The following is a 70657-nucleotide window of genomic DNA, read 5'->3' as shown; positions in this document are numbered from 1 at the left end:
ACCGCCAACCAAAAAGAACACAAAGGCTCATCTCACATTTACCAAAAAACATCTTGATTATCCCCAAGACTTTTAGGAAAATATTCTGTGGACTGAAGAGACAAAAATGTAACTTTGTGGAAGGTGTGCGTCCCGTAATGCTGCGTACACACGACTGGACTTCCCAACGGACTTTCGGCAGAGGTCCGACAGACTTTCTGAACGAACAGACTTGGCCACACACGACTGGACTAAGTCCGTTCGATTGTCCATTCGGTTTGAACGTGATGACGTAAAAGACGGGACTAAACAAATTCAATAGCCAGTAGCCAATAGCTGCCCTTGCGTCGTATTTGGTCCGTCGGATCAGCATACAGACGAACGATTTCCCCCCCGATTTTTAGTCCGTTGGACTTGAGTCCATCAGATAGATTTGAAACATGTTCTATTTCTAGGTTCGTCGGACGAATACAGCATTTCATAACAAGAACATCATCCCAGCAGTCAGACATGGTGGTGGTAACGTGATGGTCTGGGGCTGCTTTGCAGCTTCAGGACCTGGAGGACTTACCATCATTGATGGAACCATGAATTCTGAGCTCTACCAGAAAATCCTAAAGGAGAATGTCTGGCCATTAGCTTGTGACTAGGGATGAGCCGAACACCCCCCCGATTCGGTTCGCACCAGAACTTTCAAACGGACCGAAAATTCGTACGAACTTTAGAACCCCATTGAAGTCTATGGGACTTGAACGTTCGAAATAAAAAGTGCTAATTTTAATGGCTAATATGCAAGATACTGTCCTAAAAAGGGTTTGGGGACCTGGCTCCTGCCCCAGGGGACATGGGTCAATGCCTAAAATGTTTTTAAAAATGGCCGTTTTGGCGGGAGCACTGATTTTAATGATGATTAAAGTGAAAAAAAAAAGTGAAATATTCCTTAAATATCGTGCCTGGGGGGGTGTCTGTAGTATGCCTGTGAAGTGCCACGTGTTTCCCGTGTTTAGAACAGTGACATTTAATGGAAAAAAAGTCATTTCAAACTGCTTGCGGTTTTAATGTAATATCTGGTTCCGGCAATATGGATGAAAATCATTGAGAAAAATGGCATGTGTAGCCCCGCCCATTACCAGCCCCTTTGGGTCTTGTACGGATATTAAGGGGAACCCTGTACCCATATTAAAAAAAGGAAAGACGTGGGACCCCCAGGCCCTATATACCGTATTTGCCGGCGTATAAGACGACCTTTTACACTTAAAAAAACTGGCCGAAAATCGAGGGTCGTCTTATACGCCGGATCAGCCCCTCCGATGCCTGCTGAGGGTTCGGTAATACTGTATGTAGCTTCGGCTACATACAGTATATACCGCTGAGCCAATCCCAGCGAGCGATGTATTCAAATGAATACAGAGCCTGCTCAGATTGGAGCAACAACCTCTGCCAATCCGAGCAGGCTACTCTGTAGCCTGCTCGGATTGGCTTTGAGAGTCAGAGAGGCGCGGGCTGATGATGATACAGCCTCTGCCAATCCAAGCAGGCTTTGTATTCATTAATAGAATACATCGCTCGCTGTGATTGGTTCCAGCAAAAGCAGGAAGAAGGATATGGCGCCAGCTCCTGCTCCAGCAAGAAGGACGGAATATCAAGCGTCGGAAGCCTTGGAAGGGGGTCGTCTTATACGGTAAGTACAAGAAAAAAATGTAAGATTAACAGTAAGATTAGGGGGTCGTCTTATATGCCCGGTCGTCTTATACACCGGCATATACGGTACTCAGAACAGCAGTATACAGGCGGTGCAAACAAGACAGGGACTGTGTAGATTTGTTGTGTTAAGTAGAATCTGTTTGTAATTTTGAACTGGTACATTTTTAAAGTGAAGCTCCAGTCAAAAAATCTATTTTTAAGCTTTTTGGAAAACATAGGGAAGGGTTATCACCCCTGTATAATTTGTTTTGTCGTCCATCTTTTTTCATCTCACTTGCTGTTGTCTCCTTCCGTTTGCAAGTAGGAGACGTTTGTAAGTTGGATGTTTGAAAGTAGGGGCCTTCCCTATATGCTCTGCAGAAATGGCGGAACAAGGTGTTGCTGTTGCCACAACATTGTAAGCCCTCAAAGTGACTCTTGGTGGGCGCTGGAGCGCCCTGCTATGAACTGAAAAATTGGGCCTTAGGCACTGGTGCTGGTGCCACGACACTGCAACCTCTCCCATATACTCTAGTTGTGGTGCAGGAATGAGCCCTGCTGCAAAGCATTGCATCAAAAATTGTAATTAAACGCTCCTGTTAAACAGGGGCTGAAAAATTGGGCTGGTGGCATCACCCAGAACCAAAAATATTCTTCCAACATATCAGCGGAAGAGGAAGAGGATAGACAATCAACATAACAGGACAGTCACCCAGCATCAGCATAGGCAGTCTTGAAGGGATGTGATATTTAAAAAAAAATTATTCGGTTACATCAGCTTCAGGTGCTTGGTAGCTGTGGGTGATCCAAGACTGATTCATCTTGATGAAGGTCAGTCGATCAACTGAGTCGGTGGACAGGCGCACCCTGTGATCGGTAACAAAGCCACCAGCAGCACTGAAGGTGCGTTTGGAAAGAACGCTGGATGCAGGACAGGCCAGTAGCTCAATTGCATACTGTGCAAGCTCTGGCCAGTGATCCATCCTCAAGACCCAGTTCGCCAGAGGATTTTCGGTGGGAAAGGTGTCCAAGTCTGACTATGCCCCTAGGTATTCCTGCACCATGTAAATCAGACACTGGCGATGGTTGCTGGAACCGATCATACCTTGGGGCTGCGAACTAAAAAATTGTCTGAAAGCATCGGTCAGACGGCCACCTTCTCCACCGCTCCTTCTGACCGATGCCTCAGCAACACATTGTCCAGAACCAGGAGTTTGTAACCTCCCAGTCTCTGGGAACACGTTGCACAGACCTTTCTGCAAGGCCTCCCGGAGATGTCTCATCCTCTGCTCCCTCTGCGATGGTAAGATAAGGTCAGCAACCTTACCCTTGTACCGTGGATCAAGGAGAGTGGCCAGCCAGTAATGGTCCCTCTCCTTGATCTGAAGAATACGAGGATCCTTCCGCAGGCTTTGCAGGATCAGGGAGGCCATGCAGCGTAGGTTAGCTGAGGCATTCGGTCCGGAGTCCTCTGGGTCACTAAGGACAACATGATCCGCAGCTACCTCCTCCCAGCCACGTACAAGTCCACGGGTTTCTTGGGACTGTAAATCATCCCTACAAGACTGCTGCTGATGCTGAGTGCCAGCCTCCACCTCCATGCTGACACAATCATCCTCCTCCTCCTCATCCTCTTCCTGTGTGATGGGTGGCACAGCAGGAACACTGTCTGGGTAAAGGGAGCCTTGAGAGGCAAGGAAGTCCTCCTATTCCTGCCTCTGTTCTGCCTCAAGTGCCCTGTCCATTATTCCATGCAGCGTATGCTCCAAGAGGTGGACAAGAGGTACAGTGTCACTGATGCATGCACTGTCACTGCTCACCATCCTTGTGGCCTCCTCAAACAGTGACAGGACAGTGCATGCATCCCTGATCATGCCCCACTGGCGTGGTGAGAAAAAACCGAGCTCCCCTGACCCTGTCCTGGTGCCGTAGTCGCACAGGTACTCATTGATGGCCCTCTGCTGCGTGTTCAGCCTCTGCAGCATGGCCAACGTTGAGTTCCACCTGGTCGGCATGTCACATATAAGGCGGTTCTTGGGCAGGTTCAACTCCTTTTGGAGCTCAGCCAGCCGAGCACAGGCATTAAATGATCAGCGGAAATGCACACAAACTTTCCTGGCCTGCTTCAGGACATCCTGTAAGCCCGGGTACCTGCCCAAGAACCCGCTGCACCACCAGGTTAAGGACGTGAGCCACACAGGGCACATGGGTCAGTTGTCCCTGTCGGAGGGCGGAGAGGAGGTTGGTGCCATTGTCGCAAACCACCATTCCTGGCTTAAGCTGGCGTGGCGTCAACCACCTCTCGGCCTGCCCCTGCAGAGCTGACAAAACATCTGCCCCAGTGTGGCTCCTGTCCCCCAAACAAACCAGTGCAAGCACGGCATGGCATCGTTTTGCCTGCATACTTACATAGCCCCTGGAACGCCTTACGGAGCACCGCTGGTTCTAAGGACAGAGCACTGGAAGAGGCCATGGAGGAAGAAGAAGAGCAGGGGGTGGAGGAGAGAGGTGTGTCACAACCAATAGTAGCATTTTGGAGGCGTGGTGGCGGAACAACCTCCAACACTACTGCACCTTGTCCTGCATCCTTCCCAGCTGCCAGAAGAGTGACCCAATGGGCCGCGAAAGACAGGTAACGTCCCTGTCCATGCCTGCTGGACCATGAGTCAGCGGTAATATGCACCTTACCGCTGACCGCCCTGTCCAGCGAGGCAAGGACATTGCCTTCCACATGCCGGTAGAGAGCCGGAATCGCCTTCCGTGAGAAAAAGTGGCGTTTGGGGACCTGCCACTGAGGAACCGCACATTGTACAAACTCATGGAAGGGGGCCGAGTCTACCAACTGAAAAGGCAGCAGTTGAAGTGCTAGCAATTTAGCCAAGCTAGCATTCAACCGCTGGGCATGTGGATGGCTGGGAGTGAACTTCTTTCGACGGTCCAGCAGCTGGGGCAGGGACATTTGCCTGCTATAATCGGACGTGGGTGTACTGCTAGAAGAGTGCCCGGAAGCACTTGGCTGTAACACACCTAATTTTACACCTTCATTCCTCTCAGAGCAGGTTTCAGAGAGGACTGAAGGTCTAGTGGGGTTGGAGATGCAAGCTGATGAGGAGCAAGGAGAGGTCCGCTTTGTTCTTTGGTGTGGGTCTTTGAGGTACGCTTGCCAATGAGCTGCATGGCAGGTCAACATATGTCTGGTCAAGCATGTGGTGCCCAAGCGGCTGATGTTTTGGCCACGCGAGATACGCTTGAGACATATGTTGCAAATAGCAGCGGTGCGATCTGATGCACTCGTCTCAAAAAAGGCCCACACCAAAGAACTTTTAGAATAACGCGCAGAGGCAGCGCCCTGCACAGGCGGAGCTCTGCGGTGTGATTCAGTCGGTGTGCTGCCCCTAAGCTGGCCCCCGGAAGGCATCCTGCCTCGTTGGACATGTGCCTCCTCCTCTCTCCTACCAGGCACCCACGTGGAGTCAGTACCTTCATCATCCCCTCCATCTTCATCGCTGGAGCAAACCTGGCAGTATGCTGCAGCTTGTGGAACATGACTGCCAGATTGCTGTCCTTCTTGAGCATCCTCTCTCTGCGCTCACGCTACTTCCTTCCTCTAGCCGAGTATCATCATCAGAGCCTACAAAACACTGGGCATCCTCCTGGAGCATGTACCCAACACTGTGCTCAAAGAGTTCAGGAGACTCCTCAGGAGGACGTGGTGGGTCTAGGGAAGGAGTCACTGATGATGACATTGAGACGAGGGAAGATGATGCGTTGGCAGCTGCTTTGCTAGTACCCTGAGACTGGGTGAGAGAGGATGAGGAGGATGAAGAGGGCTTGGTCATCCACTCTACCAAGTCTTCGGCATGATGTGGCTCAACACGTCCAGCTGCCGTAAAGAAGGGCAAGCGTGTCCCATGGCCACGTGCTGATGATGACGATGCACCGCGTCCACGACCAGCACTGTTGTCTCTAGACACAGAGCCTGCTTGCCCTCTTTTATCAGCTCGCGCCTGTCTGCCTCTCCTTGTTGGCCTTCCAGACATGGTAATGGCCTGAAGGGAGATGGGAAAACCAGCAATTGGGTAGTGTATATTGTGCTGGAGGCACACAACACCCACTAACTCCTGCAGATGGCTCAATTAGAGAAGAGCTATATAGGTGGATATAATGGTATATACTGCGGTCAGGGCACGCAAAATCTCCTACAACTGACTGCAAGCTCTATTACAAAAGAGCAATATAGCTATCTATATAGGTGGATATAACAGTGTATACCGCTGTCAACAGGAACAAACTCCTGCAGATTGCTAACAGCTCAATTACAGAAGAGCAAGAACGCAAAATCGCCCGATAATGAACGGTGTATACTGTGTTGAAGGTATACAGAGGACACCCACTAACTCCTACAGAGGCCAACACACTACACAAAGCCGCCACGCTGGCGGTCTTATATAGTGTGGGGCGTGTACTACACAGCCTGAGCTATGATTGGCCACAGGTATCCTGCCTGTGGCCAATCATGGCTCTCCTTGCTGCCGGCGCTGTGATTGGCCATGCATGCGGGGGTCACAGTGCATGCTTGGCCAATCATGAGCCAGCAATGCACTGCGATGGGCAGCACAGTGGTGTAGTGTTTAGCACTCTCATCTAGCAGAAAGAAGGGTCGCTGGTTCAAATCCCAACCATGACACTACCTGCCTGGAGTTTGCATGTGTTTTCTCTAGGTACTCTGGTTTCCTCCCACAAACCAAAGACATGCAGGTAAGAAAATTGGACCTAGTATATGAATGGGGATCTTGGATTGTGGGCTCCTTGAGGGTAGGGACCAATGTGAGTGTACAATGTACAGGGATAGGGACAATTGTAGACACTCACTCAGGTTGCACTGGATGGACTGGTGTCTTTATTCAACCTTACTAAATATGAAACTATGAAAGGGAACACATATATAACAAGGTAGGGATGAGCGACAAGGGGAACAGGAGGCCAGGTGGAGGAAGCAGAAGCAAGGGGAGCCAAGGCAGGAATCAGGGGACAAGTCTCAGGAACCAGGTCCAGGGCAGATCAGGAACAGGTTTCTGGCAACAGATCAGATCAGGCAGGGACAAGGCTTGCAGGAAGCAATTCTGAAGCACTGAGCCTCAGTGAAGGGCGGGCTTATATACTCCCAGCGATTCCACATCAGGTGCAGCTAGATCACTAGAATGTCCATTTGCTGGGAGACACCCGCTGGTGACCACTAGAACTGCAACTTTTGATGGCAAAAGAAACAGTGACACCAACAGGCGATCCAAGCAATAACACTGTGGCTGATTAAGGTGGTAATTAAACTCACTTGTTGCCTTATCTGCATTTAATTAGCCTCAGAACCTGTGTAATTCAGATGTGTTTGGGTTTAAAGGGATGAGGTGGCAACCCTAGTTTGCCTCGTGCAAGTGCTGCCTGATCCCCCCGAAACCCAGCCTTCCCCTATAGGATATTCCCCTATGGGTATTCCCAGGCGGTCTCCCATCCAAGTACTAACCAGTCCCGACCCTGCTTAGCTTCCGAGATCAGACGAGAGCGGGCGCATTCAGGGTGGTGTGGCCGTAGGCAAAGCTCATGCTCTCTTTCAAGCCTCTTGTACTTGTCAGCGGCAGCCTGGCTCCACCTTTCCTTGACTTTACTACAATCAGCTGTGCCTTTTCACAAGCATGGCAGCACACCACACTTTGTCATCTCTCTCTCTCTCTCTCTCTCTCTCTCTCGCTTGCTCTCCTCAACCCCATCCTTGCCTCCTGCTGCTTTGCTCCCTCTTTAACCTCTTCCTGCCTGCACCTTCTCACGCACACACACATCCTCAGCCTTGCTTCCAATGCTCCTTTCTGGATTCCCCTGGCCTGACTTTAACCCTTTTCGCTGACAAGGCTTTGCACCACAGGAGGAAGAGGTGCAGCAGGGTGCATGTAGCGCGGGGCCTTATGCCCGCACTTGTTTACGCCTTCGCTCTCGTAGCAGGTGGCCAGCCCATGGATCTCCAGAACCTGGCTTCTGTTCCGCTAGCTACTGGAAGCTGACTGCTGGGGAGGGAGCCAGTACATCTACCCCCCTGGCTACCGGAGGACCCCTCACCTATACCAGGCACCATGCCTCACCAGTGGCTGCAGTCAAGCAACTGCTTGACTTGCCCACTAGGTAGACCTTTTCCTGTAGAGTTGCTCCATACCCCACATGTGCCGCCTTACTCACCCAACTTCTTTTCAATAGGCCTGGAGACCAACATGCATGATGCACCCCTTTCAATGACTTCAGAGCAGGCTTAGAACACTTGATGCAACTTTACCGATAAGTCTGGGCCATTACAGTTCAACGTGAACAATGGTCATATCCTCACCCAAACTACCACTGATTGGCTTCCCAGGATTACCTCTACAAGGTAGCACTTCATGTTGGCCTTTGAGTTGCCATCTCATCCCTTTAAATCCAAACACATCTGAATTACACAGATTCTGTGGCTGATTAAGGTGGTAATTAAACTCACTTGTTGCCTTATCTGCATTTAATTAGCCTCAGAGCCTGTGTAATTCAGATGTGTTTGGGTTTAAAGGGATGAGGTGGCAACTCTAGTTGGCCTTGTGCAACTGCTGCCTGATCCCCCAAAACCCAGCCTTCCCCTATATTTATAGGACCGGTGGGTAGGCTGGATCCAAAAAAACCAGCAGCGCACGCATTACCTCTTTCCCTCCAAGCCTGGGGCAGCCGCAAACTAAAACCGCGCTCCTGTAGGCAACCTGCTGCCTACACCTTAGCGGCTTCAGGGTGCCGGTTTTGACGACGGGTCAGCTCTGTGGCTTCTCGCTGGCTTTGGCAGTCCGCGTGCGTGTTTCTCGTGCTGTCCCCCAGCCTGGAGAGCGCTGTGGAATGTGTTGGCGCAAGGGCAACTAAAGAGCAGGAGTGATGGCACCAAAACGGCTGAGGAGAGTGCTGGAAAATGGATGGGCCGTAGATATGGGCGCCGTCAATAAATTTGTTTTGTTCTGTTCCGTTACGGTTCGTATTAAAATTAATTCGTACTTCGTATTTCGTGTCCGAAATTCTGTTTAGTTTCGTACGAAATACGAATTGTCGTTAGGATCGTTAACTTGTATGAACGTTCGTTACGATGAATTTAAAGGCAAAAATATACCTCAATATAATGACAGTCGAAATTTCATTGAAGAATTTCCTATCCGAAATACGACTTTTCATTCGATGAGAAAGAGAGAAGCGTATTGCTGCCATGCACCGCTGGTCCAGTTTTTGCCTGCTCCTCCTGGGGCTGCTTATTATGAGGGGCTCCCACCATCCCTGTGCTATGCTGACTTCCTCCTGGGGCTGCTTATTATGAGGGGCTCCCACCATCCCTGTGCTATTCTGACTTCCTCCTGGGGCTGCTTATAATGAGGGGCTCCCACCATCCCTGTGCTGTGCTGACTTCCTCCTGGGGCTGCTTATTATGAGGGGCCCCCACCATCCCTGTGCTATGCTGACTTCCTCCTGGGGTTGTACCTCTGCTGTGCTCATTATGAGGGGCTCCCACCATCCCTGTGCTATGCTGACTTCCTCCTGGGGCTGCTTATTATGAGGGGCTCCCACCATCCCTTTGCTATGCTGACTTCCTCCTGGGGCTGCTTATTATGAGGGGCTCCCACCATCCCTGTGCTGTGCTGACTTCTTCCTGGGGCTGTACCTCTGCTGTGCTCATTATGAGGGGCTCCCACCATCCCTGTGCTATGCCGACTTCCTCCTGGGGCTGCTTATTATGAGGGGCTCCCCCCATCCCTGTGCTGTGCTGACTTCCTCCTGGAGCTGTACCTCTGCTGTGCTCAGTATGTCAGCACAGCACAGGAATGGTGGAAACCCCTCATAATGAGCACAGCAGAGGGTACAGACCCAGGAGGAAGTCAGCACAGCACAGGGATGGTGGGAGCACCTCCTAATAAGCAGCCCCAGGAGGAAGTCAGCATAGCACAGGGATGGTGGGAGGCCCTCATAATGAGCAAAGCAGAGGTACAGCCCCAGGAGGAAGTCAGTACAGGGATGGTGGGAGCCCCTCATAATAAGCAGCCCCAGGAGGAAGTCAGCATAGCACAGGGATGGTGGGAGGCCCTCATAATAAGCACAGCAGAGGTACAGCCCCAGGAGGAAGTCAGCACAGCACAGGGATGGTGGGAGCCCCTCATAATAAGCAGCCCCAGGAGGAAGTCAGCATAGCACAGGGATGGTGGGAGCCCCTCATAATAAGCAGCCCCAGGAGGAAGTCAGCATAGCACAGGGATGGTGGGAGCCCCTCATAATAAGCATAATGACTGAGTCGTCGATGCGACGACAACTAATCCGAAATCCGAAATTCCTAAACAAAAGTTCGTATTGCGTACAGAGTTCGGACGCATGGCAATTCGTATTTCGGATCCTCCCGAACGTACGAATTTTGGGAAATTCGTACGAAACGAACCGCACATGTCTACCGGGCCGTGGAGCCTAAGCAGAATGTAGGATGGGGGCTAGCTTGGTGGGGGTTGCGTCTGGCCGTTGTTTTGCTGCCATAGGGGACTGGATACGTGGCAATCTCCTCAGGGAGGGAGGTAGAGAGAAGAAAGTGTATTTTTGAAAGAAGGGATGAGATTGTGGAAGTGGGCTTGTAAAAAGTGGAGGCTTGGTTGGGCACGGGTGATTTTGTAGGAGCTAGGTGTGCAGGAGGGCTTGCAGAGAGAGAGAGAGAGAGAGAGAGAGAGCGCTTTGGGTAAAAATGAATGTAAAAAGAAGCATAGAGGAGAGTGACCCCTGCTGGGGTAAAAGCAAAAGCCTACAGCACCTGGTATTCCCAGGCGGTCTCCCATCCAAGTACTAACCAGGCCCGACCCTGCTTAGCTTCCGAGATCAGACGAGAGCGGGCGCATTCAGGGTGGTGTGGCCGTAGGCAAAGCTCATGCTCTCTTTCAAGCCTCTTGTACTTGTCAGCGGCAGCCTGGCTCCGCCTTTCCTTGACTTTACTACAATCAGCTGTGCCTTTTCACAAGCATGGCAGCACACCGCACTTTGTCGTCTCTCCTCTCTCTCTCTCTCTCGCTTGCTCTCCTCAACCCCGTCCCTGCCTCCTGCTGCTTTGCTCCCTCTTTAACCTCTTCCTGCCTGCACCTTCTCACGGACACACACATCCTCAGCCTTGCTTCCAATGCTCCTTTCTGGCTTCCCCTGGCCTGACTTTAACCCTTTTCGCTGACAAGGCTTTGCACCACAGGAAGAAGAGGTGCAGCAGGGTGCATGTAGCGCGGGGCCTTATGCCCGCACTTGTTTACGCCTTCGCTCTCGTAGCAGGTGGCCAGCCCATGGATCTCCAGAACCTGGCTTCTGTTCCGCTAGCTACTGGAAGCTGACTGCTGGGGAGGGAGCCAGTACATCTACCCCCCTGGCTACCGGAGGACCCCTCACCTATACCAGGCACCATGCCTCACCAGTGGCTGCAGTCAAGCAACTGTTTGACTTGCCCACTAGGTAGACCTTTTCCTGTAGAGTTGCTCCATACCCCACATGTGCCGCCTTACTCACCCAACTTCTTTTCAATAGGCCTGGAGACCAACATGCATGATGCACCCCTTTCAATGACTTCAGAGCAGGCTTAGAACACTTGATGCAACTTTACTGAGAAGTCTGGGGCATTACAGTTCAACATGAACAATGGTCATATCCTGACCCAAACTACCACTGATTGGCTTCCCAGGATTACCTCTACAAGGTAGCACTTCATGTTGGCCTTTGAGTTGCCATCTCATCCCTTTAAATCCAAACACATCTGAATTACACAGATTCTGTGGCTGATTAAGGTGGTAATTAAACTCACTTGTTGCCTTATCTGCATTTAATTAGCCTCAGAACCTGTGTAATTCAGATGTGTTTGGGTTTAAAGGGATGAGGTGGCAACCCTAGTTGGCCTCGTGCAAGTGCTGCCTGGTCACCCGAACCCAGCCTTCCCCTATATTTATATGACCGCTGGGTAGGCTGGATCCAAAAAAAACAGCAGCGCACGCATTACCTCTTTTCCTCCAAGCCTGGGGCAGCTGCAAACTAAAACCGCGCTCCTGTAGGCAACCTGCTGCCTACTCCTTAGCCGCTTTAGGGTGCCGGTTTGACGAGGGGTCGGCTCTGTGGCTTCTCGCTGGCTTTGGCAGTCCGTGTGCGTGTTTCCCGTGCTGTCCCCCAGCCTGGAGAGCGCTGTGGAATGTGTTGGCGCAAGGGCAACTAAAGAGCAGGAGTGATGGCACCAAAACGGCTGAGGAGAGTGCTGGAAAATGGATGGGCCGTAGATATGGGCGCCGTCAATAAATTTGTTTTGTTCTGTTCCGTTACGGTTCGTATTAAAATTAATTCGTACTTCGTATTTCGTGTCCGAAATTCTGTTTCGTTTCGTACGAAATACGAATTGTCGTTAGGATCGTTAACTTGTATGAACGTTCGTTACGATGAATTTAAAGGCAAAAATATACCTCAATATAATGACAGTCGATGCTGATGGAAGTTTGGTTTTTATCCAAAATACGAAATTTCATTGAAGAATTTCCTATCCGAAATACGACTTTTCATTAGACGAGAAAGAGAGAAGCGGACTGCTGCCATGCACCGCTGGTCCAGTTTTCGCCTGCTCCTCCTGGGGCTGCTTATTATGAGGGGCTCCCACCATCCCTGTGCTATGCTGACTTCCTCCTGGGGCTGCTTATAATGAGGGGCTCCCACCATCCCTGTGCTGTGCTGACTTCCTCCTGGGGCTGCTTATAATGAGGGGCTCCCACCATCCCTGTGCTGTGCTGACTTCCTCCTGGGGCTGCTTATTATGAGGGGCTCCCACCATCCCTGTGCTATGCTGACTTCCTCCTGGGGTTGTACCTCTGCTGTGCTCATTATGAGGGGCTCCCACCATCCCTGTGTTATGCTGACTTCCTCCTGGGGCTGCTTATTATGAGGGGCTCCCACCATCCCTTTGCTATGCTGACTTCCTCCTGGGGCTGCTTATTATGAGGGGCTCCCACCATCCCTGTGCTGTGCTGAATGAATGAATGAATGAATGAAATACTTATATAGCGCACAATGCGAACTGAATCGCCTCTAGGCGCTGTGGCGAGCTTTGATCATCTGCTAAAAGAGGAAGGTCTTGAGTTTTTTCCTAAAAGCCAGGTGATTTTCTTCCAGGCGGATGTTTATTGGTAGAGTATTCCATAGCCGAGGCCCTTGGACAGCGAATCTCCGATCCCCCTTGGATTTATACCGGGCTTTGGGCACGAGGAGGAGGTTTTTGTTGGCTGATCGAAGACTGCGGTTTGGTGTGTAATGATTTATTTTCTCCATTAGGTATTGCGGAGCTTCTCTATGCACGCATTTGTGGGTGAGGCAAAGGGTCTTGAACGTGATCCGATTTTTTACGGTTAGCCAATGTAAGCTCCTCAGTGAAGGAGAAATGGATTCCCAGGGTTTTTTTCCTGTTATCAGCCTTGCCGCCGTGTTTTGGATCAGTTGTAATCACGCAAGTTGATTTTGTGGTAATCCTATGTAAAGCGAGTTTGCGTAGTCCAGTCGTGAATTAATGATTGTTCCAACTACCACTGCTTTGTCATTCTTTGGGATAAAAGGGATGAGTCTGCGAAGCATGCGCAGCAGATGGTGAGATCCACTGACTACTGCTCCTATTTGCGCATCCATTGACATTTGTGCGTCTAAAATAACCCCGAGACTCTTCGCTTTGGTCTTTGGGGAGATAGTCTGCCCAAAGACGGTTGGTGGAGACCAGGAGGTTTTGGTTGCGGGCTTATGATTTGGGTGTAAGATAAGAAGCTCTGTCTTTGATTGGTTCAGCTGGAGGGAGTTGGTGGTCATCCAGTCCTCTATTGATTTGAGGCAGTTTTCAAGTTGTTGTTGGTGATCTTTTTTTCCATTGATCCGGAAATAAAGTTGCGTGTCGTCAGCGTAAGAGTGGAAGCAGAGATCTGAGCATCTGATGATTTGAAGGAGTGGGCGAATGTAAATGTTGAAGAGAACGGGTGACAATGGAGAGCCTTGAGGGACTCCACAGGTGACTGCCCGAGTTTCGGAGAGGAATTTTCCTAGTTTCACTGTCTGTGACCGATTTCCTAGGAAGGACGCGAACCAATGGAGATCTATGTCTTGGACTCCGGCTACTTCTGTGAGGCGGACGAGTAGAGTATTGTGATCTACTGTATCAAACGCTGCACTTAGGTCTAGCAGTACGAGGAGACACGGCTCTCCGTCATCTGCCGCTTCGAGGGCGTCATCCCAAATCTTGAGGAGAGCTGTTTCTGTTCCATGACCCGGGCGGAAGCCTGATTGCAGCGGGTCCAGGAGTTTGTGAGTATCCAGGTGAAGTTGTAGCTGATGTACTACAGCTTTCTCCATGATCTTAGAAATGGTGTTAAGGCTTGTAATTGGCCTACGGTTGTTTGGATCCTGAGGGTCCAGGTTTGGTTTCTTGAGTAGAGGTTTGACGATGCCTTGTTTGAGGATGCTGGGAACAATCCCTTTGTGGAATGATCGGTTTATGAGGTGGGTTATGGTTGGAGCCACGATGTCGGAGCATTCTTTCAGTAGTTTTGTGGGGATGATGTCAATAGGTGAGGTACTGTCACGCAGTTTATTAATGATGTTTTTTGCGGTGTCTATGGTAATTGGGGATAGTGAAAATTTCGGCGGTTGCGGTATGTTGGTGCAGACATCCTCTTTATGTATTTGCTGGCTGGGGTCGGATGTTTTCTTCTGACAAATTGTTTCCCTGATGGTTTTGACTTTATCGATGAAAAAATCTGACAGTTTGTCACAGTAATCCTGGGATTCGCTTTCTGGGGGTTCTAGGCACACCGGATTCATTGATTGATTAACCAGTTTAAACAGTTCCCGTGGTTGGTTTGCGGCCGTTGAGATTGTATATGAGAAGTGGTCCTTTTTGGCTTTGAAGATTGCTTTCCGATAATTCTCTGTCAGACCTTTGTAGTTAAATAGGTTTTCCTCGGTGGGATTTCTTCTCCATGTTCTTTCCGCTCTTCTGCGTTCTTGCTTTAGTACGGAGAGGGAGCTATTAAACCATCCAGCATTTTTCTTCCTGATGAGAGCCCTGCGTTTTGGTGCTACCGAGTCTGCTGATTGCAGTAATGCCTTGTTCAGGGAGTTGAGTGTTTCCTCCGTAGAATGGTTTAAGGTTATTGTAGATATTTTTTTGGACAGAGTGGTTTTGAAGGCTTCGGAGTACAGTTTTTTATGCGATCTGGTCCAGTGCGTTGTTACAGGTTTCCGTTTTGCGTTGGTGATGTTGGTAGTGATTTTGAATTTGATGGCGTGGTGATCCGTCCATGGCAGAGTTATGTTGTCGCATATGTTGACGTCGATGTTCTGTTTGAAAATGAGGTCCAGGGTGTGTCCTGACCCATGCGTGGGAGTCTTTATCAGTTGCTGTAGACCCAGTTCTTCTAGTTGATTGATGCAGGCAGTCGCGATGGGGTCTTTAGGCTCGTTTGCCCAAAGGTTGAAATCTCCGAGTGCCAGGAAATTTTTGAATTTTAGGGTGTGCATTGCAAAGGATTCCGTGAGGGGTGAAAGAAGATTGGACTTTGGTCCCGGTGGTCTGTAGCACAGTAGAATATGAGTGGTGTCATGGGGTGTTGGTTGAAAATGTAGCGTCAGGGTTTCCATGAAAGACACTGGGTTCTGAGATGATGGTTTAGTGAGATCCAGGTGACCTTTAAAGATCACTGCTAGGCCTCCTCCTTTTTTCCCTATCCGGTGTTTGGTTAGGATCCTGTAGTTTTCCGGCACCAATTCGGTGAGGATGGTTTTGCAGTCAGAGGTTAACCAGCTTTCGGTGATGAAGAGACAATCTACATTGTTCTCAATGATGAAGTCGTGTACTTCCAGTCTATGTTTGACTGCAGACCTGGCGTTAATCAAGGCGCAATCTAATTGTAGTGGTCGAGTAGATGTCTTCCTGTGGTTGGGAGCCGCTTGTCGTCCGGTTTTTAATAGTTGTTCTCTTTGAAGTATTTTTTGTATGGAAGATGGCAATGTGGTGTTGATGTTCCTTAGTCTGTGCAGAACTTCAGCTGAGTATTTGAAGTAGCACATGGTTTGTGGATGCTGTTGATGGTACTATGGGCCTAAGATGATGATCCTGATCAGGGTATTGATCCTGAGGTGGGGCTAGGTATCAGACTTGCCGCCGTGCTTGAGGCTATTAGCGCGCAAGTTCATCAGGGGATGCCTATATGGATGCGGAAGGAGTTGTTGTATTCGGTTGCTGGCTGTTCCAGCTGCCTTTACTTAAGGTGGAGGTCTCCGCTTAGAAAAGAAGTCTGGCTGTGATCTGGAATAGTCGTCCTAGGATAGCGTAAAAAATGGAAAGGAGGCCGGAGGTAGGGGTATGCTAACCTATGGTTGTTCCAGAGGAAGGCAAAAAACCCCCTGACAGTAGCAGCCAAAGGCACCAGTGGGGCAAAAATTCCTTCCTGATCCCCGTAGGCGGTCGGACAGAGTCCCTGGAACAATCACTGGGGGGGGGGGGGGGGGGGGAGTGGAGGTGCGAGCTTACCTGGCTGCGGTTGTCCCCTTAAAACACTCTGATCCGGTGAATCTGGCTTGCTGTCAGCCTGACATTTCTGGAAAGCTGTCTGGTTGCCCCTTGCAGTGGGATCTTTAAAATGGAGGGGAGGATGGATGTAGGATAGAGGTTGGAGACTCCTGTCTTAACTCCTGTTTTCAACTCCTGGTTATTAACTCTCCACTTTAGTTCAAAAAAATCCACTTATGTTCAGAAAATCCACATGCAAGCCACAATCAGGGAGCAAGCTCAAGGGGGAGTGCTGACTTCCTCCTGGGGCTGTACCTCTGCTGTGCTCATTATGAGGGGCTCCCACCATCCCTGTGCTATGCCGACTTCCTCCTGGGGCTGCTTATTATGAGGGGCTCCCCCCATCCCTGTGTTGTGCTGACTTCCTCCTGGGGCTGTACCTCTGCTGTGCTCAGTATGTCAGCACAGCACAGGAATGGTGGAAACCCCTCATAATGAGCACAGCAGAGGGTACAGACCCAGGAGGAAGTCAGCACAGCACAGGGATGGTGGGAGCACCTCATAATAAGCAGCCCCAGGAGGAAGTCAGCATAGCACAGGGATGGTGGGAGGCCCTCATAATGAGCAAAGCAGAGGTACAGCCCCAGGAGGAAGTCAGTACAGGGATGGTGGGAGCCCCTCATAATAAGCAGCCCCAGGAGGAAGTCAGCATAGCACAGGGATGGTGGGAGGCCCTCATAATAAGCACAGCAGAGGTACAGCCCCAGGAGGAAGTCAGCACAGCACAGGGATGGTGGGAGCCCCTCATAATAAGCAGCCCCAGGAGGAAGTCAGCATAGCACAGGGATGGTGGGAGCCCCTCATAATAAGCAGCCCCAGGAGGAAGTCAGCATAGCACAGGGATGGTGGGAGCCCCTCATAATAAGCATAATGACTGAGTCGTCGATGCGACGACAACTAATCCGAAATCCGAAATTCCTAAACAAAAGTTCGTATTGCGTACAGAGTTCGGACGCATGGCAATTCGTATTTCGGATCCTCCCGAACGTACGAATTTTGGGAAATTCGTACGAAACGAACCGCACATGTCTACCGGGCCGTGGAGCCTAAGCAGAATGTAGGATGGGGGCTAGCTTGGTGGGGGTTGCGTCTGGCCGTTGTTTTGCTGCCATAGGGGACTGGATACGTGGCAATCTCCTCAGGGAGGGAGGTAGAGAGAAGAAAGTGTATTTTTGAAAGAAGGGATGAGATTGTGGAAGTGGGCTTGTAAAAAGTGGAGGCTTGGTTGGGCACGGGTGATTTTGTAGGAGCTAGGTGTGCAGGAGGGCTTGCAGAGCGAGAGAGAGAGAGAGAGAGAGAGAGAGAGAGAGAGAGAGCGCTTTGGGTAAAAATGAATGTAAAAAGAAGCATAGAGGAGAGTGACCCCTGCTGTAAGAAAAGCAAAAGCCTACAGCACCTGGTATTCCCAGGCGGTCTCCCATCCAAGTACTAACCAGGCCCGACCCTGCTTAACTTCCGAGATCAGACGAGAGCGGGCGCATTCAGGGTGGTGTGGCCGTAGGCAAAGCTCATGGTCTCTTTCAAGCCTCTTGTACTTGTCAGCGGCAGCCTGGCTCTGCCTTTCCTTGACTTTACTACAATCAGCTGTGCCTTTTCACAAGCATGGCAGCACACCGCACTTTGTCGTCTCTCCTCTCTCTCTCTCTCTCTCGCTTGCTCTCCTCAACCCCGTCCCTGCCTCCTGCTGCTTTGCTCCCTCTTTAACCTCTTCCTGCCTGCACCTTCTCACGCACACACACATCCTCAGCCTTGCTTCCAATGCTCCTTTCTGGCTTCCCCTGGCCTGACTTTAACCCTTTTCGCTGACAAGGCTTTGCACCACAGGAAGAAGAGGTGCAGCAGGGTGCATGTAGCGCGGGGCCTTATGCCCGCACTTGTTTACGCCTTCGCTCTCGTAGCAGGTGGCCAGCCCATGGATCTCCAGAACCTGGCTTCTGTTCCGCTAGCTACTGGAAGCTGACTGCTGGGGAGGGAGCCAGTACATCTACCCCCCTGGCTACCGGAGGACCCCTCACCTATACCAGGCACCATGCCTCACCAGTGGCTGCAGTCAAGCAACTGTTTGACTTGCCCACTAGGTAGACCTTTTCCTGTAGAGTTGCTCCATACCCCACATGTGCCGCCTTACTCACCCAACTTCTTTTCAATAGGCCTGGAGACCAACATGCATGATGCACCCCTTTCAATGACTTCAGAGCAGGCTTAGAACACTTGATGCAACTTTACTGAGAAGTCTGGGGCATTACAGTTCAACATGAACAATGGTCATATCCTGACCCAAACTACCACTGATTGGCTTCCCAGGATTACCTCTACAAGGTAGCACTTCATGTTGGCCTTTGAGTTGCCATCTCATCCCTTTAAATCCAAACACATCTGAATTACACAGATTCTGTGGCTGATTAAGGTGGTAATTAAACTCACTTGTTGCCTTATCTGCATTTAATTAGCCTCAGAACCTGTGTAATTCAGATGTGTTTGGGTTTAAAGGGATGAGGTGGCAACCCTAGTTGGCCTCGTGCAAGTGCTGCCTGGTCACCCGAACCCAGCCTTCCCCTATATTTATATGACCGCTGGGTAGGCTGGATCCAAAAAAAACAGCAGCGCACGCATTACCTCTTTTCCTCCAAGCCTGGGGCAGCCGCAAACTAAAACCGCGCTCCTGTAGGCAACCTGCTGCCTACTCCTTAGCCGCTTTAGGGTGCCGGTTTGACGAGGGGTCGGCTCTGTGGCTTCTCGCTGGCTTTGGCAGTCCGTGTGCGTGTTTCCCGTGCTGTCCCCCAGCCTGGAGAGCGCTGTGGAATGTGTTGGCGCAAGGGCAACTAAAGAGCAGGAGTGATGGCACCAAAACGGCTGAGGAGAGTGCTGGAAAATGGATGGGCCGTAGATATGGGCGCCGTCAATAAATTTGTTTTGTTCTGTTCCGTTACGGTTCGTATTAAAATTAATTCGTACTTCGTATTTCGTGTCCGAAATTCTGTTTCGTTTCGTACGAAATACGAATTGTCGTTAGGATCGTTAACTTGTATGAACGTTCGTTACGATGAATTTAAAGGCAAAAATATACCTCAATATAATGACAGTCGATGCTGATGGAAGTTTGTTTTTTATCCAAAATACGAAATTTCATTGAAGAATTTCCTATCCGAAATACGACTTTTCATTAGACGAGAAAGAGAGAAGCGGATTGCTGCCATGCACCGCTGGTCCAGTTTTCGCCTGCTCCTCCTGGGGCTGCTTATTATGAGGGGCTCCCACCATCCCTGTGCTATGCTGACTTCCTCCTGGGGCTGCTTATTATGAGGGGCTCCCACCATCCCTGTGCTATGCTGACTTCCTCCTGGGGCTGCTTATAATGAGGGGCTCCCACCATCCCTGTGCTGTGCTGACTTCCTCCTGGGGCTGCTTATAATGAGGGGCTCCCACCATCCCTGTGCTGTGCTGACTTCCTCCTGGGGCTGCTTATTATGAGGGGCTCCCACCATCCCTGTGCTATGCTGACTTCCTCCTGGGGTTGTACCTCTGCTGTGCTCATTATGAGGGGCTCCCACCATCCCTGTGTTATGCTGACTTCCTCCTGGGGCTGCTTATTATGAGGGGCTCCCACCATCCCTTTGCTATGCTGACTTCCTCCTGGGGCTGCTTATTATGAGGGGCTCCCACCATCCCTGTGCTGTGCTGAATGAATGAATGAATGAATGAAATACTTATATAGCGCACAATGCGAACTGAATCGCCTCTAGGCGCTGTGGCGAGCTTTGATCATCTGCTAAAAGAGGAAGGTCTTGAGTTTTTTCCTAAAAGCCAGGTGATTTTCTTCCAGGCGGATGTTTATTGGTAGAGCATTCCATAGCCGAGGCCCTTGGACAGCGAATCTCCGATCCCCCTTGGATTTATACCGGGCTTTGGGCACGAGGAGGAGGTTTTTGTTGGCTGATCGAAGACTGCGGTTTGGTGTGTAATGATTTATTTTCTCCATTAGGTATTGCGGAGCTTCTCTATGCACGCATTTGTGGGTGAGGCAGAGGGTCTTGAACGTGATCCGATTTTTTACGGTTAGCCAATGTAAGCTCCTCAGTGAAGGAGAAATGGATTCCCAGGGTTTTTTTCCTGTTATCAGCCTTGCCGCCGTGTTTTGGATCAGTTGTAATCGCGCAAGTTGATATTGTGGTAATCCTATGTAAAGCGAGTTTGCGTAGTCCAGTCGTGAATTAATGATTGTTCCAACTACCACTGCTTTGTCATTCTTTGGGATAAAAGGGATGAGTCTGCGAAGCATGCGCAGCAGATGGTGAGATCCACTGACTACTGCTCCTATTTGCGCATCCATTGACATTTGTGCGTCTAAAATAACCCCGAGACTCTTCGTTTTGGTCTTTGGGGAGATAGTCTGCCCAAAGACGGTTGGTGGAGACCAGGAGGTTTTGGTTGCGGGCTTATGATTTGGGTGTAAGATAAGAAGCTCTGTCTTTGATTGGTTCAGCTGGAGGGAGTTGGTGGTCATCCAGTCCTCTATTGATTTGAGGCAGTTTTCAAGTTGTTGTTGGTGATCTTTTTTTCCATTGATCCGGAAATAAAGTTGCGTGTCGTCAGCGTAAGAGTGGAAGCAGAGATCTGAGCATCTGATGATTTGAAGGAGTGGGCGAATGTAAATGTTGAAGAGAACGGGTGACAATGGAGAGCCTTGAGGGACTCCACAGGTGACTGCCCGAGTTTCGGAGAGGAATTTTCCTAGTTTCACTGTCTGTGACCGATTTCCTAGGAAGGACGCGAACCAATGGAGATCTATGTCTTGGACTCCGGCTACTTCTGTGAGGCGGACGAGTAGAGTATTGTGATCTACTGTATCAAACGCTGCACTTAGGTCTAGCAGTACGAGGAGACACGGCTCTCCGTCATCTGCCGCTTCGAGGGCGTCATCCCAAATCTTGAGGAGAGCTGTTTCTGTTCCATGACCCGGGCGGAAGCCTGATTGCAGCGGGTCCAGGAGTTTGTGAGTATCCAGGTGAAGTTGTAGCTGATGTACTACAGCTTTCTCCATGATCTTAGAAATGGTGTTAAGGCTTGTAATTGGCCTACGGTTGTTTGGATCCTGAGGGTCCAGGTTTGGTTTCTTGAGTAGAGGTTTGACGATGCCTTGTTTGAGGATGCTGGGAACAATCCCTTCGTGGAATGATCGGTTTATGAGGTGGGTTATGGTTGGAGCCACGATGTCGGAGCATTCTTTCAGTAGTTTTGTGGGGATGATGTCAATAGGTGAGGTACTGTCACGCAGTTTATTAATGATGTTTTTTGCGGTGTCTACGGTAATTGGGGATAGTGAAAATTTCGGCGGTTGCGGTATGTTGGTGCGGACATCCTCTTTATGTATTTGCTGGCTGGGGTCGGATGTTTTCTTCTGACAAATTGTTTCCCTGATGGTTTTGACTTTATCGATGAAAAAATCTGACAGTTTGTCACAGTAATCCTGGGATTCGCTTTCTGGGGGTTCTAGGCACACCGGATTCATTGATTGATTAACCAGTTTAAACAGTTCCCGTGGTTGGTTTGCGGCCGTTGAGATTGTATATGAGAAGTGGTCCTTTTTGGCTTTGAAGATTGCTTTCCGATAATTCTCTGTCAGACCTTTGTAGTTAAATAGGTTTTCCTCGGTGGGATTTCTTCTCCATGTTCTTTACTCTCTTCTGCGTTCTTGCTTTAGTACGGAGAGGGAGCTATTAAACCATCCAGCATTTTTCTTCCTGATGAGAGCCCTGCGTTTTGGTGCTACCGAGTCTGCTGATTGCAGTAATGCCTTGTTCAGGGAGTTGAGTGTTTCCTCCGTAGAGTGGTTTAAGGTTATTGTAGATATTTTTTTGGACAGAGTGGTTTTGAAGGCTTCGGAGTACAGTTTTTTATGCGATCTGGTCCAGTGCGTTGTTACAGGTTTCCGTTTTGCGTTGGTGATGTTGGTAGTGATTTTGAATTTGATGGCGTGGTGATCCGTCCATGGCAGAGTTATGTTGTCGCATATGTTGACGTCGATGTTCTGTTTGAAAATGAGGTCCAGGGTGTGTCCTGACCCATGCGTGGGAGTCTTTATCAGTTGCTGTAGACCCAGTTCTTCTAGTTGATTGATGCAGGCAGTCGCGATGGGGTCTTTAGGCTCGTTTGCCCAAAGGTTGAAATCTCCGAGTGCCAGGAAATTTTTGAATTTTAGGGTGTGCATTGCAAAGGATTCCGTGAGGGGTGAAAGAAGATTGGACTTTGGTCCCGGTGGTCTGTAGCACAGTAGAATATGAGTGGTGTCATGGGGTGTTGGTTGAAAATGTAGCGTCAGGGTTTCCATAAAAGACACTGGGTTCTGAGATGATGGTTTAGTGAGATCCAGGTGACCTTTAAAGATCACTGCTAGGCCTCCTCCTTTTTTCCCTATCCGGTGTTTGGTTAGGATCCTGTAGTTTTCCGGCACCAATTCGGTGAGGATGGTGTTGCAGTCAGAGGTTAACCAGCTTTCGGTGATGAAGAGACAATCTACATTGTTCTCAATGATGAAGTCGTGTACTTCCAGTCTATGTTTGACTGCAGACCTGGCGTTAATCAAGGCGCAATCTAATTGTAGTGGTCGAGTAGATGTCTTCCTGTGGTTGGGAGCCGCTTGTCGTCCGGTTTTTAATAGTTGTTCTCTTTGAAGTATTTTTTGTATGGAAGATGGCAATGTGGTGTTGATGTTCCTTAGTCTGTGCAGAACTTCAGCTGAGTATTTGAAGTAGCACATGGTTTGTGGATGCTGTTGATGGTACTATGGGCCTAAGATGATGATCCTGATCAGGGTATTGATCCTGAGGTGGGGCTAGGTATCAGACTTGCCGCCGTGCTTGAGGCTATTAGCGCGCAAGTTCATCAGGGGATGCCTATATGGATGCGGAAGGAGTTGTTGTATTCGGTTGCTGGCTGTTCCAGCTGCCTTTACTTAAGGTGGAGGTCTCCGCTTAGAAAAGAAGTCTGGCTGTGATCTGGAATAGTCGTCCTAGGATAGCGTAAAAAATGGAAAGGAGGCCGGAGGTAGGGGTATGCTAACCTATGGTTGTTCCAGAGGAAGGCAAAAAACCCCCTGACAGTAGCAGCCAAAGGCACCAGTGGGGCAAAAATTCCTTCCTGATCCCCGTAGGCGGTCGGACAGAGTCCCTGGAACAATCACTGGGGGGGGGGGGGGGGGGAGTGGAGGTGCGAGCTTACCTGGCTGCGGTTGTCCCCTTAAAACACTCTGATCCGGTGAATCTGGCTTGCTGTCAGCCTGACATTTCTGGAAAGCTGTCTGGTTGCCCCTTGCAGTGGGATCTTTAAAATGGAGGGGAGGATGGATGTAGGATAGAGGTTGGAGACTCCTGTCTTAACTCCTGTTTTCAACTCCTGGTTATTAACTCTCCACTTTAGTTCAAAAAAATCCACTTATGTTCAGAAAATCCACATGCAAGCCACAATCAGGGAGCAAGCTCAAGGGGGAGTGCTGACTTCCTCCTGGGGCTGTACCTCTGCTGTGCTCATTATGAGGGGCTCCCACCATCCCTGTGCTATGCTGACTTCCTCCTGGGGCTGCTTATTATGAGGGGCTCCCACCATCCCTTTGCTATGCTGACTTCCTCCTGGGGCTGCTTATTATGAGGGGCTCCCACCATCCCTGTGCTGTGCTGACTTCCTCCTGGGGCTGTACCTCTGCTGTGCTCATTATGAGGGGCTCCCACCATCCCTGTGCTATGCCGACTTCCTCCTGGGGCTGCTTATTATGAGGGGCTCCCCCCATCCCTGTGCTGTGCTGACTTCCTCCTGGGGCTGTACCTCTGCTGTGCTCAGTATGTCAGCACAGCACAGGAATGGTGGAAACCCCTCATAATGAGCACAGCAGAGGGTACAGACCCAGGAGGAAGTCAGCACAGCACAGGGATGGTGGGAGCACCTCATAATAAGCAGCCCCAGGAGGAAGTCAGCATAGCACAGGGATGGTGGGAGGCCCTCATAATGAGCAAAGCAGAGGTACAGCCCCAGGAGGAAGTCAGTACAGGGATGGTGGGAGCCCCTCATAATAAGCAGCCCCAGGAGGAAGTCAGCATAGCACAGGGATGGTGGGAGGCCCTCATAATAAGCACAGCAGAGGTACAGCCCCAGGAGGAAGTCAGCACAGCACAGGGATGGTGGGAGCCCCTCATAATAAGCAGCCCCAGGAGGAAGTCAGCATAGCACAGGGATGGTGGGAGCCCCTCATAATAAGCAGCCCCAGGAGGAAGTCAGCATAGCACAGGGATGGTGGGAGCCCCTCATAATAAGCATAATGACTGAGTCGTCGATGCGACGACAACTAATCCGAAATCCGAAATTCCTAAACAAAAGTTCGTATTGCGTACAGAGTTCGGACGCATGGCAATTCGTATTTCGGATCCTCCCGAACGTACGAATTTTGGGAAATTCGTACGAAACGAACCGCACATGTCTACAGCACCTGGTATTCCCAGGCGGTCTCCCATCCAAGTACTAACCAGGCCCAACCCTGCTTAGCTTCCGAGATCAGACGAGAGCGGGCGCATTCAGGGTGGTGTGGCCGTAGGCAAAGCTCATAGTCTCTTTCAAGCCTCTTGTACTTGTCAGCGGCAGCCTGGCTCCGCCTTTCCTTGACTTTACTACAATCAGCTGTGCCTTTTCACAAGCATGGCAGCACACCACACTTTGTCGTCTCTCCTCTCTCTCTCTCTCGCTTGCTCTCCTCAACCCCGTCCCTGCCTCCTGCTGCTTTGCTCCCTCTTTAACCTCTTCCTGCCTGCACCTTCTCACGCACACACACATCCTCAGCCTTGCTTCCAATGCTCCTTTCTGGCTTCCCCTGGCCTGACTTTAACCCTTTTCGCTGACAAGGCTTTGCACCACAGGAAGAAGAGGTGCAGCAGGGTGCATGTAGCGCGGGGCCTTATGCCCGCACTTGTTTACGCCTTCGCTCTCGTAGCAGGTGGCCAGCCCATGGATCTCCAGAACCTGTCTTCTGTTCCGCTAGCTACTGGAAGCTGACTGCTGGGGAGGGAGCCAGTACATCTACCCCTCTGGCTACCGGAGGACCCCTCACCTATACCAGGCACCATGCCTCACCAGTGGCTGCAGTCAAGCAACTGTTTGACTTGCCCACTAGGTAGACCTTTTCCTGTAGAGTTGCTCCATACCCCACATGTGCCGCCTTACTCACCCAACTTCTTTTCAATAGGCCTGGAGACCAACATGCATGATGCACCCCTTTCAATGACTTCAGAGCAGGCTTAGAACACTTGATGCAACTTTACTGAGAAGTCTGGGCCATTACAGTTCAACATGAACAATGGTCATATCCTGACCCAAACTACCACTGATTGGCTTCCCAGGATTACCTCTACAAGGTAGCACTTCATGTTGGCCTTTGAGTTGCCATCTCATCCCTTTAAATCCAAACACATCTGAATTACACAGATTCTGTGGCTGATTAAGGTGGTAATTAAACTCACTTGTTGCCTTATCTGCATTTAATTAGCCTCAGAACCTGTGTAATTCAGATGTGTTTGGGTTTAAAGGGATGAGGTGGCAACCCTAGTTGGCCTCGTGCAAGTGCTGCCTGGTCACCCGAACCCAGCCTTCCCCTATATTTATATGACCGCTGGGTAGGCTGGATCCAAAAAAAAACAGCAGCGCACGCATTACCTCTTTTCCTCCAAGCCTGGGGCAGCCGCAAACTAAAACCGCGCTCCTGTAGGCAACCTGCTGCCTACTCCTTAGCCGCTTCAGGGTGCCGGTTTGACGAGGGGTCGGCTCTGTGGCTTCTCGCTGGCTTTGGCAGTCCGTGTGCGTGTTTCCCGTGCTGTCCCCCAGCCTGGAGAGCGCTGTGGAATGTGTTGGCGCAAGGGCAACTAAAGAGCAGGAGTGATGGCACCAAAACGGCTGAGGAGAGTGCTGGAAAATGGATGGGCCGTAGATATGGGCGCCTTCAATAAATTTGTTTTGTTCTGTTCCGTTACGGTTCGTATTAAAATTAATTCGTACTTCGTATTTCGTGTCCGAAATTCTGTTTCGTTTCGTACGAAATACGAATTGTCGTTAGGATCGTTAACTTGTATGAACGTTCGTTACGATGAATTTAAAGGCAAAAATATACCTCAATATAATGACAGTCGATGCTGATGGAAGTTTGGTTTTTATCCAAAATACGAAATTTCATTGAAGAATTTCCTATCCGAAATACGACTTTTCATTAGACGAGAAAGAGAGAAGCGGATTGCTGCCATGCACCGCTGGTCCAGTTTTCGTCTGCTCCTCCTGGGGATGCTTATTATGAGGGGCTCCCACCATCCCTGTGCTATGCTGACTTCCTCCTGGGGCTGCTTATTATGAGGGGCTCCCACCATCCCTGTGCTATGCTGACTTCCTCCTGGGGCTGCTTATAATGAGGGGCTCCCACCATCCCTGTGCTGTGCTGACTTCCTCCTGGGGCTGCTTATTATGAGGGGCTCCCACCATCCCTGTGCTATGCTGACTTCCTCCTGGGGTTGTACCTCTGCTGTGCTCATTATGAGGGGCTCCCACCATCCCTGTGTTATGCTGACTTCCTCCTGGGGCTGCTTATTATGAGGGGCTCCCACCATCCCTTTGCTATGCTGACTTCCTCCTGGGGCTGCTTATTATGAGGGGCTCCCACCATCCCTGTGCTGTGCTGACTTCCTCCTGGGGCTGTACCTCTGCTGTGCTCATTATGAGGGGCTCCCACCATCCCTGTGCTATGCCGACTTCCTCCTGGGGCTGCTTATTATGAGGGGCTCCCCCCATCCCTGTGCTGTGCTGACTTCCTCCTGGGGCTGTACCTCTGCTGTGCTCAGTATGTCAGCACAGCACAGGAATGGTGGAAACCCCTCATAATGAGCACAGCAGAGGGTACAGACCCAGGAGGAAGTCAGCACAGCACAGGGATGGTGGGAGCACCTCATAATAAGCAGCCCCAGGAGGAAGTCAGCATAGCACAGGGATGGTGGGAGGCCCTCATAATGAGCAAAGCAGAGGTACAGCCCCAGGAGGAAGTCAGTACAGGGATGGTGGGAGCCCCTCATAATAAGCAGCCCCAGGAGGAAGTCAGCATAGCACAGGGATGGTGGGAGGCCCTCATAATAAGCACAGCAGAGGTACAGCCCCAGGAGGAAGTCAGCACAGCACAGGGATGGTGGGAGCCCCTCATAATAAGCAGCCCCAGGAGGAAGTCAGCATAGCACAGGGATGGTGGGAGCCCCTCATAATAAGCAGCCCCAGGAGGAAGTCAGCATAGCACAGGGATGGTGGGAGCCCCTCATAATAAGCATAATGACTGAGTCGTCGATGCGACGACAACTAATCCGAAATCCGAAATTCCTAAACAAAAGTTCGTATTGCGTACAGAGTTCGGACGCATGGCAATTCGTATTTCGGATCCTCCCGAACGTACGAATTTTGGGAAATTCGTACGAAACGAACTGCACATGTCTACCGGGCCGTGGAGCCTAAGCAGAATGTAGGATGGGGGCTAGCTTGGTGGGGGTTGCGTCTGGCCGTTGTTTTGCTGCCATAGAGGACTGGATACGTGGCAATCTCCTCAGGGAGGGAGGTAGAGAGAAGAAAGTGTATTTTTGAAAGAAGGGATGAGATTGTGGAAGTGGGCTTGTAAAAAGTGGAGGCTTGGTTGGGCACGGGTGATTTTGTAGGAGCTAGGTGTGCAGGAGGGCTTGCAGAGAGAGAGAGAGAGAGAGAGAGAGAGAGAGAGAGCGCTTTGGGTAAAAATGAATGTAAAAAGAAGCATAGAGGAGAGTGACCCCTGCTGGAAGAAAAGCAAAAGCCTACAGCACCTGGTATTCCCAGGCGGTCTCCCATCCAAGTACTAACCAGGCCCAACCCTGCTTAGCTTCCGAGATCAGACGAGAGCGGGCGCATTCAGGGTGGTGTGGCCGTAGGCAAAGCTCATGGTCTCTTTCAAGCCTCTTGTACTTGTCAGCGGCAGCCTGGCTCCGCCTTTCCTTGACTTTACTACAATCAGCTGTGCCTTTTCACAAGCATGGCAGCACACCGCACTTTGTCGTCTCTCCTCTCTCTCTCTCTCTCTCTCGCTTGCTCTCCTCAACCCCGTCCCTGCCTCCTGCTGCTTTGCTCCCTCTTTAACCTCTTCCTGCCTGCACCTTCTCACGCACACACACATCCTCAGCCTTGCTTCCAATGCTCCTTTCTGGCTTCCCCTGGCCTGACTTTAACCCTTTTCGCTGACAAGGCTTTGCACCACAGGAAGAAGAGGTGCAGCAGGGTGCATGTAGCGCGGGGCCTTATGCCCGCACTTGTTTACGCCTTCGCTCTCGTAGCAGGTGGCCAGCCCATGGATCTCCAGAACCTGGCTTCTGTTCCGCTAGCTACTGGAAGCTGACTGCAGGGGAGGGAGCCAGTACATCTACCCCCCTGGCTACCGGAGGACCCCTCACCTATACCAGGCACCATGCCTCACCAGTGGCTGCAGTCAAGCAACTCTTTGACTTGCCCACTAGGTAGACCTTTTCCTGTAGAGTTGCTCCATACCCCACATGTGCCGCCTTACTCACCCAACTTCTTTTCAATAGGCCTGGAGACCAACATGCATGATGCACCCCTTTCAATGACTTCAGAGCAGGCTTAGAACACTTGATGCAACTTTACTGAGAAGTCTGGGGCATTACAGTTCAACATGAACATTGGTCATATCCTGACCCAAACTACCACTGATTTGCTTCCCAGGATTACCTCTACAAGGTAGCACTTCATGTTGGCCTTTGAGTTGCCATCTCATCCCTTTAAATCCAAACACATCTGAATTACACAGATTCTGTGGCTGATTAAGGTGGTAATTAAACTCACTTGTTGCCTTATCTGCATTTAATTAGCCTCAGAACCTGTGTAATTCAGATGTGTTTGGGTTTAAAGGGATGAGGTGGCAACCCTAGTTGGCCTCGTGCAAGTGCTGCCTGGTCACCCGAACCCAGCCTTCCCCTATATTTATATGACCGCTGGGTAGGCTGGATCCAAAAAAAAACAGCAGCGCACGCATTACCTCTTTTCCTCCAAGCCTGGGGCAGCCGCAAACTAAAACCGCGCTCCTGTAGGCAACCTGCTGCCTACTCCTTAGCCGCTTCAGGGTGCCGGTTTGACGAGGGGTCGGCTCTGTGGCTTCTCGCTGGCTTTGGCAGTCCGTGTGCGTGTTTCCCGTGCTGTCCCCCAGCCTGGAGAGCGCTGTGGAATGTGTTGGCGCAAGGGCAACTAAAGAGCAGGAGTGATGGCACCAAAACGGCTGAGGAGAGTGCTGGAAAATGGATGGGCCGTAGATATGGGCGCCTTCAATAAATTTGTTTTGTTCTGTTCCGTTACGGTTCGTATTAAAATTAATTCGTACTTCGTATTTCGTGTCCGAAATTCTGTTTCGTTTCGTACGAAATACGAATTGTCGTTAGGATCGTTAACTTGTATGAACGTTCGTTACGATGAATTTAAAGGCAAAAATATACCTCAATATAATGACAGTCGATGCTGATGGAAGTTTGGTTTTTATCCAAAATACGAAATTTCATTGAAGAATTTCCTATCCGAAATACGACTTTTCATTAGACGAGAAAGAGAGAAGCGGATTGCTGCCATGCACCGCTGGTCCAGTTTTCGTCTGCTCCTCCTGGGGATGCTTATTATGAGGGGCTCCCACCATCCCTGTGCTATGCTGACTTCCTCCTGGGGCTGCTTATTATGAGGGGCTCCCACCATCCCTGTGCTATGCTGACTTCCTCCTGGGGCTGCTTATAATGAGGGGCTCCCACCATCCCTGTGCTGTGCTGACTTCCTCCTGGGGCTGCTTATTATGAGGGGCTCCCACCATCCCTGTGCTATGCTGACTTCCTCCTGGGGTTGTACCTCTGCTGTGCTCATTATGAGGGGCTCCCACCATCCCTGTGTTATGCTGACTTCCTCCTGGGGCTGCTTATTATGAGGGGCTCCCACCATCCCTTTGCTATGCTGACTTCCTCCTGGGGCTGCTTATTATGAGGGGCTCCCACCATCCCTGTGCTGTGCTGACTTCCTCCTGGGGCTGTACCTCTGCTGTGCTCATTATGAGGGGCTCCCACCATCCCTGTGCTATGCCGACTTCCTCCTGGGGCTGCTTATTATGAGGGGCTCCCCCCATCCCTGTGCTGTGCTGACTTCCTCCTGGGGCTGTACCTCTGCTGTGCTCAGTATGTCAGCACAGCACAGGAATGGTGGAAACCCCTCATAATGAGCACAGCAGAGGGTACAGACCCAGGAGGAAGTCAGCACAGCACAGGGATGGTGGGAGCACCTCATAATAAGCAGCCCCAGGAGGAAGTCAGCATAGCACAGGGATGGTGGGAGGCCCTCATAATGAGCAAAGCAGAGGTACAGCCCCAGGAGGAAGTCAGTACAGGGATGGTGGGAGCCCCTCATAATAAGCAGCCCCAGGAGGAAGTCAGCATAGCACAGGGATGGTGGGAGGCCCTCATAATAAGCACAGCAGAGGTACAGCCCCAGGAGGAAGTCAGCACAGCACAGGGATGGTGGGAGCCCCTCATAATAAGCAGCCCCAGGAGGAAGTCAGCATAGCACAGGGATGGTGGGAGCCCCTCATAATAAGCAGCCCCAGGAGGAAGTCAGCATAGCACAGGGATGGTGGGAGCCCCTCATAATAAGCATAATGACTGAGTCGTCGATGCGACGACAACTAATCCGAAATCCGAAATTCCTAAACAAAAGTTCGTATTGCGTACAGAGTTCGGACGCATGGCAATTCGTATTTCGGATCCTCCCGAACGTACGAATTTTGGGAAATTCGTACGAAACGAACTGCACATGTCTACCGGGCCGTGGAGCCTAAGCAGAATGTAGGATGGGGGCTAGCTTGGTGGGGGTTGCGTCTGGCCGTTGTTTTGCTGCCATAGAGGACTGGATACGTGGCAATCTCCTCAGGGAGGGAGGTAGAGAGAAGAAAGTGTATTTTTGAAAGAAGGGATGAGATTGTGGAAGTGGGCTTGTAAAAAGTGGAGGCTTGGTTGGGCACGGGTGATTTTGTAGGAGCTAGGTGTGCAGGAGGGCTTGCAGAGAGAGAGAGAGAGAGAGAGAGCGCTTTGGGTAAAAATGAATGTAAAAAGAAGCATAGAGGAGAGTGACCCCTGCTGTAAGAAAAGCAAAAGCCTACAGCACCTGGTATTCCCAGGCGGTCTCCCATCCAAGTACTAACCAGGCCCGACCCTGCTTAGCTTCCGAGATCAGACGAGAGCGGGCGCATTCAGAGTGGTGTGGCCGTAGGCAAAGCTCATGCTCTCTTTCAAGCCTCTTGTACTTGTCAGCGGCAGCCTGGCTCCGCCTTTCCTTGACTTTACTACAATCAGCTGTGCCTTTTCACAAGCATGGCAGCACACCGCACTTTGTCGTCTCTCCTCTCTCTCTCTCTCTCGCTTGCTCTCCTCAACCCCGTCCCTGCCTCCTGCTGCTTTGCTCCCTCTTTAACCTCTTCCTGCCTGCACCTTCTCACGCACACACACATCCTCAGCCTTGCTTCCAATGCTCCTTTCTGGCTTCCCCTGGCCTGACTTTAACCCTTTTCGCTGACAAGGCTTTGCACCACAGGAAGAAGAGGTGCAGCAGGGTGCGTGTAGCGCGGGGCCTTATGCCCGCACTTGTTTACGCCTTCGCTCTTGTTAGGTGTGACTACTGCAAGTCACCTATTCATAAGTTATGTTACCGTTTCCCAATTATTATTAGAGTCTTATCTAAGCAAGGAGACACGGAAAGAGTTCTCAGTATGTCTGCTCAGACGGTCGCACTCACTCACTCTGAGTCTCTTTATTATCACACAGCTCTTATATACACAAAAGACAGACAGGCGTTAAAAATGTTGAAACAAAACAACTTCTATAAAAGGCAATTTCTAAGTGTCTTCTGCTTTTAGAGCTGATGCAGCAGTTGACCCTTATGACATGGCTTCCTGTTTGTGTGTACGTGACTGCACCCATCCGGCCTTTAAGAATGATGTCTTTAAAACAACTGAAAACAGACGAGATAAGCATTTAAAGAAACATACTGTCAACCATTTTTATTCTTATACCTTGATCCTCACAACTTCCCCCTTTGACATCACCCTTCCCTCTTACCCTGGGTCCACCTGAACAAGTTCTAGTCGGCCTATGTCCAAAGTACTCTCCCTGACCGCGAGTTGTCAGAGGGGTATACACCCATCCCCCTGGATAGTACCAACATCTAAAATTCAGGAAGAGTGGCTTTTCTGACAGATGGGTGATGTCAAGGAACCAAATCCACCTATCTTATCCAACTTACAAAAGTTCCATCTTTTCTACAGCATTTACCTTGGCTTTCTTGCAAAAGCACATGAGCAGTTTAAAGCACGCATAAAGAAGAAATACAAATAAAAGCACCACTATAATTGTCATCGCTGCCTTCTTAAGCCAAGAGAATAACCCTGAGAAGCTAAAAGTTCCACCAAACGGATCCCAGTCACGGCCAATATTACGGGCCTTCTCCTGTAGATCCTTTACTTCCGTGCGGTGTCGTGCAATGATGTCATAATAGTCGGGTATCTCGATGCTGGTGTTATGTATCCAAGTACAACATTCATAGTCTTCTGTAGCCTCACAGAGTCCTGTTAATGCTGCACTCATACTTTCAATCGCTAACTCATGTAATTCTATTTGTTTTGTGATGGCTCTGGTCTCTAGATTTAACTTAGTAATGTCATCAGAGTTTTTCTCCAAAATATCATTAATTATTCCAGTATAGTTATTTAGTCGCTTCATTAAGTCTATACCCCATCCTGTCCAGGACGGGAACCAAGCCCATGCCATGTCCTGCTCTAAGAATATTTCTCTCTTGCTACGATATCTGAGGGGATATCTGGGGTGCATACTAGCTTCTAGTAGGTGATCACCTCATTCATCACCCACTACTCCCATTACTGGTACCAAACTTGCGAGGTAGCACCATCCCTGAGCCCTTCTAGGTATCCAGGTATAACACTTATCCCCACAACAGATGTATATATTGTTTCCTAGAGCTACTGATCTTGAACTGATATCATTTCTATAACGAGAGGTGTATCCATAGAGGGATAAGTTGGATACTAACCACCTAACCTTATTATCCACAATGTTAGTGAGGAAGTCAGATAATGTCTGGTGTGTGCTGGAATTACTGGGGTAGAAGCTTCCATTTAATACGACAATGGACAAATTAAACTTGCTGTCTTGGCATTCTCTATTTCCTCCCGTTGTGTTCCCTAAGTTGAAACACCAGGCAGGGGGAAAGGCGAGACCATTTGATTTAAACATTACTGTCTTGCTGGTATTTGTTCCAGTTATGTTAATGCTACTGTTAGCAAGATCAGTATAATTTATAGGAACTGCCATCAGTGGTATGTTTGCTGTACTGGGGTGTAATTTACTGCAAATCCAACATTTCTCATATCCTGACTTCCGAGCATAAGCATATTTAAACTTCAGTAATAACATTTTTTTAGAAAATCCTTCATCCTTGTGAATTTCATTCTGTGAGGTAACCAAACTATTGGTCAGGATTACTGAAACAAAAAGAATAAAAAGATACATGTTGTCATTTGCCAACTGGCTCCTTTTTACAGTGTGAAGCGTGGATCCAGGCTGCTTTACCCTCCAACTTGACCGATGTGGGAGTGGTCAGCAGTACTTGATATGGTCCTTCAAACCGTGGCTCTAAAGCTTTTCTGGTATGTTTCTTTACATAGACCCAATCTCCGGGGCTCAGCAAATGAGTACCTGCTATTGAGTTAGGGTCTGGAAGAGAAGAATACACACTTTTGTGGATCTTAGTTAGATGCTGTTGTAATTGTATCACATATGCAGTCAAACTATCACATTGCAATTGCATACTCTGTGGAAAGTATAAACCTAGTCTGGGTGCATTCCCAAAAAGTATTTCATATGGGGATAACCCTGTTTTTCCCGTTGGAGTATACCTTATGGAGAACAAAGCTAAAGGCAGACATTCTGGCCAAGGTTTATTTAACTCTTGCATAGCTTTTTGTATTTTTAACTTTATTGTCCCATTTACTCTTTCTACTGATCCTGAACTCTGTGGGTGGTAAGGGGTGTGGAAACTTTGTTGAACCCCTAACATAGCCATTACATTCTGCATGATTTCTCCTGTAAAGTGTGTTCCCCTATCTGATTCTATGGTTTCAGGAAGACCAAACCTAGGTATCAGCTCTGTGATCAGTTTCTTCGCTGTGGCTTTCGCTGTAGCTGATTTCACTGGATAACTTTCTGGCCAGCCTGAAAATAAGCAGATGCACACGAGACAAAATTCAAATGGGCCGCTCTTAGGCATTTGGATATAGTCAATTTGCAGTCTCTGAAAGGGATATTGGGCCCGAACCTGATGTTTACGTGGGGTTTTCACTCTCTGTCCTGGGTTATTTAACAGACAGATTTGGCATGCAGCACAGTAGTTCCTTGCAGTACTACTGAATCCAGGGGCTAGCCATCCTTGGCTTACAATCCTATACATAGAATTGGAGCTGACATGAGTGGGCAAGTGGACAGCCGCTGCCATTGCTGGGTATAGAGAGGCAGGTAGGCATATTCTGCCTCCTTCCCTCCATATATTGTCAAGGCCTGGTGCTGCTCCCATTTTTACCCATCTATCTTTCTCGCTCTCTCCTGCTTGCTCCTGTAGTTTACTCATCTGCTGCCATGTCGGTTCTGGGATGCTCACCTTTACCGTAGCTAAGGTCTCAGGGCTTACTTCCCCTAGAGCTGCTTGTTTTGCAGTTAAATCTGCAAATGCATTTCCTTTTGCCTCAATTGTTTTTGCGCTCGTGTGTGCCGCTATCTTCATAATGGCTACTCTTCTAACTTTTTGAAGATTGTTCAGGACTCTTTTGATTCCTTCACCATGTTTAACAGGTGTGCCTGCTGCTGTAAGGTAACCTCTAGCTTTCCATATGTGGCCATAATCATGTGCAACACCATAAGCATAGGCAGAGTCAGTGTAAATGTTCCCTTCTTGTCCCTCTAAGTGTTCTAAGGCTTTTTCTAAGGCCGTTAGTTCCGCTTCTTGTGCCGACATGTGTGCTGGTAATGACTTTGCCTCAATTACCTGTGTGTCCGTTACCACAGCATAACCTGTGTGATATTTACCTTTGTCATCGGCAAATCTACTACCATCTATGTACAGTGTGTGTTCTGCATTTGCAATGGGTATGTCTGTGACATGTGGGAACCCCGTGATCTCTTGTTCCATAAGTTGAAAACAATCGTGTTCATCAGATGTTATGTCATGAAATGAAAGTGTGTCAGAATCCTGAGTTTCTTGTGCTGTGCCTTCACCATTACTCCCCCCTGTCAAATCTGTCTGTAAGGGTAGAAGTTGTGCTAAGTTAAAGGAAGTGCATCGCTGGAAGGTAACATTGGGAGGTAGGAGCAAGGTGCATTGCAGACGCAGCTGCCTCGCCATTGATATGTGCTTTGGCTGAACTTGTGACAAGATGGCGTGTATGTCATGTGTGGTATGTACCACTACAGGATTGTCTAAGACAATTTCTGAGGATTTGTCAATGATAATTGACACTGCTGCGACTGCTCGTACACAGGACGGTGATCCTCTAGAGACAGGATCGAGAGCCGCTGAGAAATATGCTACCGGCCTTTGTTTGATGTGTTGTTGTGTCAACACCCCTGTTGCGTGTCCCGTGATTTCAGCAATGTACAAATGAAATGTTTTGGTATAGTCAGGGATCCCGATCGCAGGTGCCAAAATTAGTAACTTTCTTAAGGTGCTAAAAGACTTATGACCTGCTTCTGTGAGTACATAGGGTACTATTTTCAAGCAATCATATAATGGCTGCATCAGAGAACTGGCATGTGGTATCCATTGTCTACAATATGATACCATTCCCAGAAACATACGAAGTTGCTTAAAGTTGCGTGGGACATTCATTTGTCTTATGGCCTGGACTCGTTCTTCAGTGAGGTGTCGAGTACCCTGGGATATACAGTGGCCCAAAAAGACAACCTTTTTCTGGCATACCTGTAACTTAGTTCTATTCACTTTGCACCCTTTTTCAGCCAGGAATTGTAACAATGATAGAGTGGCTTTTAAACTAGTATCGTTCTCCGGACAACATAACAATAGGTCATCTACATATTGCAACAATACACAAGTGTCAGGTGGTTGCCATTCCCCCAACACTGTCTGTAGGGCTTGCGAGTATAGAGTTGGCGAATGCGCCATTCCTTGCGGTAGGCGTGTCCAGGTCAACTGGCGGTTTTTGAGACGGAACGCAAACCACGGTTGACATTCCTCCGCCAGGGGTACAGAAAAGAAAGCATTAGCCAAGTCTATAACAGTAAATGAGGAGCTATCTGATGGTACTTCTGAAAGTAAAGTATGCGGGTTTGGTACTAGTGGCGTTATTGGGACCAATATTTTGTTTACCGCCCTTAGGTCTTGTACCATTCTATACTTTACTGGGCCATCCCCCAATGTCTTTTTCTTGACCGGATACAATGGGGTATTGGCTGGTGACTGTATTTCTTTTAATGCTCCACTTTTGAGTAGAGCCTCCACTTGTAGTTCTATAGCTGCTTCCTGGGGCGCACTGAGTGGGTACTGTTTCTGCTGGGGGAGAACTGCTCCTGGAATCAGCTGTAGAGTAACCGGGGGTATGGGCAAAAGCCCAACGTCTGCTGGATGTGTTTCCCATAGCCCTTCCGGAAGGCTAGACAGAATTTGATCTATTTCCGGCGAGGGTGTATTGGACAGTTCTGGTTCTACTTCCAAACATTGTATTTTATTACAGATTTCTATACCCTCTGGGTCATCTCCTATTGCTAAGGTGACCATACCATCTGGATGATAAGTAATGTTTGCTCCTATTTTCTGAAGAATATCTGCTCCTAATAAATTAGTAGGGGCTCCTCTGGAAATCAAAAAGCGTGACAAAAACATGTGATTCCCTATTTTTACTTTTAAAGGTTTAGTCAGTGGGGCATCGGACAAAAGACCGTCATAACCACTTATGGGTATGGTGTCACGGGATGTCATGTGTGGAGGGACTACTGAATCAGATAATAAGCTGCGTGACGCTCCTGTGTCAACTAAACAAGGAATATGTTTACCTTCCACCTTCATCAATATGTGGAGCATTTTATTCTCTGATTCAGCTAGGACTGGGGCAAGTCATGCGGTCGGATCGTCCCTATCATTGGTACGCCTCTGTCTGTAGTCCCTCGTGTCTCTGTCCGTGTTTCCTTCCTGTTCGTTTTTTATTCTTTTCCTACAGTCTCTTTTTATATGTCCCACCTTGTTGCAGTAATAACAGGTAAGAGGTTTACGGGAGGAATTCCCTCCTTCATTGACCCGGGCAACAGTGTTAACTCCCGGTGTCCTTCTGGGTTCAGTTTCTGCTAAATCAGCCTCTATGCCTTGTGCTTTCTGCAACAATGTTCCTCTGTCCCGTATGGCTCTCCATTCGGGAGTACATGCCTTCAGTTTGTCACTTATTTGGGGTACTAGTCCTTCCATAAACTGTCGATTGAAAGCCCTAATGGTGACGGGTAAGGCTAAATCTAGACCTTCGTCAGCCATCATGCTTTCCATGTTGAGGTAAAATTCTGTAACAGTCTGACCTGGGGCCTGTTTTATGGGCGCTGTCGGACCCCTTTCCTGCTGTTTCCCTTGGCAAAATTCTCGTAACTGATTAATAAACAGGGGTCTAGAGTCTATATGACGGGGGTGTATTCCTGGTGGATCTGCCGCTGGATCCCCTTGTGGTCTATGTGGAGCAATTTCATTCATAAATTGATTAAACATCGTTAGTGTCATTTTATGTCTACACAAATCTTCCCCATCTTGCCAAGTTGCTTCATGTGTGTCTAGTAATTGTGTCACGAATCTACAGAATGCGGCAGGTTTTGCTACGGGATCAGGAGCATTCTGTATTAATGCCATAAGAGTGTCAGCCGACCAAGGTGTCCATGTCCTCAGAACGACTTGTCGAGTCACTGTAGGTGGCTGTCCTGCTTGACCCGCATTTGGATTATTTACTTGTATTACCCTAGTCCGACTGTGGACTGGAGCTACGGACTCTGGTCTTTGAGCTCCGCAATGTACACATTCCTGTGCCCAGTCTGTATTCTGGGTACCGCATACTCGGCATACCCATCCTCTTCCTCTTAAGGAAGGATAAAGTTTTGGTCTTTCACTACCTGGTGTGGTAGTGGTATAAGGAGGTGGAGTACCTTCCGTTTTTACTCCATCCTCGGGAGCAGAAGGGAGACTCTTACGTCGGACCTTCATATCCCATCCACCCTGTTCATGACAATACTTCCATCCCTCCTCTTTAGCCCTGTTGGAAACCTTAATTAAACATTGTATTTGTGATACCCATCTGTTCTGCAGGACCTCCCCCTGTCTGTCTCTCTTTATATTCTCCCAACCTTCTACACTTAGCCCATTTTCTCCATCCATTCCAAATTTCTTGAGAACCCTATTCGTGCCCTGTGCCTTGTCCTTCCCATATAACATTGTAATTATGTCTTTAACAGCATAACATTTCTGAGATTCCTCCTGGGGTTTACCATGTGTCTGGCCCATTTTGACAGTCCTGCCTAGGTGGCGTTTGGATCACTTACTAAGTGTCTCGTTGCCTTCTCCTCCTAGGGTGCCAAAATACTAAAAACCTCTCCTGGATGAGATTTCTGAAATCGAATTACTTTATATGCTAGCCAACTGACAAATATTATGACCAGACTGACAGCTACAACATATACAAGCATTCCTTTTGGTGGCCAAACACATATAACTAGATCTCCGGGCTTTGTGGAGACCTTATTCCCTTCCCATTACCATGGAATCTCTCAGCATTCGTTTCTTATTCCTGCTTTATCGAGGCAGTCAGGACTTATACTTTCAACCCGTTTTTAGGCTCATGAATCAAAAAGCGTATATCAAACTTAAGTGTCGGACCCCCAAGTACTCTTACGAGTTAAGGGCGCATTCCGTTACCCATTGGGATGATATATGTTTCAATTCACACCATACAAACAGGGCTTATCTCAGTCACAACAGACAGATGACAAGGAGACAGACAAGAAACAACGGTAACATAAGTCAAATATTAAATTCAAGACTCGCTTACTACAGAGGTTGGTTTTACCTGAAGAACAATACAGACAGATCGGGTGGGCACAAATCTAAGAAGCACAGAGTTTATAAGAAAATAAAGCTTTTCTTACCTGCGCAGGATTTGTCTGTGGTTCCTGATGTGCCCGACCTCTTTGTTCCGTCCTTATGTTCGTTCGCCTCTTGTAGTTTCTTTAGCGAAGTCCCTTGTTCGTGCGCCAAAAATGTTAGGTGTGACTACTGCAAGTCACCTATTCACAAGTTATGTTACCGTTTCACAATTATTATTAGAGTCTTATCTAAGCAAGGAGACACGGAAAAACTTCTCAGTATATCTGCTCAGACGGTCGCACTTGCTTACTCTGAGGTCCTTTATTATCACACAGCTCTTATATACACAAAGGAAAGACAGGCGTTAAAAATGTTGAAACAAAACAACTTCTATAAAAGGCAATGTCTTCTGCTCTTAGAGCTGATGCAGCAGTTGACCCTTATGACATGGCTTCCTCTTTGTGTGTACGTGACTGGATGTGACTGCACCCATCCGGCCTTTAAGAATGATGTCTTTAAAACAACTGAAAACAGACGAGATAAGCATTAATAAGAAATATACTGTCAACCATTTTTATTCTTATACCTTGATCCTCACAGTAGGAGCTAGGTGTGCAGGAGGGCTTGCAGAGAGAGAGAGAGAGAGAGAGAGCGCTTTGGGTAAAAATGAATGTAAAAAGAAGCATAGAGGAGAGTGACCCCTGCTGTAAGAAAAGCAAAAGCCTACAGCACCTGGTATTCCCAGGCGGTCTCCCATCCAAGTACTAACCAGGCCCGACCCTGCTTAGCTTCCGAGATCAGACGAGAGCGGGCGCATTCAGGGTGGTGTGGCCGTAGGCAAAGCTCAGGGTCTCTTTCAAGCCTCTTGTACTTGTCAGCGGCAGCCTGGCTCCGCCTTTCCTTGACTTTACTACAATCAGCTGTGCCTTTTCACAAGCATGGCAGCACACCGCACTTTGTCGTCTCTCCTCTCTCTCTCTCTCTCGCTTGCTCTCCTCAACCCCGTCCCTGCCTCCTGCTGCTTTGCTCCCTCTTTAACCTCTTCCTGCCTGCACCTTCTCACGCACACACACATCCTCAGCCTTGCTTCCAATGCTCCTTTCTGGCTTCCCCTGGCCTGACTTTAACCCTTTTCGCTGACAAGGCTTTGCACCACAGGAAGAAGAGGTGCAGCAGGGTGCGTGTAGCGCGGGGCCTTATGCCCGCACTTGTTTACGCCTTCGCTCTCGTAGCAGGTGGCCAGCCCATGGATCTCCAGAACCTGGCTTCTGTTCCGCTAGCTACTGGAAGCTGACTGCTGGGGAGGGAGCCAGTACATCTACCCCCCTGGCTACCGGAGGACCCCTCACCTATACCAGGCACCATGCCTCACCAGTGGCTGCAGTCAAGCAACTGTTTGACTTGCCTACTAGGTAGACCTTTTCCTGTAGAGTTGCTCCATACCCCACATGTGCCGCCTTACTCACCCAACTTCTTTTCAATAGGCCTGGAGACCAACATGCATGATGCACCCCTTTCAATGACTTCAGAGCAGGCTTAGAACACTTGATGCAACTTTACTGAGAAGTCTGGGCCATTACAGTTCAACATGAACAATGGTCATATCCTGACCCAAACTACCACTGATTGGCTTCCCAGGATTACCTCTACAAGGTAGCACTTCATGTTGGCCTTTGAGTTGCCATCTCATCCCTTTAAATCCAAACACATCTGAATTACACAGATTCTGTGGCTGATTAAGGTGGTAATTAAACTCACTTGTTGCCTTATCTGCATTTAATTAGCCTCAGAACCTGTGTAATTCAGATGTGTTTGGGTTTAAAGGGATGAGGTGGCAACCCTAGTTGGCCTCGTGCAAGTGCTGCCTGATCACCCGAACCCAGCCTTCCCCTATATTTATATGACCGCTGGGTAGGCTGGATCCAAAAAAAACAGCAGCGCACGCATTACCTCTTTTCCTCCAAGCCTGGGGCAGCCGCAAACTAAAACCGCGCTCCTGTAGGCAACCTGCTGCCTACTCCTTAGCCGCTTCAGGGTGCCGGTTTGACGAGGGGTCGGCTCTGTGGCTTCTCGCTGGCTTTGGCAGTCCGTGTGCGTGTTTCCCGTGCTGTCCCCCAGCCTGGAGAGCGCTGTGGAATGTGTTGGCGCAAGGGCAACTAAAGAGCAGGAGTGATGGCACCAAAACGGCTGAGGAGAGTGCTGGAAAATGGATGGGCCGTAGATATGGGCGCCGTCAATACATTTATTTTGTTCTGTTCCGTTACGGTTCGTATTAAAATTAATTCGTACTTCGTATTTCGTGTCCGAAATTCTGTTTCGTTTCGTACGAAATACGAATTGTCGTTAGGATCGTTAACTTGTATGAACGTTCGTTACGATGAATTTAAAGGCAAAAATATACCTCAATATAATGACAGTCGATGCTGATGGAAGTTTGGTTTTTATCCAAAATACGAAATTTCATTGAAGAATTTCCTATCCGAAATACGACTTTTCATTAGACGAGAAAGAGAGAAGCGGATTGCTGCCATGCACCGCTGGTCCAGTTTTCGCCTGCTCCTCCTGGGGCTGCTTATTATGAGGGGCTCCCACCATCCCTGTGCTATGCTGACTTCCTCCTGGGGCTGCTTATAATGAGGGGCTCCCACCATCCCTGTGCTGTGCTGACTTCCTCCTGGGGCTGCTTATTATGAGGGGCTCCCACCATCCCTGTGCTATGCTGACTTCCTCCTGGGGTTGTACCTCTGCTGTGCTCATTATGAGGGGCTCCCACCATCCCTGTGCTATGCTGACTTCCTCCTGGGGCTGCTTATTATGAGGGGCTCCCACCATCCCTTTGCTATGCTGACTTCCTCCTGGGGCTGCTTATTATGAGGGGCTCCCACCATCCCTGTGCTGTGCTGACTTCCTCCTGGGGCTGTACCTCTGCTGTGCTCATTATGAGGGGCTCCCATTATCCCTGTGCTATGCCGACTTCCTCCTGGGGCTGCTTATTATGAGGGGCTCCCCCCATCCCTGTGCTGTGCTGACTTCCTCCTGGGGCTGTACCTCTGCTGTGCTCAGTATGTCAGCACAGCACAGGAATGGTGGAAACCCCTCATAATGAGCACAGCAGAGGGTACAGACCCAGGAGGAAGTCAGCACAGCACAGGGATGGTGGGAGCACCTCATAATAAGCAGCCCCAGGAGGAAGTCAGCATAGCACAGGGATGGTGGGAGGCCCTCATAATGAGCAAAGCAGAGGTACAGCCCCAGGAGGAAGTCAGTACAGGGATGGTGGGAGCCCCTCATAATAAGCAGCCCCAGGAGGAAGTCAGCATAGCACAGGGATGGTGGGAGGCCCTCATAATAAGCACAGCAGAGGTACAGCCCCAGGAGGAAGTCAGCACAGCACAGGGATGGTGGGAGCCCCTCATAATAAGCAGCCCCAGGAGGAAGTCAGCATAGCACAGGGATGGTGGGAGCCCCTCATAATAAGCAGCCCCAGGAGGAAGTCAGCATAGCACAGGGATGGTGGGAGCCCCTCATAATAAGCATAATTACTGAGTCGTCGATGCGACGACAACTAATCCGAAATCCCAAATTCCTAAACAAAAGTTCGTATTGCGTACAGAGTTCGGACACATGGCAATTCGTATTTCGGATCCTCCCGAACGTACGAATTTTGGGAAATTCGTACGAAACGAACCGCACATGTCTACCGGGCCGTGGAGCCTAAGCAGAATGTAGGATGGGGGCTAGCTTGGTGGGGGTTGCGTCTGGCCGTTGTTTTGCTGCCATAGGGGACTGGATACGTGGCAATCTCCTCAGGGAGGGAGGTAGAGAGAAGAAAGTGTATTTTTGAAAGAAGGGATGAGATTGTGGAAGTGGGCTTGTAAAAAGTGGAGGCTTGGTTGGGCACGGGTGATTTTGTAGGAGCTAGGTGTGCAGGAGGGCTTGCAGAGAGAGAGAGAGAGAGAGAGAGAGAGAGAGAGAGAGAGAGAGAGAGAGAGAGAGAGAGAGAGAGAGAGAGAGAGAGAGAGCGCTTTGGGTAAAAATGAATGTAAAAAGAAGCATAGAGGAGAGTGACCCCTGCTGTAAGAAAAGCAAAAGCCTACAGCACCTGGTATTCCCAGGCGGTCTCCCATCCAAGTACTAACCAGGCCCGACCCTGCTTAGCTTCCGAGATCAGACAAGAGCGGGCGCATTCAGGGTGGTGTGGCCGTAGGCAAAGCTCAGGGTCTCTTTCAAGCCTCTTGTACTTGTCAGCGGCAGCCTGGCTCCGCCTTTCCTTGACTTTACTACAATCAGCTGTGCCTTTTCACAAGCATGGCAGCACACCGCACTTTGTCGTCTCTCCTCTCTCTCTCTCTCTCTCGCTTGCTCTCCTCAACCCCGTCCCTGCCTCCTGCTGCTTTGCTCCCTCTTTAACCTCTTCCTGCCTGCACCTTCTCACGCACACACACATCCTCAGCCTTGCTTCCAATGCTCCTTTCTGGCTTCCCCTGGCCTGACTTTAACCCTTTTCGCTGACAAGGCTTTGCACCACAGGAAGAAGAGGTGCAGCAGGGTGCATGTAGCGCGGGGCCTTATGCCCGCACTTGTTTACGCCTTCGCTCTCGTAGCAGGTGGCCAGCCCATGGATCTCCAGAACCTGGCTTCTGTTCCGCTAGCTACTGGAAGCTGACTGCTGGGGAGGGAGCCAGTACATCTACCCCCCTGGCTACCGGAGGACCCCTCACCTATACCAGGCACCATGCCTCACCAGTGGCTGCAGTCAAGCAACTCTTTGACTTGCCCACTAGGTAGACCTTTTCCTGTAGAGTTGCTCCATACCCCACATGTGCCGCCTTACTCACCCAACTTCTTTTCAATAGGCCTGGAGACCAACATGCATGATGCACCCCTTTCAATGACTTCAGAGCAGGCTTAGAACACTTGATGCAACTTTACTGAGAAGTCTGGGCCATTACAGTTCAACATGAACAATGGTCATATCCTGACCCAAACTACCACTGATTGGCTTCCCAGGATTACCTCTACAAGGTAGCACTTCATGTTGGCCTTTGAGTTGCCATCTCATCCCTTTAAATCCAAACACATCTGAATTACACAGATTCTGTGGCTGATTAAGGTGGTAATTAAACTCACTTGTTGCCTTATCTGCATTTAATTAGCCTCAGAACCTGTGTAATTCAGATGTGTTTGGGTTTAAAGGGATGAGGTGGCAACCCTAGTTGGCCTCGTGCAAGTGCTGCCTGGTCACCCGAACCCAGCCTTCCCCTATATTTATATGACCGCTGGGTAGGCTGGATCCAAAAAAAACAGCAGCGCACGCATTACCTCTTTTCCTCTAAGCCTGGGGCAGCCGCAAACTAAAACCGCGCTCCTGTAGGCAACCTGCTGCCTACTCCTTAGCCGCTTCAGGGTGCCGGTTTGACGAGGGGTCGGCTCTGTGGCTTCTCGCTGGCTTTGGCAGTCCGTGTGCGTGTTTCCCGTGCTGTCCCCCAGCCTGGAGAGCGCTGTGGAATGTGTTGGCGCAAGGGCAACTAAAGAGCAGGAGTGATGGCACCAAAACGGCTGAGGAGAGTGCTGGAAAATGGATGGGCCGTAGATATGGGCGCCGTCAATAAATTTGTTTTGTTCTGTTCCGTTACGGTTCGTATTAAAATTAATTCGTACTTCGTATTTCGTGTCCGAAATTCTGTTTCGTTTCGTACGAAATACGAATTGTCGTTAGGATCGTTAACTTGTATGAACGTTCGTTACGATGAATTTAAAGGCAAAAATATACCTCAATATAATGACAGTCGATGCTGATGGAAGTTTGGTTTTTATTCAAAATACGAAATTTCATTGAAGAATTTCCTATCCGAAATACGACTTTTCATTAGACGAGAAAGAGAGAAGCGGATTGCTGCCATGCACCGCTGGTCCAGTTTTCGCCTGCTCCTCCTGGGGCTGCTTATTATGAGGGGCTCCCACCATCCCTGTGCTATGCTGACTTCCTCCTGGGGCTGCTTATTATGAGGGGCTCCCACCATCCCTTTGCTATGCTGACTTCCTCCTGGGGCTGCTTATTATGAGGGGCTCCCACCATCCCTGTGCTGTGCTGACTTCCTCCTGGGGCTGTACCTCTGCTGTGCTCATTATGAGGGGCTCCCACCATCCCTGTGCTATGCCGACTTCCTCCTGGGGCTGCTTATTATGAGGGGCTCCCCCCATCCCTGTGCTGTGCTGACTTCCTCCTGGGGCTGTACCTCTGCTGTGCTCAGTATGTCAGCACAGGAATGGTGGAAACCCCTCATAATGAGCACAGCAGAGGGTACAGACCCAGGAGGAAGTCAGCACAGCACAGGGATGGTGGGAGCACCTCATAATAAGCAGCCCCAGGAGGAAGTCAGCATAGCACAGGGATGGTGGGAGGCCCTCATAATGAGCAAAGCAGAGGTACAGCCCCAGGAGGAAGTCAGTACAGGGATGGTGGGAGCCCCTCATAATAAGCAGCCCCAGGAGGAAGTCAGCATAGCACAGGGATGGTGGGAGGCCCTCATAATAAGCACAGCAGAGGTACAGCCCCAGGAGGAAGTCAGCACAGCACAGGGATGGTGGGAGCCCCTCATAATAAGCAGCCCCAGGAGGAAGTCAGCATAGCACAGGGATGGTGGGAGCCCCTCATAATAAGCAGCCCCAGGAGGAAGTCAGCATAGCACAGGGATGGTGGGAGCCCCTCATAATAAGCATAATTACTGAGTCGTCGATGCGACGACAACTAATCCGAAATCCCAAATTCCTAAACAAAAGTTCGTATTGCGTACAGAGTTCGGACGCATGGCAATTCGTATTTCGGATCCTCCCGAACGTACGAATTTTGGGAAATTCGTACGAAACGAACCACACATGTCTACCGGGCCGTGGAGCCTAAGCAGAATGTAGGATGGGGGCTAGCTTGGTGGGGGTTGCGTCTGGCCGTTGTTTTGCTGCCATAGGGGACTGGATACGTGGCAATCTCCTCAGGGAGGGAGGTAGAGAGAAGAAAGTGTATTTTTGAAAGAAGGGATGAGATTGTGGAAGTGGGCTTGTAAAAAGTGGAGGCTTGGTTGGGCACGGGTGATTTTGTAGGAGCTAGGTGTGCAGGAGGGCTTGCAGAGAGAGAGAGAGAGAGAGAGCGCTTTGGGTAAAAATGAATGTAAAAAGAAGCATAGAGGAGAGTGACCCCTGCTGTAAGAAAAGCAAAAGCCTACAGCACCTGGTATTCCCAGGCGGTCTCCCATCCAAGTACTAACCAGGCCCGACCCTGCTTAGCTTCCGAGATCAGACGAGAGCGGGCGCATTCAGGGTGGTGTGGCCGTAGGCAAAGCTCAGGGTCTCTTTCAAGCCTCTTGTACTTGTCAGCGGCAGCCTGGCTCCGCCTTTCCTTGACTTTACTACAATCAGCTGTGCCTTTTCACAAGCATGGCAGCACACCGCACTTTGTCGTCTCTCCTCTCTCTCTCTCTCTCTCGCTTGCTCTCCTCAACCCCGTCCCTGCCTCCTGCTGCTTTGCTCCCTCTTTAACCTCTTCCTGCCTGCACCTTCTCACGCACACACACATCCTCAGCCTTGCTTCCAATGCTCCTTTCTGGCTTCCCCTGGCCTGACTTTAACCCTTTTCGCTGACAAGGCTTTGCACCACAGGAAGAAGAGGTGCAGCAGGGTGCATGTAGCGCGGGGCCTTATGCCCGCACTTGTTTACGCCTTCGCTCTCGTAGCAGGTGGCCAGCCCATGGATCTCCAGAACCTGGCTTCTGTTCCGCTAGCTACTGGAAGCTGACTGCTGGGGAGGGAGCCAGTACATCTACCCCCCTGGCTACCGGAGGACCCCTCACCTATACCAGGCACCATGCCTCACCAGTGGCTGCAGTCAAGCAACTCTTTGACTTGCCCACTAGGTAGACCTTTTCCTGTAGAGTTGCTCCATACCCCACATGTGCCGCCTTACTCACCCAACTTCTTTACAATAGGCCTGGAGACCAACATGCATGATGCACCCCTTTCAATGACTTCAGAGCAGGCTTAGAACACTTGATGCAACTTTACTGAGAAGTCTGGGCCATTACAGTTCAACATGAACAATGGTCATATCCTGACCCAAACTACCACTGATTGGCTTCCCAGGATTACCTCTACAAGGTAGCACTTCATGTTGGCCTTTGAGTTGCAATCTCATCCCTTTAAATCCAAACACATCTGAATTACACAGATTCTGTGGCTGATTAAGGTGGTAATTAAACTCACTTGTTGCCTTATCTGCATTTAATTAGCCTCAGAACCTGTGTAATTCAGATGTGTTTGGGTTTAAAGGGATGAGGTGGCAACCCTAGTTGGCCTCGTGCAAGTGCTGCCTGGTCACCCGAACCCAGCCTTCCCCTATATTTATATGACCGCTGGGTAGGCTGGATCCAAAAAAAACAGCAGCGCACGCATTACCTCTTTTCCTCCAAGCCTGGGGCAGCCGCAAACTAAAACCGCACTCCTGTAGGCAACCTGCTGCCTACTCCTTAGCCGCTTCAGGGTGCCGGTTTGACGAGGGGTCGGCTCTGTGGCTTCTCGCTGGCTTTGGCAGTCCGTGTGCGTGTTTCCCGTGCTGTCCCCCAGCCTGGAGAGCGCTGTGGAATGTGTTGGCGCAAGGGCAACTAAAGAGCAGGAGTGATGGCACCAAAACGGCTGAGGAGAGTGCTGGAAAATGGATGGGCCGTAGATATGGGCGCCGTCAATAAATTTGTTTTGTTCTGTTCCGTTACGGTTCGTATTAAAATTAATTCGTACTTCGTATTTCGTGTCCGAAATTCTGTTTCGTTTCGTACGAAATACGAATTGTCGTTAGGATCGTTAACTTGTATGAACGTTCGTTACGATGAATTTAAAGGCAAAAATATACCTCAATATAATGACAGTCGATGCTGATGGAAGTTTGGTTTTTATCCAAAATACCAAATTTCATTGAAGAATTTCCTATCCGAAATACGACTTTTCATTAGACGAGAAAGAGAGAAGCGGATTGCTGCCATGCACCGCTGGTCCAGTTTTCGCCTGCTCCTCCTGGGGCTGCTTATTATGAGGGGCTCCCACCATCCCTGTGCTGTGCTGACTTCCTCCTGGGGCTGCTTATTATGAGGGGCTCCCACCATCCCTGTGCTATGCTGACTTCCTCCTGGGGCTGCTTATAATGAGGGGCTCCCACCATCCCTGTGCTGTGCTGACTTCCTCCTGGGGCTGCTTATTATGAGGGGCTCCCACCATCCCTGTGCTATGCTGACTTCCTCCTGGGGTTGTACCTCTGCTGTGCTCATTATGAGGGGCTCCCACCATCCCTGTGTTATGCTGACTTCCTCCTGGGGCTGCTTATTATGAGGGGCTCCCACCATCCCCTTGCTATGCTGACTTCCTCCTGGGGCTGCTTATTATGAGGGGCTCCCACCATCCCTGTGCTGTGCTGACTTCCTCCTGGGGCTGTACCTCTGCTGTGCTCATTATGAGGGGCTCCCACCATCCCTGTGCTATGCCGACTTCCTCCTGGGGCTGCTTATTATGAGGGGCTCCCCCCATCCCTGTGCTGTGCTGACTTCCTCCTGGGGCTGTACCTCTGCTGTGCTCAGTATGTCAGCACAGCACAGGAATGGTGGAAACCCCTCATAATGAGCACAGCAGAGGGTACAGACCCAGGAGGAAGTCAGCACAGCACAGGGATGGTGGGAGCACCTCATAATAAGCAGCCCCAGGAGGAAGTCAGCATAGCACAGGGATGGTGGGAGGCCCTCATAATGAGCAAAGCAGAGGTACAGCCCCAGGAGGAAGTCAGTACAAGGATGGTGGGAGCCCCTCATAATAAGCAGCCCCAGGAGGAAGTCAGCATAGCACAGGGATGGTGGGAGGCCCTCATAATAAGCACAGCAGAGGTACAGCCCCAGGAGGAAGTCAGCACAGCACAGGGATGGTGGGAGCCCCTCATAATAAGCAGCCCCAGGAGGAAGTCAGCATAGCACAGGGATGGTGGGAGCCCCTCATAATAAGCAGCCCCAGGAGGAAGTCAGCATAGCACAGAGATGGGGGGAGCCCCTCATAATAAGCAGCCCCAGGAGGAAGTCGGCATAGCACAGGGATGGTGGGAGCCCCTCATAATGAGCACAGCAGAGGTACAGCCCCAGGAGGAAGTCAGCACAGGGATGGTGGGAGCCCCTCATAATAAGCAGCCCCAGGAGGAAGTCAGCATAGCAAAGGGATGGTGGGAGCCCCTCATAATAAGCAGCCCCAGGAGGAAGTCAGCATAGCACAGGGATGGTGGGAGCCCCTCATAATGAGCACAGCAGAGGTACAACCCCAGGAGGAAGTCAGCATAGCACAGGGATGGTGGGAGCCCCTCATAATAAGCAGCCCCAGGAGGAAGTCAGCACAGCACAGGGATGGTGGGAGCCCCTCATAATAAGCAGCCCCAGGAGGAAGTCAGCATAGCACAGGGATGGTGGGAGCCCCTCATAATAAGCAGCCCCAGGAGGAAGTCAGCATAGCACAGGGATGGTGGGAGCCCCTCATAATAAGCATAATGACTGAGTCGTCGATGCGACGACAACTAATCCGAAATCCGAAATTCCTAAACAAAAGTTCGTATTGCGTACAGAGTTCGGACGCATGGCAATTAGTATTTCGGATCCTCCCGAACGTACGAATTTTGGGAAATTCGTACGAAACGAACCGCACATGTCTACCGGGCCGTGGAGCCTAAGCAGAATGTAGGATGGGGGCTAGCTTGGTGGGGGTTGCGTCTGGCCATTGTTTTGCTGCCATAGGGGACTGGATACGTGGCAATCTCCTCAGGGAGGGAGGTAGAGAGAAGAAAGTGTATTTTTGAAAGAAGGGATGAGATTGTGGAAGTGGGCTTGTAAAAAGTGGAGGCTTGGTTGGGCACGGGTGATTTTGTAGGAGCTAGGTGTGCAGGAGGGCTTGCAGAGAGAGAGAGAGAGAGAGAGAGCGCTTTGGGTAAAAATGAATGTAAAAAGAAGCATAGAGGAGAGTGACCCCTGCTGTAAGAAAAGCAAAAGCCTAAATATAAATATATATAAAATATACCTCAATATAATGACAGTCGATGCTGATGGAAGTTTGGTTTTTATCCAAAATACGAAATTTCATTGAAGAATTTCCTATCCGAAATACGACTTTTCATTAGATGAGAAAGAGAGAAGCGGATTGCTGCCATGCACCGCTGGTCCAGTTTTCGCCTGCTCCTCCTGGGGCTGCTTATTATGAGGGGCTCCCACCATCCCTGTGCTATGCTGACTTCCTCCTGGGGCTGCTTATTATGAGGGGCTCCCACCATCCCTGTGCTATGCTGACTTCCTCCTGGGGCTGCTTATAATGAGGGGCTCCCACCATCCCTGTGCTGTGCTGACTTCCTCCTGGGGCTGCTTATTATGAGGGGCTCCCACCATCCCTGTGCTGTGCTGACTTCCTCCTGGGGCTGTACCTCTGCTGTGCACATTATGAGGGGCTCCCACCATCCCTGTGCTATGCCGACTTCCTCCTGGGGCTGCTTATTATGAGGGGCTCCCCCCATCCCTGTGCTGTGCTGACTTCCTCCTGGGGCTGTACCTCTGCTTCCAGGAGGAAGTCAGCATAGCACAGGGATGGTGGGAGGCCCTCATAATGAGCAAAGCAGAGGTACAGCCCCAGGAGGAAGTCAGCACAGCACAGGGATGGTGGGAGCTCCTCATAATAAGCAGCCCCAGGAGGAAGTCAGCATAGCACAGGGATGGTGGGAGGCCCTCATAATAAGCACAGCAGAGGTACAGCCCCAGGAGGAAGTCAGCACAGCACAGGGATGGTGGGAGCCCCTCATAATAAGCAGCCCCAGGAGGAAGTCAGCATAGCACAGGGATGGTGGGAGCCCCTCATAATAAGCAGCCCCAGGAGGAAGTCAGCATAGCACAGGGATGGTGGGAGCCCCTCATAATAAGCATAATGACTGAGTCGTCGATGCGACGACAACTAATCCGAAATCCCTAAACAAAAGTTCGTATTGCGTACAGAGTTCGGACGCATGGCAATTCGTATTTCGGATCCTCCCGAACGTACGAATTTTGGGAAATTCGTACGAAACGAACCGCACATGTCTACCGGGCCGTGGAGCCTAAGCAGAATGTAGGATGGGGGCTAGCTTGGTGGGGGTTGCGTCTGGCCATTGTTTTGCTGCCATAGGGGACTGGATACGTGGCAATCTCCTCAGGGAGGGAGGTAGAGAGAAGAAAGTGTATTTTTGAAAGAAGGGATGAGATTGTGGAAGTGGGCTTGTAAAAAGTGGAGGCTTGGTTGGGCACGGGTGATTTTGTAGGAGCTAGGTGTGCAGGAGGGCTTGCAGAGAGAGAGAGAGAGAGAGAGAGCGCTTTGGGTAAAAATGAATGTAAAAAGAAGCATAGAGGAGAGTGACCCCTGCTGTAAGAAAAGCAAAAGCCTACAGCACCTGGTATTCCCAGGCGGTCTCCCATCCAAGTACTAACCAGGCCCGACCCTGCTTAGCTTCCGAGATCAGAGGAGAGCGGGCGCATTCAGGGTGGTGTGGCCGTAGGCAAAGCTCATGGTCTCTTTCAAGCCTCTTGTACTTGTCAGCGGCAGCCTGGCTCCGCCTTTCCTTGACTTTACTACAATCAGCTGTGCCTTTTCACAAGCATGGCAGCACACCGCACTTTGTCGTCTCTCCTCTCTCTCTCTCTCTCTCGCTTGCTCTCCTCAACCCCGTCCCTGCCTCCTGCTGCTTTGCTCCCTCTTTAACCTCTTCCTGCCTGCACCTTCTCACGCACACACACATCCTCAGCCTTGCTTCCAATGCTCCTTTCTGGCTTCCCCTGGCCTGACTTTAACCCTTTTCGCTGACAAGGCTTTGCACCACAGGAAGAAGAGGTGCAGCAGGGTGCATGTAGCGCGGGGCCTTATGCCCGCACTTGTTTACGCCTTCGCTCTCGTAGCAGGTGGCCAGCCCATGGATCTCCAGAACCTGGCTTCTGTTCCGCTAGCTACTGGAAGCTGACTGCTGGGGAGGGAGCCAGTACATCTACCCCCCTGGCTACCGGAGGACCCCTCACCTATACCAGGCACCATGCCTCACCAGTGGCTGCAGTCAAGCAACTCTTTGACTTGCCCACTAGGTAGACCTTTTCCTGTAGAGTTGCTCCATACCCCACATGTGCCGCCTTACTCACCCAACTTCTTTTCAATAGGCCTGGAGACCAACATGCATGATGCACCCCTTTCAATGACTTCAGAGCAGGCTTAGAACACTTGATGCAACTTTACTGAGAAGTCTGGGGCATTACAGTTCAACATGAACAATGGTCATATCCTGACCCAAACTACCACTGATTGGCTTCCCAGGATTACCGTATATACTCGAGTATAAGCCGAGATTTTCAGCCTCTTTTTTGAGGCTGAAAGTGCCCCCCTCGGCTTATACTCGAGTCACCGCTGTCTGACTGCCCGAACAGCGTGTCGAGCAGACAGACAGCGGCCATTCTACCTTTCAAAAGCCGCGCCTCCGCCTCCGCCTCCGCCTGTGATAGGCGGAACACTCAATTTCCCAGCAGTCAGTGTTCCGCCTATCACGGACATCGGCTCATCCTCGTACTACGGACGAGGATGAGACGATGTCTGTGATAGGCGGAACACAGACTGCTGGGAAATTGAGTGTTCCGCCTATCACAGGCGGAGGCGGGAGGCGCGGCTTTTGAACAGGGGAATGGCCGCCAGGGCGCCGACGAAGAGCGGCGATCCTGGCATGGGACGACACGGAGGCTCGGGACGGGACGACACGGAGGCTCGGGACGGGACCGGACGGAGGCTCGGGACACAGGTAGGCTGGACACACAAGGCTGCACGGACACACACACACACACACACACACACACACACACACACACGGATGGACACACACACACACACACAGGGAGGGATGGATGGATGGACACACACACACACACAGGGATGGATGGATGGATGGACACACACACACACACAGGGATGGATGGATGGATGGACACACACACACACACACACACACACACACACGGATGGATGGATGGATGGACGCACACACACACACACAGGGATGGATGGATGGACACACACACAGGGATGGACGGACACACAGGGATGGACGGACACACAGGGATGGACGGACACACAGGGATGGACGGACACACACAGGGATGGACAGGCATATCTCACCCTCGGCTTATACACGAGTCAATAGGTTTCCCAGTTTTTTGGGGGTAAATTGGGGGCCTCGGCTTATACTCGGGTCGGCCTATACTCGAGTATATACGGTACCTCTACAAGGTAGCACTTCATGTTGGCCTTTGAGTTGCCATCTCATCCCTTTAAATCCAAACACATCTGAATTACACAGATTCTGTGGCTGATTAAGGTGGTAATTAAACTCACTTGTTGCCTTATCTGCATTTAATTAGCCTCAGAACCTGTGTAATTCAGATGTGTTTGGGTTTAAAGGGATGAGGTGGCAACCCTAGTTGGCCTCGTGCAAGTGCTGCCTGGTCACCCGAACCCAGCCTTCCCCTATATTTATATGACCGCTGGGTAGGCTGGATCCAAAAAAAACAGCAGCGCACGCATTACCTCTTTTCCTCCAAGCCTGGGGCAGCCGCAAACTAAAACCGCGCTCCTGTAGGCAACCTGCTGCCTACTCCTTAGCCGCTTCAGGGTGCCGGTTTGACGAGGGGTCGGCTCTGTGGCTTCTCGCTGGCTTTGGCAGTCCGTGTGCGTGTTTCCCGTGCTGTCCCCCAGCCTGGAGAGCGCTGTGGAATGTGTTGGTGCAAGGGCAACTAAAGAGCAGGAGTGATGGCACCAAAACGGCTGAGGAGAGTGCTGGAAAATGGATGGGCCGTAGATATGGGCGCCGTCAATAAATTTGTTTTGTTCTGTTCCGTTACGGTTCGTATTAAAATTAATTCGTACTTCGTATTTCGTGTCCGAAATTCTGTTTCGTTTCGTACGAAATACGAATTGTCGTTAGGATCGTTAACTTGTATGAACGTTCGTTACGATGAATTTAAAGGCAAAAATATACCTCAATATAATGACAGTCGATGCTGATGGAAGTTTGGTTTTTATCCAAAATACGAAATTTCATTGAAGAATTTCCTATCCGAAATACGACTTTTCATTAGACGAGAAAGAGAGAAGCGGATTGCTGCCATGCACCGCTGGTCCAGTTTTCGCCTGCTCCTCCTGGGGCTGCTTATTATGAGGGGCTCCCACCATCCCTGTGCTATGCTGACTTCCTCCTGGGGCTGCTTATTATGAGGGGCTCCCACCATCCCTGTGCTATGCTGACTTCCTCCTGGGGCTGCTTATAATGAGGGGCTCCCACCATCCCTGTGCTGTGCTGACTTCCTCCTGGGGCTGCTTATTATGAGGGGCTCCCACCATCCCTGTGCTATGCTGACTTCCTCCTGGGGTTGTACCTCTGCTGTGCTCATTATGAGGGGCTCCCACCATCCCTGTGCTATGCTGACTTCCTCCTGGGGCTGCTTATTATGAGGGGCTCCCACCATCCCTTTGCTATGCTGACTTCCTCCTGGGGCTGCTTATTATGAGGGGCTCCCACCATCCCTGTGCTGTGCTGACTTCCTCCTGGGGCTGTACCTCTGCTGTGCTCATTATGAGGGGCTCCCACCATCCCTGTGCTATGCTGACTTCCTCCTGGGGCTGCTTATTATGAGGGGCTCCCACCATCCCTTTGCTATGCTGACTTCCTCCTGGGGCTGCTTATTATGAGGGGCTCCCACCATCCCTGTGCTGTGCTGACTTCCTCCTGGGGCTGTACCTCTGCTGTGCTCATTATGAGGGGCTCCCACCATCCCTGTGCTATGCTGACTTCCTCCTGGGGCTGCTTATTATGAGGGGCTCCCACCATCCCTTTGCTATGCTGACTTCCTCCTGGGGCTGCTTATTATGAGGGGCTCCCACCATCCCTGTGCTGTGCTGACTTCCTCCTGGGGCTGTACCTCTGCTGTGCTCATTATGAGGGGCTCCCACCATCCCTGTGCTATGCCGACTTCCTCCTGGGGCTGCTTATTATGAGGGGCTCCCCCCATCCCTGTGCTGTGCCGACTTCCTCCTGGGGCTGTACCTCTGCTGTGCTCAGTATGTCAGCACAGCACAGGAATGGTGGAAACCCCTCATAATGAGCACAGCAGAGGGTACAGACCCAGGAGGAAGTCAGCACAGCACAGGGATGGTGGGAGCACCTCATAATAAGCAGCCCCAGGAGGAAGTCAGCATAGCACAGGGATGGTGGGAGGCCCTCATAATGAGCAAAGCAGAGGTACAGCCCCAGGAGGAAGTCAGTACAGGGATGGTGGGAGCCCCTCATAATAAGCAGCCCCAGGAGGAAGTCAGCATAGCACAGGGATGGTGGGAGGCCCTCATAATAAGCACAGCAGAGGTACAGCCCCAGGAGGAAGTCAGCACAGCACAGGGATGGTGGGAGCCCCTCATAATAAGCAGCCCCAGGAGGAAGTCAGCATAGCACAGGGATGGTGGGAGCCCCTCATAATAAGCAGCCCCAGGAGGAAGTCAGCATAGCACAGGGATGGTGGGAGCCCCTCATAATAAGCATAATGACTGAGTCGTCGATGCGACGACAACTAATCCGAAATCCGAAATTCCTAAACAAAAGTTCGTATTGCGTACAGAGTTCGGACGCATGGCAATTCGTATTTCGGATCCTCCCGAACGTACGAATTTTGGGAAATTCGTACGAAACGAACCGCACATGTCTACCGGGCCGTGGAGCCTAAGCAGAATGTAGGATGGGGGCTAGCTTGGTGGGGGTTGCGTCTGGCCGTTGTTTTGCTGCCATAGGGGACTGGATACGTGGCAATCTCCTCAGGGAGGGAGGTAGAGAGAAGAAAGTGTATTTTTGAAAGAAGGGATTAGATTGTGGAAGTGGGCTTGTAAAAAGTGGAGGCTTGGTTGGGCACGGGTGATTTTGTAGGAGCTAGGTGTGCAGGAGGGCTTGCAGAGAGAGAGAGAGAGAGAGAGAGAGAGAGCGCTTTGGGTAAAAATGAATGTAAAAAGAAGCATAGAGGAGAGTGACCCCTGCTGGAAGAAAAGCAAAAGCCTACAGCACCTGGTATTCCCAGGCGGTCTCCCATCCAAGTACTAACCAGGCCCGACCCTGCTTAGCTTCCGAGATCAGACGAGAGCGGGCGCATTCAGGGTGGTGTGGCCGTAGGCAAAGCTCAGGGTCTCTTTCAAGCCTCTTGTACTTGTCAGCGGCAGCCTGGCTCTGCCTTTCCTTGACTTTACTACAATCAGCTGTGCCTTTTCACAAGCATGGCAGCACACCGCACTTTGTCGTCTCTCCTCTCTCTCTCTCTCTCTCGCTTGCTCTCCTCAACCCCGTCCCTGCCTCCTGCTGCTTTGCTCCCTCTTTAACCTCTTCCTGCCTGCACCTTCTCACGCACACACACATCCTCAGCCTTGCTTCCAATGCTCCTTTCTGGCTTCCCCTGGCCTGACTTTAACCCTTTTCGCTGACAAGAAGAAGAGGTGCAGCAGGGTGCATGTAGCGCGGGGCCTTATGCCCGCACTTGTTTACGCCTTCGCTCTCGTAGCAGGTGGCCAGCCCATGGATCTCCAGAACCTGGCTTCTGTTCCGCTAGCTACTGGAAGCTGACTGCTGGGGAGGGAGCCAGTACATCTACCCCCCTGGCTACCGGAGGACCCCTCACCTATACCAGGCACCATGCCTCACCAGTGGCTGCAGTCAAGCAACTGTTTGACTTGCCCACTAGGTAGACCTTTTCCTGTAGAGTTGCTCCATACCCCACATGTGCCGCCTTACTCACCCAACTTCTTTTCAATAGGCCTGGAGACCAACATGCATGATGCACCCCTTTCAATGACTTCAGAGCAGGCTTAGAACACTTGATGCAACTTTACTGAGAAGTCTGGGGCATTACAGTTCAACATGAACAATGGTCATATCCTGACCCAAACTACCACTGATTGGCTTCCCAGGATTACCTCTACAAGGTAGCACTTCATGTTGGCCTTTGAGTTGCCATCTCATCCCTTTAAATCCAAACACATCTGAATTACACAGATTCTGTGGCTGATTAAGGTGGTAATTAAACTCACTTGTTGCCTTATCTGCATTTAATTAGCCTCAGAACCTGTGTAATTCAGATGTGTTTGGGTTTAAAGGGATGAGGTGGCAACCCTAGTTGGCCTCGTGCAAGTGCTGCCTGGTCACCCGAACCCAGCCTTCCCCTATATTTATATGACCGCTGGGTAGGCTGGATCCAAAAAAAACAGCAGCGCACGCATTACCTCTTTTCCTCCAAGCCTGGGGCAGCCGCAAACTAAAACCGCGCTCCTGTAGGCAACCTGCTGCCTACTCCTTAGCCGCTTCAGGGTGCCGGTTTGACGAGGGGTCGGCTCTGTGGCTTCTCGCTGGCTTTGGCAGTCCGTGTGCGTGTTTCCCGTGCTGTCCCCCAGCCTGGAGAGCGCTGTGGAATGTGTTGGCGCAAGGGCAACTAAAGAGCAGGAGTGATGGCACCAAAACGGCTGAGGAGAGTGCTGGAAAATGGATGGGCCGTAGATATGGGCGCCGTCAATAAATTTGTTTTGTTCTGTTCCGTTACGGTTCGTATTAAAATTAATTCGTACTTCGTATTTCGTGTCCGAAATTCTGTTTCGTTTCGTACGAAATACGAATTGTCGTTAGGATCGTTAACTTGTATGAACGTTCGTTACGATGAATTTAAAGGCAAAAATATACCTCAATATAATGACAGTCGATGCTGATGGAAGTTTGGTTTTTATCCAAAATACGAAATTTCATTGAAGAATTTCCTATCCGAAATACGACTTTTCATTAGATGAGAAAGAGAGAAGCGGATTGCTGCCATGCACCGCTGGTCCAGTTTTCGCCTGCTCCTCCTGGGGCTGCTTATTATGAGGGGCTCCCACCATCCCTGTGCTATGCTGACTTCCTCCTGGGGCTGCTTATTATGAGGGGCTCCCACCATCCCTGTGCTATGCTGACTTCCTCCTGGGGCTGCTTATAATGAGGGGCTCCCACCATCCCTGTGCTGTGCTGACTTCCTCCTGGGGCTGCTTATTATGAGGGGCTCCCACCATCCCTGTGCTATGCTGACTTCCTCCTGGGGTTGTACCTCTGCTGTGCTCATTAGGAGGGGCTCCCACCATCCCTGTGCTATGCTGACTTCCTCCTGGGGCTGCTTATTATGAGGGGCTCCCACCATCCCTTTGCTATGCTGACTTCCTCCTGGGGCTGCTTATTATGAGGGGCTCCCACCATCCCTGTGCTGTGCTGACTTCCTCCTGGGGCTGTACCTCTGCTGTGCTCATTATGAGGGGCTCCCACCATCCCTGTGCTATGCCGACTTCCTCCTGGGGCTGCTTATTATGAGGGGCTCCCCCCATCCCTGTGCTGTGCTGACTTCCTCCTGGGGCTGTACCTCTGCTGTGCTCAGTATGTCAGCACAGCACAGGAATGGTGGAAACCCCTCATAATGAGCACAGCAGAGGGTACAGACCCAGGAGGAAGTCAGCACAGCACAGGGATGGTGGGAGCACCTCATAATAAGCAGCCCCAGGAGGAAGTCAGCATAGCACAGGGATGGTGGGAGGCCCTCATAATGAGCAAAGCAGAGGTACAGCCCCAGGAGGAAGTCAGTACAGGGATGGTGGGAGCCCCTCATAATAAGCAGCCCCAGGAGGAAGTCAGCATAGCACAGGGATGGTGGGAGGCCCTCATAATAAGCACAGCAGAGGTACAGCCCCAGGAGGAAGTCAGCACAGCACAGGGATGGTGGGAGCCCCTCATAATAAGCAGCCCCAGGAGGAAGTCAGCATAGCACAGGGATGGTGGGAGCCCCTCATAATAAGCAGCCCCAGGAGGAAGTCAGCATAGCACAGGGATGGTGGGAGCCCCTCATAATAAGCATAATGACTGAGTCGTCGATGCGACGACAACTAATCCGAAATCCGAAATTCCTAAACAAAAGTTCGTATTGCGTACAGAGTTCGGACGCATGGCAATTCGTATTTCGGATCCTCCCGAACGTACGAATTTTGGGAAATTCGTACGAAACGAACCGCACATGTCTACCGGCCGTGGAGCCTAAGCAGAATGTAGGATGGGGCTAGCTTGGTGGGGGTTGCGTCTGGCCGTTGTTTTGCTGCCATAGGGGACTGGATACGTGGCAATCTCCTCAGGGAGGGAGGTAGAGAGAAGAAAGTGTATTTTTGAAAGAAGGGATGAGATTGTGGAAGTGGGCTTGTAAAAAGTGGAGGCTTGGTTGGGCACGGGTGATTTTGTAGGAGCTAGGTGTGCAGGAGGGCTTGCAGAGAGAGAGAGAGAGAGAGAGAGAGAGAGAGAGAGAGAGAGAGAGAGAGCGCTTTGGGTAAAAATGAATGTAAAAAGAAGCATAGAGGAGAGTGACCCCTGCTGTAAGAAAAGCAAAAGCCTACAGCACCTGGTATTCCCAGGCGGTCTCCCATCCAAGTACTAACCAGGCCCGACCCTGCTTAGCTTCCGAGATCAGACGAGAGCGGGCGCATTCAGGGTGGTGTGGCCGTAGACAAAGCTCATGGTCTCTTTCAAGCCTCTTGTACTTGTCAGCGGCAGCCTGGCTCCGCCTTTCCTTGACTTTACTACAATCAGCTGTGCCTTTTCACAAGCATGGCAGCACACCGCACTTTGTCGTCTCTCCTCTCTCTCTCTCTCTCTCTCTCTCGCTTGCTCTCCTCAACCCCGTCCCTGCCTCCTGCTGCTTTGCTCCCTCTTTAACCTCTTCCTGCCTGCACCTTCTCACGCACACACACATCCTCAGCCTTGCTTCCAATGCTCCTTTCTGGCTTCCCCTGGCCTGACTTTAACCCTTTTCGCTGACAAGGCTTTGCACCACAGGAAGAAGAGGTGCAGCAGGGTGCATGTAGCGCGGGGCCTTATGCCCGCACTTGTTTACGCCTTCGCTCTCATAGCAGGTGGCCAGCCCATGGATCTCCAGAACCTGGCTTCTGTTCCGCTAGCTACTGGAAGCTGACTGCTGGGGAGGGAGCCAGTACATCTACCCCCCTGGCTACCGGAGGACCCCTCACCTATACCAGGCACCATGCCTCACCAGTGGCTGCAGTCAAGCAACTCTTTGACTTGCCCACTAGGTAGACCTTTTCCTGTAGAGTTGCTCCATACCCCACATGTGCCGCCTTACTCACCCAACTTCTTTTCAATAGGCCTGGAGACTGTGAGGATCAAGGTATAAGAATAAAAATGGTTGACAGTATATTTCTTATAAATGCTTATCTCGTCTGTTTTCAGTTGTTTTAAAGACATCATTCTTAAAGGCCGGATGGGTGCAGTCACGTACACACAAAGAGGAAGCCATGTCATAAGGGTCAACTGCTGCATCAGCTCTAAGAGCAGAAGACACTTAGAAATTGCCTTTTATAGAAGTTGTTTTGTTTCAACATTTTTTAACGCCTGTCTTTCCTTTGTGTATATAAGACCTGTGTGATAACAAAGAGACTCAGAGTGAGTGAGTGCGACCGTCTGAGCAGACATACTGAGAACTTTTTCCGTGTCTCCTTGCTTAGATAAGACTCTAATAATAATTGGGAAACGGTAACATAACTTATGAATTGGTGACTTGCAGTAGTCACACCTAACATTTTTGGCGCACGAACAAGGGACTTCGCTAAAGAAACTACAAGAGGCGAACGAACATAAGGACGGAACGAAGAGGTCGGGCACATTAGGAACCACAGACAAAACCTGCGCAGGTAAGAAAAGCTTTATTTTCTTATAAACTCTGTGCTTCTTAGATTTGTGCCCACCCGATCTGTCTGTATTTTTCTTCAGGTAAAACCAACCTCTGTAGTAAGCGAGTCTTGAATTTAATATTTGACTTATGTTACCGTTGTTTCTTGTCTGTCTCCTTGTCATCTGTCTGTTGTGACTGAGATAAGCCCTGTTTGTATGGTGTGAATTGAAACATATATCATCCCAATGGGTAACGGAATGCGCCCTTAACTCGTAAGAGTACTTGGGGGTCCGACACTTAAGTTTGATATACGCTTTTTGATTCATGAGCCTAAAAACGGGTTGAAAGTATAAGTCCTGACTGCCTCGATAAAGCAGGAATAAGAAACGATTGCTGAGAAATTCCATGGTAATGGGAAGGGAATAAGGTCTCCACAAAGTCCGGAGATCTAGTTATATGTGTTTGGCCACCAAAAGGAATGCTTGTATATGTTGTAGCCGTCAGTCTGGTCATAATATTTGTCAGTTGGCTAGCATATAAAGTAATTCGATTTCAGAAATCTCATCCAGGAGAGGTTTTTAGTATTTTGGCACCCTAGGAGGAGAAGGCAACGAGACACTTAGTAAGTGATCCAAACGTCACCTAGGCAAGACTGTCAAAATGGGCCAGACACATGGTAAACCCCAGGAGGAATCTCAGAAATGTTATGCTGTTAAAGACATAATTACAATGTTGTATGGGAAGGACAAGGCACAGGGCACGAATAGGGTTCTCAAGAAATTTGGAATGGATGGAGAAAATGGGCTAAGTGTAGAAGGTTGGGAGAATATAAAGAGAGACAGACAGGGAGAGGTCCTGCAGAACAAATGGGTATCACAAATACAATGTTTAATTAAGGTTTCCAACAGGGCTAAAGAGGAGGGATGGAAGTATTGTCATGAACAGGGTGGATGGGACATGAAGGTCCGACGCAAGAGTCTCCCTTCTGCTCCCGAGGATGGAGTAAAAACGGAAGGTACTCCACCTCCTTATACCACTACCACACCAGGTAGCGAAAGACCAAAACTTTATCCTTCCTTAAGAGGAAGAGGATGGGTATGCCGAGTATGCGGTACCCAGAATACAGACTGGGCACAGGAATGTGTACATTGCGGAGCTCAAAGACCAGAGTCCGTAGCTCCAGTCCACAGTCGGACTAGGGTAATACAAGTAAATAATCCAAATGTGGGTCAAGCAGGACAGCCACCTACAGTGACTCAACAAGTCGTTCTGAGGACATGGGCACCTTGGTCGGCTGACACTCTTATGGCATTAATACAGAATGCTCCTGATCCCGTAGCAAAACCTGCCGCATTCTGTAGATTCGTGACACAATTACTAGACACACATGAAGCAACTTGGCAAGATGGGGAAGATTTGTGTAGACATAAAATGACACTAACAATGTTTAATCAATTCATGAATGAAATTGCTCCACATAGACCACAAGGGGATCCAGCGACAAATCCACCAGGAGTACACCCCCGTCATATAGACTCTAGACTCCTGTTTATTAATCAGTTACGAGAATTTTGCCAAAGGAAACAGCAGGAAAGGGGTTCGACAGCGCCCATAAAACAGGCCCCAGGTCAGACTGTTACAGAATTTTACCTCAACATGGAAAGCATGATGGCTGACAAAGGTCTAGATTTAGCCTTACCCGTCACCATTAGGGCTTTCAATCGACAGTTTATGGAAGGACTAGTACCCCAAATAGGTGACAAACTGAAGGCATGTACTCCCGAATGGAGAGCCATACGGGACAGAGGAACATTGTTGCAGAAAGCACAAGGCATAGAGGCTGATTTAGCAGAAGCTAAACCCAGAAGGACACCGGGAGTTAACACTGTTGCCCGGGTCAATGAAGGAGGGAATTCCTCCCGTAAACCTCTTATGCCCCGTACACACGAGAGGGATTAAGTCTGACAGACCTCCAAAGGAGTTCCGCCGGAGTTCCGCCGGAGTTCCGACGGAGTTCTGGCGGACTTTTCGACCGAACGGACTTGACCACACACCATCACACCAAACTCCGACGGAGTCGAACGTGATGACGTACGACTGGATTCGACGTAGGAAGTTCCTAGACAGTAGCCAATAGCTGCCCTAGCGTCGGTTTTAGTCCGTCGGAGTAGCACACACACGAGCGGATTTTTCAAAGGGGACCGGGTCCGGCGGAGTTCCGTCGGGAAAATTTAAAGCATGCTTCATTTCTAAAGTCCGTCAGACTTTAGCTTCGCTAAAGTCCGTTGCAGCCCACACACGATCGGATAGTCCGCCGGACTCAGTCCGTCGGAGTTTGGATGTCGAAAAGTCCGCTCGTGTGTACGGGGCATTACCTGTTATTACTGCAACAAGGTGGGACATATAAAAAGAGACTGTAGGAAAAGAATAAAAGACGAACAGGAAGGAAACACGGACAGAGACACGAGGGACTACAGACAGAGGCGTACCAACGATAGGGACGATCCGACCGCATGACTTGCCCCAGTCCTAGCTGAATCAGAGAATAAAATGCTCCACATGTTGATGAAGGTGGAAGGTAAACATATTCCTTGTTTAGTTGACACAGGAGCATCACGCAGCTTATTATCTGATTCAGTAGTCCCTCCACACATGACATCCCGTGACACCATACCCATAAGTGGTTATGACGGTCTTTTGTCCGATGCCCCACTGACTAAACCTTTAAAAGTAAAAATAGGGAATCACATGTTTTTGTCACGCTTTTTGATTTCCAGAGGAGCCCCTACTAATTTATTAGGAGCAGATATTCTTCAGAAAATAGGAGCAAACATTACTTATCATCCAGATGGTATGGTCACCTTAGCAATAGGAGATGACCCAGAGGGTATAGAAATCTGTAAGAAAATACAATGTTTGGAAGTAGAACCAGAACTGTCCAATACACCCTCGCCGGAAATAGATCAAATTCTGTCTAGCCTTCCGGAAGGGCTATGGGAAACACATCCAGCAGACGTTGGGCTTTTGCCCATACCCCCGGTTACTCTACAGCTGAATCCAGGAGCAGTTCTCCCCCAGCAGAAACAGTACCCACTCAGTGCGCCCCAGGAAGCAGCTATAGAACTACAAGTGGAGGCTCTACTCAAAAGTGGAGCATTAAAAGAAATACAGTCACCAGCCAATACCCCATTGTATCCGGTCAAGAAAAAGACATTGGGGGATGGCCCAGTAAAGTATAGAATGGTACAAGACCTAAGGGCGGTAAACAAAATATTGGTCCCAATAACGCCACTAGTACCAAACCCGCATACTTTACTTTCAGAAGTACCATCAGATAGCTCCTCATTTACTGTTATAGACTTGGCTAATGCTTTCTTTTCTGTACCCCTGGCGGAGGAATGTCAACCGTGGTTTGCGTTCCATCTCAAAAACCGCCAGTTGACCTGGACACGCCTACCGCAAGGAATGGCGCATTCGCCAACTCTATACTCGCAAGCCCTACAGACAGTGTTGGGGGAATGGCAACCACCTGACACTTGTGTATTGTTGCAATATGTAGATGACCTATTGTTATGTTGTCCGGATAACGATACTTGTTTAAAAGCCACTCTATCATTGTTACAATTCCTGGCTGAAAAAGGGTGCAAAGTGAATAGAACTAAGTTACAGGTATGCCAGAAAAAGGTTGTCTTTTTGGGCCACTGTATATCCCAGGGTACTCGACACCTCACTGAAGACCGAGTCCAGGCCATAAGACAAATGAATATCCCACGCAACTTTAAGCAACTTCGTATGTTTCTGGGAATGGTATCATATTGTAGACAATGGATACCACATGCCAGTTCTCTGATGCAGCCATTATATGATTGCTTGAAAATAGTACCCTATGTACTCACAGAAGCAGGTCATAAGTCTTTTAGCACCTTAAGAAAGTTACTAATTTTGGCACCTGCGATCGGGATCCCTGACTATACCAAAACATTTCATTTGTACATTGCTGAAATCACGGGACACGCAACAGGGGTGTTGACACAACAACACATCAAACAAAGGCCGGTAGCATATTTCTCAGCGGCTCTCGATCCTGTCTCTAGAGGATCACCGTCCTGTGTACGAGCAGTCGCAGCAGTGTCAATTATCATTGACAAATCCTCAGAAATTGTCTTAGACAATCCTGTAGTGGTACATACCACACATGACATACACGCCATCTTGTCACAGGTCCAACCAAAACACATATCAATGGCAAGGCAGCTGCGTCTACAATGCACTTTGCTCCTACCCCCCAATGTTACCTTTCAGCGATGCACTTCCTTTAACTTAGCACAGCTTTTACCATTACAGACAGATTTGACAGGGGGGAGTAATGATGATAATGGTGTAGACACAGCACAAGATACTCAGGATTCTGACACACTTTCGTTTCAGGACATAACATCTGATGAACACGATTGTTTCCAACTTATGGAACAAGAAACCACGGGGTTCCCACATGTCACAGACACACCCATTGCAAATGCAGAACACACACTGTACATAGATGGTAGTAGATTTGCCGATGACAAAGGTAAATATCACACAGGTTATGCTGTGGTAACGGACACACAGGTAATTGAGGCAAAGTCACTACCAGCACACATGTCGGCACAAGAAGCGGAACTAACCGCTCTAGAGAAAGCCCTAGAACACTTGGAGGGACAAGAAGGGAACATTTACACTGATTCCGCATACGCCTACGGTGTGGCACATGATTATGGCCACATATGGAAAGCTAGAGGTTACCTTACAGCAGCAGGCACACCTGTTAAACATGGTGAAGGAATCAAAAGAGTCCTGAACAATCTTCAAAAGGTTAAAAGAGTAGCCATCATGAAGATAGCGGCACACACAAGCGCAAAAACAACTGAGGCAAAAGGAAACGCATTTGCAGATTTAACTGCAAAGAAGGCAGCTCTAGGGGAAGTAAGCCCTGAGACCTTAGCCACGGTACAGGTGAGTATGCCCGAAACCACATGGCAGCAGCTAATCGAACTACAGGAACAAGCAGGGGCTATTGAGAAGGACCGTTGGGTTAAGGAGGGAGCTGCACCAGGCCTTGACAATGTATGGAGAGAAGGAGACAAAATATGTCTACCCGCTTCTCTATACCCCGCAATGGCAGCGGCTGTCCACTTACCCACTCATGTCAGCTCCAATTCTATGTATAGGATTGTAAGCCAAGGATGGCTAGCCCCTGGATTCAGTAGTACTGCAAGGAACTACTGTGCTGCATGCCAAATCTGTCTGATTAATAACCCAGGACAGAGAGTGAAAACCCCACGTAAACATCAGGTCCGGGCCCAATATCCCTTTCAGAGACTGCAGATTGACTACATACAAATGCCTAAGAGCGGCCCCTTTGATATTGTTCTCGTGTGCATCTGCCTATTTTCAGGCTGGCCAGAAAGTTATCCAGTGAAATCAGCTACGGCAAAAGCCACCGCCAAGAAACTGATTACTGAGCTGATACCTAGGTTTGGTCTCCCAGAAACAATAGAATCAGATAGGGGGACACATTTCACGGGAGAAATAATGCAAAATGTGATGGCAATGTTAGGGGTTCAACAAAGTTTTCATACTCCTTACCACCCACAGAGTTCAGGATCAGTAGAAAGAGTAAATGGTACAATCAAGCTGAAAATACAAAAGGCCATGCAGGAGTTGAACAAACCATGGCCTGAGTGCCTACCCTTAGCTTTGTTCTCTATTAGGTACACCCCAACAGGAAAAACCGGGTTATCCCCATATGAAATACTGTTTGGAAGTGCACCTAGATTAGGTTTATATTTTCCTCAAAGTATGCAATTACAATGTGATAGTTTAACTACGTATGTAATACAGTTGCAACAACGTCTGACTAAAATCCACAAGAGTGTGTATTCTTCTCTTCCAGACCCTAATTCTGTCACAGGTACACACGATCTACAACCAGGAGACTATGTGTATGTAAAGAAACATACCAGAAAGACACTGGAACCAAGGTTTGAAGGTCCTTTCCAGGTGCTATTGATTACAGCAACCTCAGTGAAATTGGAAGGGAAACCTACCTGGATCCACGCTTCTCACTGTAAAAAGGAGCCAGTTGGCAAATGACAACATGTATCTTTTTATTCTTTTTGTTTTAGTAATCCTGGCTAATAGTTTGGTTACCTCACAGAATAAAATACACAAGGATGAAGGATTTTCTAAAAAAATGTTATTACTGAAGTTTAAATATGCTTATGCTCAGAAGTCAGGATATGAGAAATGTTGGATTTGTAGCAAATTACACCCCAGCACAGCAAGTATACCACTGATGGCAGTTCCTATAAACTATACTGATCTTGCTAACAGTAGCATTAACATAATTAGAACAAATACCAGCGAGACAGTAATGTTTAAGTCAAATGGCCTCGCCTTTTCCCCTGATTGGTGTTTCAACCTAGGGAAAACAACGGGAGGAAATGGAGAATGCCAAGACAGCAAGTTTAATTTGTCCATTTTCATACCAAAAGCTACTCCTGGGAAAAACACGGTCTTCTACCCTAGTATAACCCACACACACCAATCGTTAGCTGAGTTCCTCGGTAATATTTCAGACAACAACACCAGGTGGTTAGTGAGTAACCTATCTCTTTATGGATACACCTCCCTTTATAGAAATAATATCGGTAATAGATCAGTAGCACTGGAAAATAATATATATATATATCTGTTGTGAGGATAAATGTTATACTTGGATACCTAGAAGAGCTCAGGGATGGTGCTACCTCGCAAGTTTAGTACCAGTAATGGGAGTAGTAGGTGATGAACGAGGTGATCACCTATTAGAAGCTAGCATGCACCCTAGATATCCCCTCAGGTATCGTAGTAAAAGAGAAATATTCCTGAAGAAGGACATGGCATGGGTTTGGTTCCCGTCCTGGACAGGATGGGGTATAGACTTAATGAAAAGACTAAATAACTATACAGGAATTATTAATGATGTTTTGGAGAAAAACTCTGATGACATTACTAAGTTAAATCTGGAGACCAGAGCCATCAGACAACAATTAGAATTACATGAATTAGCAATTGAAAGTATGAGTGCAGCATTAACAGGACTCTGTGAAACTACTGAGGACTATGAGTGCTGTACTTGGATACATAACACCAGCATTGAGGTACCTGACTATTATGACATCATTGCACAACACCGTACGGAAGTAAAGAATTTACAAGAGAAGGCCCGAAATATTGGTCGCGACTGGGATCCGTTTGGTGGAACTTTTAGTTTCTCAGGGTTATTTTCTTGGGTTAAGAAGGCAGCAATGATGATTATAGTAGTGCTTATATTCATATTTCTCATTTATTTGTGTTTTAAGTTGTTTATGTGCTTTTGCAAGAAAGCCAAGGTAAATGATGCGGAAAAGATGGAACTTTTGTGAAGATAGGTGGATTTAGATCCTTGACATCACCCATCTTGCAGAAAAGCCACTCTTCCTGAATTTTAGATGTTGGTACTGTCCAGGGGGATGGGTGTATACCCCTCTGACAACTCGCGGTCAGGGAGAGTACTCTGGATATAGGCCGACTAGAACTTGTTCAGGTGGACCCAGGGCAAGAGGGAGGGGTGATGTCAAAGGGGGAAATGTAAGGATTAAGGTATGTGGAAAACAAAATGGTTGACAGTATGTCTTACTAAATACATGTCTGTCTTTATCCTTCTCAGTAAAATAAGGACTCGTCATCTTTAGTCACGTACTCATCAAGAAGAGGCCGTATCAGCCCTAAAAAGCAGTCTACGCCCAGAAGATTGTCTTATCAGCTGATAACACCTGGAGAATTGCTTTTTCTTTGCAAAATGTTGTTTTTTTACATTGCTGATGCTTGCCCTTTTCTGTCTATAAAAGAGAAGTAATAAAGAGCCTCAGAGTCAGAGTTAAGCACGGACTTCTGAGCAGAAATACTGAATACCTCCGTGTCTCTTTGCTTAGATAAGAACTCTAACTAACAATTGGGAAACGGTAACATAACCTGACAAATAGGTGACTTGTTGAGGTCACACCTAACAACCTTTTCCTGTAGAGTTGCTCCATACCCCACATGTGCCGCCTTACTCACCCAACTTCTTTTCAATAGGCCTGGAGACCAACATGCATGATGCACCCCTTTCAATGACTTCAGAGCAGGCTTAGAACACTTGATGCAACTTTACTGAGAAGTCTGGGCCATTACAGTTCAACATGAACAATGGTCATATCCTGACCCAAACTACCACTGATTGGCTTCCCAGGATTACCTCTACAAGGTAGCACTTCATGTTGGCCTTTGAGTTGCCATCTCATCCCTTTAAATCCAAACACATCTGTATTACACAGATTCTGTGGCTGATTAAGGTGGTAATTAAACTCACTTGTTGCCTTATCTGCATTTAATTAGCCTCAGAACCTGTGTAATTCAGATGTGTTTGGGTTTAAAGGGATGAGGTGGCAACCCTAGTTGGCCTCGTGCAACTGCTGCCTGATCCGCCGAAACCCAGCCTTCCCCTATATTTATATGACCGCTGGGTAGGCTGGATCCAAAAAAAACAGCAGCGCACGCATTACCTCTTTTCCTCCAAGCCTGGGGCAGCCGCAAACTAAAACCGCGCTCCTGTAGGCAACCTGCTGCCTACTCCTTAGCCGCTTCAGGGTGCCGGTTTGACGAGGGGTCGGCTCTGTGGCTTCTCGCTGGCTTTGGCAGTCCGTGTGCGTGTTTCCCGTGCTGTCCCCCAGCCTGGAGAGCGCTGTGGAATGTGTTGGCGCAAGGGCAACTAAAGAGCAGGAGTGATGGCACCAAAACGGCTGAGGAGAGTGCTGGAAAATGGATGGGCCGTAGATATGGGCGCCGTCAATAAATTTGTTTTGTTCTGTTCCGTTACGGTTCATATTAAAATTAATTCGTACTTCGTATTTCTTGTCCGAAATTCTGTTTCGTTTCGTACGAAATACGAATTGTCGTTAGGATCGTTAACTTGTATGAACGTTCGTTACGATGAATTTAAAGGCAAAAATATACCTCAATATAATGACAGTCGATGCTGATGGAAGTTTGGTTTTTATCCAAAATACGAAATTTCATTGAAGAATTTCCTATCCGAAATACGACTTTTCATTAGACGAGAAAGAGAGAAGCGGATTGCTGCCATGCACCGCTGGTCCAGTTTTCGCCTGCTCCTCCTGGGGCTGCTTATTATGAGGGGCTCCCACCATCCCTGTGCTATGCTGACTTCCTCCTGGGGCTGCTT

The 70657-nt window shown here is 49.5% G+C and overlaps 11 non-coding genes and 1 pseudogene across 11 annotated transcripts; all 12 read right to left on the bottom strand.

The window, feature by feature from the left end:
• Positions 1-7134: 7134 nt before the first annotated feature.
• LOC143999133 (5S ribosomal RNA) lies at positions 7135-7253 on the bottom strand (annotated as a pseudogene).
• A 3227-nt stretch (positions 7254-10480) lies between these two features.
• LOC143999567 (5S ribosomal RNA) lies at positions 10481-10599 on the bottom strand. The gene has a single exon (XR_013278037.1). It is a non-coding gene; the product is annotated as a 5S ribosomal RNA (ribosomal RNA).
• Positions 10600-17681: 7082 nt separating this feature from the next.
• Positions 17682-17800, bottom strand: LOC143998982 (5S ribosomal RNA). The gene has a single exon (XR_013277972.1). It is a non-coding gene; the product is annotated as a 5S ribosomal RNA (ribosomal RNA).
• Positions 17801-24761: 6961 nt separating this feature from the next.
• Positions 24762-24880, bottom strand: LOC143999621 (5S ribosomal RNA). The gene has a single exon (XR_013278085.1). It is a non-coding gene; the product is annotated as a 5S ribosomal RNA (ribosomal RNA).
• A 3260-nt stretch (positions 24881-28140) lies between these two features.
• LOC143998614 (5S ribosomal RNA) lies at positions 28141-28259 on the bottom strand. Its single transcript, XR_013277939.1, has one exon. It is a non-coding gene; the product is annotated as a 5S ribosomal RNA (ribosomal RNA).
• A 3254-nt stretch (positions 28260-31513) lies between these two features.
• Positions 31514-31632, bottom strand: LOC143999591 (5S ribosomal RNA). Its single transcript, XR_013278059.1, has one exon. It is a non-coding gene; the product is annotated as a 5S ribosomal RNA (ribosomal RNA).
• Positions 31633-40267: 8635 nt separating this feature from the next.
• On the bottom strand, positions 40268-40386 carry LOC143999566 (5S ribosomal RNA). Its single transcript, XR_013278036.1, has one exon. It is a non-coding gene; the product is annotated as a 5S ribosomal RNA (ribosomal RNA).
• A 3251-nt stretch (positions 40387-43637) lies between these two features.
• Positions 43638-43756, bottom strand: LOC143999637 (5S ribosomal RNA). The gene has a single exon (XR_013278100.1). It is a non-coding gene; the product is annotated as a 5S ribosomal RNA (ribosomal RNA).
• Positions 43757-46763: 3007 nt separating this feature from the next.
• On the bottom strand, positions 46764-46882 carry LOC143999565 (5S ribosomal RNA). Its single transcript, XR_013278035.1, has one exon. It is a non-coding gene; the product is annotated as a 5S ribosomal RNA (ribosomal RNA).
• Positions 46883-52010: 5128 nt separating this feature from the next.
• Positions 52011-52129, bottom strand: LOC143999602 (5S ribosomal RNA). Its single transcript, XR_013278069.1, has one exon. It is a non-coding gene; the product is annotated as a 5S ribosomal RNA (ribosomal RNA).
• Positions 52130-56693: 4564 nt separating this feature from the next.
• LOC143999563 (5S ribosomal RNA) lies at positions 56694-56812 on the bottom strand. The gene has a single exon (XR_013278033.1). It is a non-coding gene; the product is annotated as a 5S ribosomal RNA (ribosomal RNA).
• A 3260-nt stretch (positions 56813-60072) lies between these two features.
• On the bottom strand, positions 60073-60191 carry LOC143999579 (5S ribosomal RNA). Its single transcript, XR_013278048.1, has one exon. It is a non-coding gene; the product is annotated as a 5S ribosomal RNA (ribosomal RNA).
• Between the last annotated feature and the right edge of the window lie 10466 nt (positions 60192-70657).

Source organism: Lithobates pipiens, unplaced genomic scaffold (genome assembly GCF_037356315.1).
Source record: "Lithobates pipiens isolate NorthernLeopardFrog02 unplaced genomic scaffold, aLitPip1_a1.2 Scaffold_19, whole genome shotgun sequence".
Classification (NCBI taxonomy): domain Eukaryota; kingdom Metazoa; phylum Chordata; class Amphibia; order Anura; family Ranidae; genus Lithobates; species Lithobates pipiens.
This window is presented reverse-complemented; position numbering and strand designations above follow the sequence as displayed.